Genomic DNA, 54453 nt, shown 5'->3' with positions numbered 1-54453 from the left:
TTATAAACAATTACAAAAGTTTAAATAAACATTCATATCTACCTATACTATGAGTTGGACAACAAAACCTTGTCATTTTTCACAATCCATGAATAATAACAAAAATATACATCAATATTAAAAATAATAATAATAATAATAAGATATCTTATCAACAAATCTTCAACCCGCGAAATTAGCTATATCAAGTTGGGAACATAACCTGAAATGAGAAAATTAAATATTAATATTAATATCACATAATAAACAAATTACCAATTTTGGAAGATTGAATTATGTAAACAAATGTAAAATTTATGTTCTAATTGATAACCATAATATTTGAATCGCGTTACCGGAAAAACGAAATTGGGAAAATCTCCATTGTATATTCGATTTTGATATAGAATCTAAAGAGATTATAAGAAAATCATATAATAATTAATATAAATACAAACAAAAATCTTATCGTAAACTTTACCGGAAAACCGTAATAACTTCAAAACATCAATTCAATCTTGGATTTTGATATACAACCTAAAGAGATTATTACAAAATCATATAACAATTAAAATATATATAAAACCATATCGGAAAACCTTACCGCAAAAATATATAATATTGCCAGAAAATCATATAATGTTGGCCATTAGAGTATAATATATAACCTTACCGGAAAACGATTAATCCCGATCTACATTACCGGAATATAGAAGATGGTGGATGGTGGGGTTAGTAAGCAGAGAGAGATATTAAAATGATTATGATGAAAAATTTTATGGTTTAAATCAATGTTTTCATAACCGGACCAGACATTGACCCGGACCCGACCCGAGAGGTTGGACCGGACATTAACCCGGATGACGTCAAAATATATATAAAATAATTAATGTCGGTTAACAGTTCAAATTTCAAATGATTATTGATCATGTATTGAGAAATTCAACCATTGCCATAATTACAAAAACCTTCCATTTACAATGGTTCTTTCAATATATAGGAATTGTATTTCAAATAATTGAACATCAGTAGCCATTGGTTGGTTGGCCATTGTTGCATTTGTTAAGTTTCTATCTCGGGATTATGCCAGGGTTCGATTCACATCATTAACATCATTTTTGATTTAATAATATATGTAACACCCCGACCAAAGGCGGATTATACATCGGGGCGCCACATGTTGTTTCATTACTCGTGACACTATTGGGTGTCAATATTTAATAAATACATTCATTCGCGCACGCGCAGGGTAAACATAAGATAACATAAATCATCATAAATCAATATATTATAAATCATAATATTCGAACAGCAAAAACTTGTCTTGATACATTTTAATCTAGGTCCAAAATAAAGAAAACTTCCTACGTGTCCACAAGCTCCAAAACAGCTACTGCAAACCTGAACATGTGTTAAAATAAACGTCAAACACTTGCGTGTTGGTGAGAAATCAAGTTTAATACAATACATAGATAACAATAAATCTGCGCGCAACACGTGTATGTCTGGTGTTTAACAAGGGTGCAATCAGATTGTGATCAAGCCTAGATAGATCATAGCTCATAGTTCATAGTTCAATCCGTGCTCCCAATTGAGCACAAAAACGAGAAAACATCTGTGCAAGTGTAAACAAAGAAAACCGTAAACGATAGGTCTCCCGTGTTCATCTAATGGATCCATGAAAACTGCGGAATAGGCCGAACAAAGCGGTTAATGATACACACATACAAATAAACAGCCAAGTAAACGTCCTCAACACATGGGATACTGCGCGACTAAAGCTCATAAACAAGTTTAAGACTCTAAGTTTGTATGAACACATGAACATCCCAAAACATTAAAAGCAAAAAGGGATTAGGTACGAGATTACTCACTTGATAAACGATGTGGTGTAAGATAAAGCAAGAACCAACTTTAAACAAGCACAAGTTAACCTATAAACAAGATTATTGTTTTAATGATTTGTTTTAAGTCTTGATTATAAGTTAGCATAATTAATAAGTAAATTATTATATATAATATATTACCGGAAAAGCAGGGTAGAACAGGGAGGAAGACGGAGGCAGAGAGGAAGACGGCAGAGAGAGCAAGGAGCAAGAGAACAGGAGAGATTAAGTGTTTTGTGTGTGTAGTGTTATGAAAATATTATTATTATTTATAGGAAAACCCTAGGAGACATAATCCCTAGAAAAGGGGAAAGGATTTTTAACAGGATCAGCAAAAGATATCAAAAAGCAAAAGATTCCAAAAGCAAAAGATATCAAAAGATATGGCAGCTGCAGGGAGCAAGATAAAGCTGTCAGGGAACAGTAAAAAGGCATGGGCGGATCAGATAAAGGTACTGGTCAAGCATGGAAAAAGCAGATCTCAAAAGATTATGTCAGTCACTTTATCTGCCAACCAATGGGGTTGGTGCGCATGCTGCGCCGAAAGTAACTTTTCAGACATAAAGCAGATTAGGTCAACAGCTCAAAAGATAAGACAACTCAAAAGCAACGGCTAGATTAAACAGAAGAAAAACTCAAAGGGTTTAGCGCGAGAAGGCTGGAGCGCGAAGGCAAAAGTGCGCGAGCGCGAAGGCAGACAGAACCAACCTTAACGCGTCGCGGGAAGAATCACATTTCTTAGCGCGCCGCGGGAGGAACTAAAATTCCTAGCGCGCCGCGGGAAGAACTATAATTCTTCGCGCGCCGAGGGATGAACTACGATTCTTAGCGCGCTGCGAGAAGAACTACAAATCCTTAGCGCGTCGCGGGAAGAACTACCGTTCTTAGCGCGTTGCGAGAAGAATTACAATTCTTAGCGCGCTGCGAGAAGAGTTCGTCTCGCGAATCGCTGTACAGGTGGTCTTCACGCAGGATTCCTTGTAAGGGAGTCTGGCGCGTGGAGCTGCGCAGACAACCTTAGGCGGGAAGGAACAAAGGACAAGCAAAGAGTTAGAAGAAAAAGAGGGAAACAAGGCGGAAAGAGAGAAGAAGAGGGACGGGACGGCGGAAAGAAAGAGAGAGAAAGAGGCGGGAAGGAAAAGTATATTATTATTAAAAGTAAAATATAAGTATAAATAAATACTAAATCATAAAAGAAAGAGATCGGGTCAGAGAAACGGGTACCTGGGTCGGGTCGGATCGGGGCAGATGTCACAATATACAAGATAGGAAAGGAAATAGATGACTTGTCAATGATGTGACATTGATCTGGAGAGCCTAGTTGAATGACATGTGGACAATTGATGTGAAGAGGCTAGTTGAATGCCATGTGGACAATATGTATTGCTTTAATAGTATTGTTAGATTTTTAGTTTGACAATCAGTTTTTTGAATATTAAAATGATAACTTATTCTAGTTAATGCCAAATCACAAAAATTAAAATCAAATATGTTCATAATTTTACTAATATGACTAATTAATTTAGAAATAATTACAAAAATGAAAATCAAATCGGTTAATTTGAAAACTTCAAAAAATTATGGAAATATTTTGATATGAGTTTAAAATTATGGAGTGTATTAAAACCTTTAAAATTTTGTTGAAAGATTGGTCAAATTCCGAATTTTAAATGAGTTTAAATATGTTAATTCAATTGTATTAAAACCATTAATACAATTTATTGAGTTTGACTATCCTTGTTAGTTATTTAAACAAATAAGGATAGTCAAACTCAATAAATTGTATTATTTGGATACTTAAATGTGTAATTTATGTATATTAAGACACCTCGGAAAAAAATATATATATCAAGGTATCTTCGATATACATCAATATATTATTTTATCTACAAATAATGAATATAAGTGAATATTCAAAAAAGAAATATACATCAATATAGAAAAAATATCTCTTACAAAATAATGCTCAATCCATGAAAATTAGCTTGTATCAGTCCGGACATTAACCTGAAATTATAAATTAGAATATTAATATTGATATTATGTAAAATTTGATATTTAGTTTATAATCGGAAAAATTGAATGTTTTACTGGAAAAAAAAATATAATGATAATAATCATGGTATCTCAGATTTAGATTTAGAAGGTAAACTGAAATATTCCGTAAATCAATCGGGTAAATAATCTGAAATAATAAAGTTTTGTTATAACATTGATATTATGAAAGATTATAATTATAATTTATAACCGGATAATTTAAATGCGTCTTACCGGAAAAACGAAATAATGATATTTTCCATGGATGAAGGTGATTTTTAATTTAGAACCTAGAAGAACAACATGTAAAACAAAACAAAAACAGGAAAGAAAAATATAAAACTTCAAATAAATATAAAACAACCATTGTTATATGTATAACAAATAACCGGAAAAACTAAACAGAAAAACTTACCGGAAAAACCCTAAATACGTGCACATATTAGCTTCATCGCCGTTGTTGATTTACAACCTATACTGATTTTAATAAAATCAGTTAACAATGAAAATAAAGATAAAAATGTTAGAGGAAACAATAACCGGAAGAAAATATAATGTTGCCGGAAATATATATATCAACAATCGGAAATTTTTTATAAAATATAAACTTACCGGAAGACGATTAATACAAATCTAGATCTAGATTAGTCGGAAAGAAAAATATAAAACTTCAAATAAGTATAAAACAACCATTGTTATATGTATAACACATAACCGGAAAAACTTAACGGAAAAACGTAAATACGTCCACATATTAGCTTCATCACCGTTTTTGATTTACAACTTAAACTGATTTTAATAAAATCAGTTGACAATGAAAATAAAGATAAAAAGGTTAGAGGAAACAATAACCGGAAGAAAATATAATTTTGCCGGAAATACATATTTCAACAATCGGAAGTTTATTAAAAAATATAAACTTACCGGAAAACGATTAATACAAATCTAGATCTAGAGTAGCCGGAATATATGAGAGGGTGAAAAGAGATCCGGCTAATAGAGAAAGAGAGAAAAATATGTTTATGGTGAAAAATTATGAATTATTAACTCAAATATACATAGGAATTATTTCCATTTTTTGAGTTAATTTTCTTTATCCATTTCCAATACAATGTGATTTTTAATATATATGATATATTTTTCATTCTTAAATACATCAAGATAGCTTAGTTAGATGGTTTGTGTGCTATGTATTAAGACTTTCATCTCGCTCATAGCCCAGGTTCGAATCATAGTCCACGCAACTAATTTTTGATTTATTAAAAAACGGTTTGATGATTTGGCAATGATGTGGCATTGATGTGGATAGGCTAGTTGAATGACATGTGAAAAATTGATGTGAAGAGGCTAGTTGAATGACATGTGTACAAATTGTATTGCTTTAATAGTATGTAAAGATCACACGTAGTATTAGCCGAAATGTGTGCGTATGTATAATCAAAAGGTATTGATTAATCTTACAATACTATTAAAACAAAACTATATGGATACATGACACAGTTCTAGCATGTCCACGTAGGATTAAACATAGATTCTTACCAATTCTAACAATTATTTAATTAAGTAATTTATATTAGAATTAGAACTAAATATGTTTTAATATGTTTATTTGTTTGTCATTAATCCATAATTAGTCAGCTAATAACATGAATGTTACATATATTTTTAATTACTTATAATTTACTTAACTATGTTGCTAGTAGCCAAAATAGAAAATTAAAGGTCATTTCATCGTATAAGACAATCGACATTGATAAGTTATTCTTTCATTTTCAAGCTTCTTCAAAAAGTATTATCAAACATAATGACTTTCATATATTTTTGTAAAATGCAATTTCATATATTATCCGACCAATAAGTTCCATTATACTATATGATTTCATTATATTTTGTAACTTAATGTTTTTAGTATTATATTTAATTGCTCATGCAAATTTTTACGTCTAACGATTGTGTGATATCTTTATCTTATACATCTAATAATAAATCTAGCAAATACGCTAAATTGTTAAATAGTGAACCTACAATTTTCATTACTTTCTATTCATCCAATTTATTCGAATTACAAAAAAACATAATATTTACTTAAAATCATCTTTACATATAAATTCATAATTTTATATTTATTCAAATACACAATCAAATATGTGTAGCTTTACCTGACGAATTTATTAATTTTCGTTAGTTTGATATACATGCACTAACCTAGTTAAATCATTAAACCTAAATCACTAAATGAGATTACTTAGTGGTCTATGTTATTTTAAAGAGTAAAATGTAATTTTCGTTCTTGTGGTCCGTCAAATAATGCGAATTTATTTCAAAAAGTTTATTTTTTACATATGGATCATCCACGTTTCTCATTTCTTGTCAATTACATCAAAATCATTAACCCCGTTAAATATAATCGTTAAGTCGGAGGTAGACATGTCTTTTCGCTCTTTCTTTATTATAATATTTATTCGCAAGCCCCCTCACGTGAGGGGCTGTGGTGTAGTTGGAGAAAAATGAAAAAAAAAAGAACAAAACTACCCCTCACGTGAAGGGCACAATTGTGACAACCGCCAGAAATTAGACTAATCTGGTAATTATCTTAACCGTAATCGCGTATTAATTAGTAAAATAAATACATAGGAATAATATTTTTAGCTAAAGCTTTTGATTTTAGTTGAGTTTTAAAATATGGAACCCGAAAAAGTTCAATTTTGTCGTGTAGCTGACACTGTACAGATTGACACCGGGTAATATCTCAAAACGGATAAATTCATAAACATGTCAAGATGACCTCGAAAAATTAAGTTTTACATTAAGATATTAGAGATAGTGTATAAACTTAATTTTAGAAGGTTCGAATCGCGAAAATTAGAAAATAAGTAACCGAAAGCCAGTAGAGGACACCGTAAGGACCCGACATCAAGTTTCTCAGAAAATTATGTTTTAGGCAGACATTGACTGTAATCAAATTTCGCTCAAAATCTGATAAAAATTATTAGAAACGAAAGTCGTTTGGCTAGATAAATTACGAGATACGTTAAACCTTAACACCTAAATAATACCACATGTTATTATTAATCCACAAAACCTTCCCACTCCCCCATCTCTCTCGGCCGCCAAATTCCCCCCAAAACCACCCACTTGCATTATTATATAAATATATATACATACAATGATTACACTAGGTTACTTGTAAACACAACAAACCATCCAACACACCTATCCTATAATACAACTCATAAGTCTATACCCTCCTTCTCTCTCCATATATACGTATACCACCACCACTTCACCATCATCACCATTTCAAATTATTATACCCACCATTATTGAAGATTAAGAGCATTTGGTGGAAGCTGAAATAAATAACAAGAAGTAGGAAGCTAAGGAAATGATTATAGCTAACACAAGGCCACATTATCATCTCCTTAGACACCAAATCCGAAACCTAAGGTAACCCACTTCAAGATTTGTGTATATTAGTTACTATTTGATGTTTAAAGCTTGATCTTAGTATGTTTGATAATATACATGCAATTATAATATGGATGTACGCATGCATGTGTGTGACCCGTGAGTTTGCATGTGAATGTATAAGATGGGTTTTGTTGATAATAGGACTTATATTGGTTGCATATTAGCTTGTATAGATTGTCCATAATAATGTTACTTGAGTTTGTTTAAATAGGTTTAAGCATTGTTTTAATAATGGAAGTAAATGTGTAAATGACCAAAGATTAAAGATGGATTATGGGTAAAAACCCCCACCTTTGGCCGTGGGTTTTGATTTTGGTGTTGGATTGAAGTTGTTAACCTGTTAAATGTTAAAATGGTTAAGAAAGAATGATAATTTTGAAAATCCACTTGGTTGATTTATTAAAAAGGTATTTGAAAAGTTGTAAGTAACAATAATAATGGTTTTGAAAAGATAAATAGGATCTTGGAAAAGGGTTGACAAAGGTGTAGAGATTTGATTATCTTGAAAAGTTACTTACACATGCAAGTAATACAAAAATATGATTCTTATAAAGTTCATACCCGTCTTGTATTGATTTTTATATAGATTGAAAATGACCAACTAAGTGATTGAATGGGACATATGGAAAAGAATAAAATCTACTAGAAGTACCAGGATGCATGAAACATGATAACTTAGATAAACAAGAGTTTGTGTTAAACTTACTAATAAAAGAAACTTTGTAAATTGTACAAGATGTTTTGCAAGATGATTTGATAAGTGAACATAATCTTGTGTGGATGATTAAAGATTTGTGGTTAGGATTACTTTAGTAAACTCTGTTGTAAAGATTGTTGGTATGATAATAAGGTTATTAAAAATTACTACTTACTAGTAATAGAAACTTTGTTACTAAAGAATAAAGAATGTGTTTGTTTAAAAGATGATAATGGGATGAAATAAGAGAATAATAGGGGTTATTAAGATCTGGAAATTTTGGTACATAAACACCTTGTAGAGACTATAGAAATAACATGTTCAATGTGTAGTTGAAAACTTAAGTTAAGGTTTGAGTATGTGGAGAAAAAGAATTGTTTTGTGTGTATACTTGGTGCTAGATAATCAAGCATGGGTAGGATAATATATTACTTGTTATTATATGTATATTTGTTGTACCAAATGGTTTGGTTTTGACATTGTGACTTAAATAGCTTGTCGGTGACTTTAACGGTCGGAAAGTTCGACTTCTAAAGTGAACCGACATGAATTTTTGGAACTGATTTAGAACAGCTCCTAAAGTCATAATATTCTTATATTTAACATAAGTTAAAGTATAAGAAAAGTCAAGAATAGCAAAACTTAAACCAACCCGGTTCGTGTCGCGAAAACCGACACGAAAACGTCAAAAATTGGCTTTTTAAGGAAATTGGCAACAAAAAAAAACATAACATTTTTATTGAATAAAATTGACTAAAAACTATATAAAAAGTGTTTTTGATAATTTAAAACTAAAGGTTTTCGTAAAATGACAACCGGTTCGTGTTTAAGTTCAAAACCGACAAAACCGGCAAAACCGACCAAACCGACTAAAATAGAGTCAAAATTCTAAATAAAATAATAACTTAAATTTTCCAAAACACTCCATCAACTAAAGGTAATTTTTTTTATAAATTTTAATAATTAATTTAAATTATTAAATAAAACAATTATTAGTTGATTATTATTTGTTTATATTTTTAAGTATGTATTTATAGAATTATAAGTAGTAAACTTTATGTGTTGTGTGCTTGTATGGATTTTTAGAATAAGAATATATATATATATATATATATATATGTATATTGGTCAAACACGTATATAGTTAACCATTTTTGGTCAAACCCGAACTTAAAATTAACGAACGTGTACTAATATAGGACACGAGCATTTACACGAACAACCGGATTCAAAGGTGAGTTCTTCATCCGAAAAGCATATTGTGTATCTATATTCGTATTTATATATATGTTTTGAAAGCGCATTATACTTTATAAATTGTCGTTATTGTGGGATGAATCAATTTGGCTAAATAACTGTTAACCGAATTGAGGGCACATAAATGTTGGTAGATCTATCGGAGTGACGCCCCCACTTCCATTCGCGTTGGGTTAAAAGTGGGAATATTTCTAGTATGGTACGTTTCGAGTTATCAAATTGGTAGTCATACACGCGTTGTATTCTTAGCTAGTTTACAACTAACACTTTTTGTGCTTAAAGGTAAAATGCGGGTTTTGTTATTGTATTGTACCGTGTATAGATCGGTATTGTTGGGAGTATAATGGCCGTACACCATTATATTCATGTGTTGTTTATATATGAATTGTTTATATTTATATGATAAGTTTTTCTCGGGAATAACTCACCAACATTCGTGTTGACCCAAATATTATTTAAATATGCTTTTCAGGTAAATGAAGATTTCGAGGTGGCATAGAAATGAGAGCGTGCGATGTTTGAACAAAAGTGAAGTATTGTAAACCGTGCATTTGCACGTGTAATAAACTCTGATTTTGTAAAATATTTTCTTATAATAAAAGATGATGCTTTTATTATTAATTGTCTATTAGTGTTGGCTATCGGCATCTGTCATAACCCGAACGGCTTAAGTTAAGACTTCCGCTTTGTTAAGTTAAGATTTTCGGGGTGTGACAACAATGATGGGTTTAACGATCAGACTTAACGAGATTAGAGAATTCAGGTTTAATTGCAAGTGAAATGAAACCATATGGAAGAAAATTGCAAATTTGAAACTATTAGACTAAAACCACATATTTGGACAAACCATATGGACGAAAAAAGAAGTTTACAAAAATAAGTAGTATAATAAAGAAAGAGTGAAAATACATGTCTACCCCTGACTTAACGATTAAATTGAACGAGGTTAGTGATTTGGATGTAAATGACAATAACTGGGAAACGTGGATGGTCTATACGTAAAAAATAAACTTTTTGGACTAAATTCGCATTATTTGCAAAACCACAAGGATGAACATGACACTTTCTCTATTTTAAATAACTTCTGTTTGAGTTGTGTTAGCTAACCTGGCCCGAAAATGATAACACAATGGAGATTAGGGTTCCATTAATCGAATATAAACAAGAAGATGGCTTGAGATCCAATCTAAGACACTTTTAGATTTGTAATTGCAAATCTTAGTATCTACCTCACTCCCTCGATATCGCTATCATAATCGAGAAACAAAGAAACAAAGATAAAGTCTCACTGTCTTTGTTGGTGATCGAACAAGGATAAATCAAAGGTGTTTGGTTTGATGATTCGCAAGCAATAGGCCATACCTTTTAGACCATGTGTCTCGACATGTGAACCGTTAGTCTAGTTTCATTCAACTACATCAACACGTTGACGTATATCGCCAAAACACTCTTGTGTTGGTTTCTAGCATTATTTATCTTTCAATTTGCTTGATGTATGAAACCAGTTGTGTCGGTGAATTGACGACAAGATAGGAGGGAAATAACTACAAAATAAGGAGGTGTACAACAACTAAGAAACCATAGATGTATGGGTTATTTACATTTCGCATTCACCATTAGCTTTACTATGAATTAGATTTTACTGAATATGGATATTTTTCTTGTTGTACGAAACCGTTTTTATGTCCAAATCTTCAGTTGCAAGCTCTTTTAAAATTTAGGCAAGAAACCAAACATCATTTATTTAATAACTTATTATTTAGCTTGACATATGTTAGTATTGATATGATAAGTGCATTTGAGCCTATGATGTTGGTCAACTTTGTTCCACGACAAGTTTCTACATAAAATTTGTTATTGGGACAAATCCAAATTGCATTACCAAAGTCTTTCCAACTATTGAATTTGATAATGGGTGTGCCTCAACAAAATGTATTTGGAGGATTATGATGTATGCAAACTTATATAAGAAGTTACATACTAAAAGTTACAGAAAAAACAGAATGTTCACACTTATAATAAAGCTTAACTACAAATTATAGAGGGGTGGTTATTGTGGTTTGCATATATTGGAAGGATGGTTATGGGGGTGATGTTTTAAGTAACGGGAGTGGGTGGAGCATGGTGAATCAAGAAGATAGAATGTGAAATGATTGGGGGAGTGAGGAAAAGATTTGAGGTTGGAAATTATTGATTTTGATTTGATTTGATTTGATTTGATTTATCATTGTCATGTTTTTCAAGGGTTTTAGTTGTTTTTTTACAAAAGGTGAGGATAAGAATAAAACAGCTTCCTTGTTTACAATACATGATTGACAATGGGGTTTTAATTTATGAATTATGAAACAAACAGTTTTACTTGTTATTTATCATTATTATTTTCCTTTTTGTAGGTAGATAGGGTTTAAACTTGCACACACTCTCTAGTCTCTCCTCTTTACTATTCGGATACTAATACATTAGGACCCTCTTGCACTACCCTAAAAGGGGTGTTTTCATTAGTGAACAACTACCCTAAAGGAGTATCCGAATGGTGATATTTCCATTAGTGAACAAGTATCCTACGTACGAAAAGGTATTTGATAGCGGTTTAACCAATCGGTTCACTGACTTAACTGGCCGATTAATAATCAACTTGTTTAAATAGATTTAATTAGGGATGTGATTTTTTCCCCGAATATATGTACACATTCAGTACCCATACATGTACATGTACCCATACTCGTCTATTCAGTACGAGTATGGATACCTAGATTTAATGATTTTAGGTACGAGTACTTTCGGGTATAGGTACGCATATTACGGGTACTCAGTATCTATTAGGAATATGTAGGGGTTCTTATTATGATATCTAAAACTCATAACTTTAACTGTGTTTTTATTGTGATATGCTCAGGCATTTAAGTGGGTTTCTCAAAACCATTGATAATCATAAGTATTAACTATTAAGTACTAACATTTGTAATTAAACAAATAAAACCATAGTTTTCTTCTCGTTTTCTTCTAACCAATAACTAGTAACAACCACAATGCATTAAATTTATATTATGGTTAATTTGTTTTATTTTTAGTCTTGGTTTATGTTTTGGCTATGGTATTACGGTTTCGATTTTGGTATTATAAATAAATAATTGATTGTCGGTACCGTACCGATATTAATACCAAGTTTAGTTGATATTTTTTCTAAAAAAATAAAAAAAATAGGTACTAAAATGTGTACCGTACCTAAAGTATTCGTGCCATAAAATTCAGGTACGAAAATCGATACAAGATTTACTGATTTTCGGTACATATATTTTCAGATACAAATATGGATACGGTACCAATCTCATTCTTATATTTAACTAGACAACATATGTAGCTGATTTCTGATCCAACTGGTTCAGTTTGAAAAAAATGGAAACGAGTTACCCTTGAGATAAATGATTTAATAAAGGGCAATGATGACTTTAAATTCCAAAAATGCCCTCCATTGTAGACTTTTCTAACAGAGGCATGATTCTGAATGTTATTGACAATTACTTACAAGACACGTTTTATCGAAGAGAAACATTTTTCTATTAGCTGTAGTTTTTGTTTTTTTCTTTAATATGGTTTCCGTAAACGACAATATAATCAAACCAATGGGAAACTATTCCAATTCAATTTTGTTTTTTAACGATAAAATTTCTATTGGTGCCACTTTATTAACAGTGTATGTGTTCACATTTATATCTTATCTTACCTTCTATTAAACAGCCAATGAATAAAGTCTAATTATTTGGAATAATCAAATAACAAAAATAACAAAAGGCAATTTCATACATTCATAATCACAGATAATGTTGTATAGCTGAAATTCACCATCTCCTGTTTTAGTGAGAACTATCCCCCAAAGATCTACAGGCTACAACAGTAAAACATGATAGGAATCAGATTCAAATTTAAAAACTTACAGCCTCCGACCCAAATATTAATTTTCTCTCCAAGACCAATTGAGATAAAGTTAACTATATGTCTTACTTGAAACCCTCATATTTCATTTATATATTATTGTTTTAACTTACATTTATTTCATTACGTAACCGAACGAAAAGCATATTACTTGAATATACCTGGAGAACTTGATGAAAATACTATTTCTACACTTCTATTTGTAATCCAAGGTAAAGGTGATCGTTTAAGTATAAAAAACGTTGATAACACAATTGTACGTATTAATGATTTGAGAAATGCGAGAAGCCCCTAATACATTTGGAGGTGGTACTTGAATGATTACGTAACAGGTCCAAGCTTCTAACTTTCACTAGTTTGATTATATTCTATTACTTTATTCATAAATTCATTAATTATACAATTCATATAGTTCTAAAGATATATTATGAAATGCAGGTGTCCATATATATATATACATATATTTTATTAACACTATTACTTCTACGTGTAAATGTAAATATAGATTAGAATAATTAAAAAAATAATATCAACTAGTATTTTACTAACATAATTACATATTAGTTTTTCTTTAGACATATACACTCAAAACAAAATTTAGAAAAATTAAATTATACAATAAGATTGAATTGAATATTGAAATTGGAAATCTGTGATTTTGTTAGATGGTAAATATTCATTCAATGATAGTAGTTGAGAATTTGTTGTGTAGTTAATATGGTCGGTCGGTCACCATTCACACCCATATGATTATATTCCCATTTAAATATTCGTGCCTTTGATTCTTTGTTTCCCTTTTGGTTTATAACTGGAATAACATTAAATTCTTATAAGCTTTTGTTTTGTAATTTAATTTAATATATAAATGAACTAATCAAACTAAATTATGTAAGATACATACATTTGAAATTTTGAATTTTAGCTGCACAAAGCATGCCCTCCACTGTAAGGAATTGTCGGGATTCAAGTATCGTCATGACTGGGTTAAAGATGTGTTATGGGATGTGCTTAGACGTGCCGGGATCTCAGCCAAGAAAGAGGCACCTGTTAACTTTTTGACTGATCCGCGTGAGGGAATATCTACCCTGCGTCATGCGGATGTTCTTGTGTTTGGCTGGGCATGGGGGTAAGCATTCGTGTGTTAACCTCACTGGGGTGTCCCCGTTGGTGGGGCTGAGAGACAGTGGCTTCGTACCGGGACAGACGGTTTTGAGAGCGGAGTCTAGGAAGATTGCTAAGCATGAGACATCGTGTTTGGAGAATCAGCACGTGTTCATTCCATTTGCCTTCGACACTTTTGGATCCCTAGCTCCCGAGGCGGTTCGCTTCTTGGAGCGGGTGCAGAAGGTGGTCCACAGTGACTCGCAGAGCCCGAGGAACCAAGGATTTATATTTAGTAGAATAGGCTTTGCGATTCAAAGGGGGATAGCGGCGCAGCTTGTTGCTCGCTTACCCATTATCCAGATGTAGTTCGGTTTGTGTTATATATAAAAGGATCAATATTTTCACCTAAAATAAAAAATAATTAAATTATCATAAAAATAAAATCATGCTTTCTAGCATCTCAATTGAGTACTATTACACATGGATTATGAGTTGTTATAACATTTAGAATTATATTAGAGTGATTATCCTTCTTATATTCATTCCATAATATCTATCTTGTATTATTTCATATAAAACAATGATACATTATAGTTTATATTCAAGTAACACAGAATACTCAGTATTCGATACAACTATACAAGCCTTAGTTCTCTGATTTGTTGTTATCATGTTATAAAAAATATAACTTATCATTCGTTTTGACAAAACTTTGAATTCTTATATTAATTCCAAGTATTTTTCACAAGACTACAAAAACTGCCAGCCCAACTTCAGCGCAGGCCCATCTGGCTCAACAGTCTCACACACCGTTTTGTAGCAGTAGCCCAACAAATCATTCATCACGTTTCAGCGGCCCAAGGTGTCTCAATTTGAGCCTGGCCTCTTTACATCAATATAGTTTTGTTCATTTAAAACAAACAAACATGAACACTCCCCCTTTTGTTCATTTAAACGGACAAACTTAGTTCCGGATGTCGTGGATCTTCTGAACAAAGTTCAGAATGTCGTACTTAGTAATTTATTAGCTCATAAGAACCATAATTTTGTTTTTACTATTATTGAGTTTGCTATCCAAAAGAAGTTGCGACATAGCTAGTTGTCCGCTTACCTGCCACTTCATTATAAATCATTTGGATCTTTTTAATGAAATATTAATTTCCTCTTCGATTTCATTCTTCGTTATCATCATCTACATTAAACGGGTCTTCGCGATCCGGTTCGGACTACTCAATCGTACCGAATCATCATACATTTGTTCTTCCTCTGTTAGTGGTTGTGCGGCACCCATTGCTGCTTCTTCTTCGTGTAGTTTTTCTTCAACATCGAGCTCTTCTTCAAGATTAGATGTACGTTGGATACGATTCGCCGAATCCAAGTGGTCTTTTAAGCAAATGCACATTTCCAACGATTCCAGTGTTAGCCTCGTCCTTTGTATCGATAAAATCCCCATCTTTAGTAAAAAGTAGGGCTGTTCACGAACCGAACCGAACCGAACGCGGGCATGCTCATACTTGGTTTGGTTTGAAAGTGAGCTGAACCGAGCGGATTGAATTTCAAGAAACGAGCGATATCTTTATTCTTGAACTTGGTTTGGTTTTCAAACCGAGCAGCTTGGTTTTGCTTGATTTCGTACAAAGTTTCCAATTTTAAATTTCTAAAACTTCAAAATATCATTAATTCAAGACTTTCAACTCTAAATTGTCTAAAATTTCACCTTTAAAATGTATAAAACTCAAAGTAAACAACAAAATATATATAAAACGAGCGACTATGGTTTAAATTTGAACTTTGAATTCAACAAAAGAGGGAAATTTTAAAAACTTTAAAAAATAGTATACTTATATATATATATATATATATATATAAAATTAATAAATAAAAAATAATTCGAGCAAAATGAACCGAACCAAACCGAGCGAGGCTTTGCTCGTGCTTGGATTGTTTATAAACCGAACCGAGCCAAACGGCTCACTTCCAAACCGAACCGAAATCGAACGAGCAATTTTCGAGCGAATAACAAACGAGCGGCGAGCAGTTTGGACCGCACTAAAATTACTCGAACGAAGTCACGAACACTAACATGCTCCGGTTAGTTTATATTACAACAAATAAAAACAGCTTATCAACAAACAATGGCGGTTCCTCTATCCAATCTATCTCCTAATCTCCAAGTTTCCAAGCTCTGTTTAGGTTAGATAATCATTTTCACATCTAAACAAGCATCAGTCGATTCAAATCTTCATACTCTGTTATCACAGGAACGATGCCGTTTGGTGAACAGAACTCGTTATCCGAATCCTTCAATCTTCTGGACAAAGCAGTCGATTCTGGAATCAATTTCTTCGATTCCGCTGAAATGTAACCTAATTTCGTTTTCACTCTTTGTTTACCTAATAATAATTTGACTAATTGATTAATAATGTTTTGAGATTTTAGGTATCCAGTGCCGCAGCGTGCGGACACTCATGGACGGAGTGAAGAGTACTTTGGCCGATGGCTTAAACAACGAAAAGTGCCTCGAGATCGTGTCGTATTCGCCACTAAGGTTATCTCATTCCTGATATAATAAGAATTTCATGTACAATGTGCTAGTTGTTTTTAGGCTTAGTTTAGTAACTTAACTAACTTGTATCAAAATAATATAAACTAAAAAAACGTGCGAATCAAGTAGTGTAATTATATATACAAGCAGTGTAATTATGTAATTACATCGTAGTGTAAGTTGTATATATAATTACACACAGTTAGCACGTTAATTTGATTTGTATTTGATCCAAACACTAAACAAATGATATGGATGTTATTATCTACGAATATAGAATTATAGATTGTAAGGAATGGATTCATCATTCATGTATGAAATTTATAAGCTCAGTTAGATGTAGGATAATAGGAAGGTGTGTTGGAAGTTATGAAATTATCCATTTTGATTAATAAAATGAAGTTGACTTTTTCAGATTACGAAAATAGCTGTTTGACTTTTTTTTTTTAAATAATTTCTGATAATTTCGATTATTAACAGGTAGAATGTGTCGCCAATCAATGTCGGATTACACCCTTGATTATAATCTCTTGTGCCACGTTTTAGCTTTTAAAAAAATTATTTTTTTTTTAAAAGTTTGTGGGGCCTTCGGAGCCAAAATGATCGAATCTGCGGCACCATATTGAAATATGTTGCGCCAAAAGACATTTTTCGTGCTCCGGTCAATTGGTAGTTTTAAAGAGTCAAAGGTTATTTCGTTAATTTTCTCGGTCAAAAAATGGATATTTTCATGATTTTCCATTTGTTTATTGGTTTTAAATAGAAGTTATAACATTATTTCTGATTGCAGGTTAGTGGCCCTTCGGGGCAAATGACCTGGATTCGAGGTGGTCCAACAAGTTTAGATAGCCGAAATATAAATGATGCTATCGACAATAGGTTAGTTCACATTAGTGCTAAATCTGATACTGCCTTTGTTTCAGCTGATGTAACCATTTGATGGGTGTTTTTTGTATATTGGAGAACTCATGCAGCTTGCTGCGCGCGCAGACTGATTATATTGATCTTTATCAACTACACTGGCCCGATCGGTTTGTATATTATCTTTTTAGTTATTTAAACACCTACATGGATTTAATTTCAGAATTATTTATTCAAATTTATGTTCTAAATTGTAGCTATGTTCCAATGTTTGGGGAAACTGATTATGATCCCGTGAGACAATACAATTCTGTTAGTATTGAGGAACAACTTGATGTTTTAGGAAGAGCAGTTGATGCTGGTAAGGTCCGTAATCATATCATCAAGTGGTAACGATAAATGCATCAAGTCTATTTTGTATAATGATATAGGTTCTGAAAATATGTGTAGATCAGATTCATTGGTGTTAGTAATGAAACACCGTATGGAGTCATGAAGTTCTTACAAGTTGCTGAAAATAATCCTGCTTATCCAAGGATAATATCTGTTCAGGTGGTGTTTCATTTTATTTTGACCCAACACTTTTGACCCACGATCCCTCTCATTATCCACACCCGCTGGATCTGCTATAGCTACATCTAATGAGAATATATGCATCATCATTGTAGAATTCGTACAACTTGTTATGCCGACATTTTGATTCAGGGTTGGCTGAGTGCTGTCATTTGGAGAGGTATGTTTTGCATCGGTTACTATTGTAAATGTAGGGTTGATAGTCACGAGTGGGTTCATTGGTTCAACTCGAATTAGAAACATGTTAATTTTGGGTCAACTCAAATTATACAACAGGTCAATTTGGGTCTATTCAAATTATACAACCGGTCAATTTGGTCTTAAAACTAGTTAACTTAAAACGGCCCCAAACAGGGTAGTTCTGGCCAGTGTTCACCACTGACTTTGATGCTGATGGTGGTTTTTGTGTAATAACTTATAGGGTAAGACTGTTGGCTTATAGCCTGCTTGCAATGGGTTTGCTTTCTGGAAAATATCTGTTACCCGATGGTGGTGCAGCCGATGCTCGTTTGAATCTTTTCAGAGGCAGGTATTCAGAAGGGGAATCCAGATACAACCTATCAAATCCCATCGTTAGAGAAGCTATTAAAGTACATCCAATCTCTTAGTGTGTTACATTTAATGGTTAAATATGTTTCATATTATTTTTTCCTTGTGATGGTTGAATACGCTGTATCACTTTCTGATCCAATAAAGTTTTGCAGGCATACATTTCTATTGCAGAACGTTATGGTATTCATCCGGTAGCTCTTGCAATAGGTATGTACAACAAAAACTGCTTTATAGATTTTTGGGCTTGGCTCGTTTATTATTGATTAAATATGTAATTAATTTATTTATACACACACACACACACATATATATGTGTGTGTGTGTGTGTGTGTAAATATATATATATATATATATATATATATATATAAAATTTATTGGGCAAATACCATAAAGAAACAACATTTTTGTTTTTTTCTTGCAAAAGTCCTTCAACGGGATTTTGCACATTAAAGTCCCTCTACATGCTAGATTTGAACTATATTGTGAAATTCCTTAAAACAACTAGGAACGGATGTCCAATATGTTTTAGAAAACAATTGGGATAAAAACAAATATAACTCACGTTAGAAAAAAATAAACAAGCAAAGCTTGAAGATAAAACAGAATGAGGACAGCCGGCGGACCATGAGAGGTCATTTTTTACGTAGGAAATTAGGAATAGCCTATAGGGAATCAAATACTTGACTTAAGACACAAGGGATAGCCAGACGTGGGGACGTATGATTGAAATTCTCTTAAGGAAATGGTCAGACCTAATGTCAATGGTGGGGCATAAGCTCGCTCACACCTTTATTTAATTTGAAGTACCTTCCCCTGCTGGACCACTTCAACCAGATGTATCAGTTCCAAGTTTTTTTTAAAATCACACTTCTGTTCAAAATTAACATGTAAAGGGACTAATGTGCAAAAACTGTTGAGTGACTTTTATGATAAAAGAGAGAAGGTACGGTACGTTGGTTGTTTATAATATTTGTTCATATCAATTTTATAAATATAACTATATATATATGTATATATTAATATTTATATACATAATAGGTTAGCGAGCCTAGTGAAACTCGACGTTGAAAGCTCAGGCTCGAGCTCGTTTATTAATGAGTTCTAATTTAAGCCTGAGGTCTTTTAAGCTCACTTGTTTTGAGATTTTTAAGAAGCTAGTCTCAAGTAGCTCATGAGTGGCTTGGCTCATTTGCAATTGTAGATTTGATTTGTTTTCTTGTTTTTCATTATTTTGGGCAGCTTTTGTTTTGAGACATCCTCTTGTGAGCAGTGCCATTTTTGGAGCTACAAAATTATGGCACCTTGAAGAGGTTGTTAGTGCTTGTGAAGTGAAGCTTAATGCAGAGATCATGGCAGACATAGATGAGGTTCACTCAAGGTTTCCAAATCCCTGTCCCTGAGTAAACATTGAACGCTAGTTGACCAATTTCACATAATGTTAGTCAAACAAGTTAGCGCCTCTTTTAGATGTTTGTAGACTAGTGACAAAACCGTACATTTAAATTTATTAAAATTACTTCATAAATCACACACACAATGCTTTATCTGCTTCTTCTTATGGTTGGTCAAGTGACAAAAATGCTATATATATTTATTGTATTTTTATAAAATATTAGTATTTGAATAGTATAAAAGGCCCCATTTAGTTTGGTGCTACTTGCCTACATTTGAAGACCAGTCTTTGATAGTGATATATGTGTCGAAACATTCATCATATTCATTATAATGAGGGGGAATAACATACTTATCACCAGTTTATTTAAATAATTGAATCAATAATGTTTTTTTAATACTATGATATTTTTTTAGTATTTTACTCATTATAGGAAGATAAAGTTGATAAACAGGTTATTATTAGATTATTAGTTTATTTAGTGTTTTGGTTGGATGTTAGGAAATCTGTCTTATGTGTACTTGTTTTTTAACCAATAATTATAAACAGTAGAGATTACCAACAATTCTCATGGTTGAGACTGCAAACTTCTTACTTCTCTAGGTATTGATATCATTATCCCTTCTACTAGTTTAATTCACTCAAGAATTTTGTAATATATTCTACATTGACAGTCACTAGAGTGTTGTAATTTATTTACAATAAAAGGCTCAGTTGTTTTTTTGTTCAACCTGTTGTTTTTGGTATGTTGATTTCTTAATGGAAAAATAACAAATTGAAGACATTTGAGTGAATCTGATTTAAGGTTTCTGGACTTTTAAAAACTAAAGTGCAAGTGTGGGTCATTGTAGAAAGCAATTTTTAAACATCAAAAGTGGCAAAATTATCGGGGCCTGTCTGCAATCAATCCATGGTCGACCATTGACCCCCCAAATGCAGTCTCTTGCTTTATTTTATCTTTATTTTTATATTTTAAACCACCAAGTAAGGATCAAAAATTCAAAATCTTAGTTATTTTCATCAAATCAAGTAAGCCGCAAAGGTGACGTTAGAGAACAAACTAAAGTTATACAAATAAAGAATCTTAACCAATAATAAACCAACCACTAGTAAGTTCCAAGACACTATGTCAAGCATGTATAATCTTAAATATATATAAACGAAAGCTCCATAAATTCTCTCAAGCTGTCAGATTGCTTTATTCTTAAATAAAGACTTCTCATGCATTTAACCCGAATTTATGGGTATGTGTATCACCAAACCCAGATAGCCCTTAAACGGTAACTAACATCTCATTATATTAAAAATTAATATTATCAAATATTTGATATGAAAATCCTATAAAATATAGATATACTAAAAATTAATATCTATTAAAAAAGATATTATTCATTATTAAGAAATAATTTTATAGTAAAAATAAATAAGTGGGTCATGGGTATCACTAAACCAATATAACTTTTAAACCGGTATAACATCTCATTTATTTATGAACCCGTTTTATCATTAAATCCTAAGTTATTATTAACTTTCTTACAATAAATAAAATTAAAATTCAAAAAAATATATAAATATTATAAACGAATAATGTAAAACAACATATAAGTATGTAAATAAATTACAATACATGTTGCGTCAAAAAAAGGAAAGAAAGGAAAAACTATATAACTAATAATCTTAATCTTAAATATATATATATATATATATATATATATATATTTATATATGATGAGCATAATTACAGAACTGTAAAATTATTTAAAAACTTGAAGAACCCTTGAAAACTAGCGTTTTTTTATAAAATTTTTGTATGTTAATGTTCTTTGAGATTAGTTTTATCATTTTTACATCTATATCTACAATTATAATTTTAAAAATTAGTTTTTATACATATCTATGTTTTGTTTGACACCTATGTAAATTTGTTAGTACATAAATTTTACATATATGTAACCTTGTGATTAATATATGTAATCAAAAAATTTATATAAAATATGATAAAACTACTCTTAAATAATGTTAATATATAAAAAAAAGACAAAATGGCAAAAGACGTCCTTTACGTTTGAACGTTTTTTCAATGGTCGTCCTTTGGCCAAACATATAGCAGAAAGCATACTTCATGTTTCAAATCTATTTCATGTCACGTCCTTTGACAGTAACCACGTTAATTTTTCTCGTTAAATCTGGTCATGTGTAACACGCATGAGGGTAATTTTGTAATTTTACAATCTATTTATTAACAAATAATCTAAAATAATAAATATATAAAAAACTCTCTCTCTCTCTCTCTCTCTCTCTCTCTCTCTCTCATCCACCCAATAACACATATCCATCTTCTTCTCCCACAATAACATCTTAACCATCACCACCATCACTCACCTATCAAACAACCACCACCCATCACCTTCAACTGCAGCCGCCACCACTTGCCTCTCTATTACCTCTGTCTTCTTCACCTAATTACCGACTACGAGCACCACTTACCACCTTCCACTGCCTGCCAATTGGTCAAAACCCTCAAGATCAGCCAAAGAAAAAGCGATTTCGTCCATAAACCCTAGATTTCGAAACCCTAGGGTTGTAGACAAACACAATACCCTACAATTTAGGGCTTTTCACAACAGAGAGAGGCGCTGGCCGGAACTGGTAGTCGTCAGTTCTGTGATGCTGGCCGACGGCGGACGGAACTGGTGGTGGACGGAATTGCTGGCGGGCGGATTTGGGCTTTTCACAACAGGTTGACTGATGGAGTTATGGTTGGAGGGTGGTGGTGGTCCGACGGCGGACGGTACGGAGGTGGGTTTTGTCGGTGGTGGTGGGAGGTTGGATGGGATGATGATGATGGGTGGTGGCTAGTTTTGGTTGTAGTTGGGTTATGAATATTTGGGAAGAAGATGGTTAAAAAGAAAAAAAAAAAACCTTTTATTTATTTAAAGCCCAAATTTTAAATCAATTACCCCTGAGAGGGTAAAAAGACTAAATTGCCCTCACATGAGGTGCACATGACTAGATTTAACGAGAAAAACTAACCCTCGTTGGTGAAAAGGACGAATTGTGCAACGTTTTTTTGAACATAAATAATGTTTTCTGTCATTAAGTTTGCTAAAGGACGACTATTGAAAACCGTGCAAACATAAATGACGTCTTTTGCCATTTTGTCTAAAAAAAATTAAAACATTGTTTGTTTGTTAAGGGTTCCTAAGAGTTCTAATTAACATTTTAGAGTTCATAAATGATACCAATCCTATATATATATATATATATATATATATATATATATATATATATATATATAACGGAACATTTTTGGGTTTTATATGTAATGAAGACTTCTCATGCATTTGACCTGAATTCACAGGTATACGTCTAACCAAACCCAGATAACATTAAACGGGTTATAACATGTTATTATATTAAAAAATAATCTCACCAGATATTTGATATGAAAATCTTATAAAATACGGATGTATTAAAAATTAATATCCAATTTTTTTAAGAAAAATATATTATTTATATTAAGAAACAGTTTTGTAGTAAAAAAAATACAAAATAAGCGAGTCATGGGTCTCACCAAACCCATAGCTTTTAAATGGATTATAACATCTTATTTATTTGTGAAACCCTTTCATTATCAAACCCTAATGCTTAACTTTCTTACAATAAATAAAATTAGAATTCAAAAAAATATAAATATTAGACACGAAAAAAAAACAAACCCTTATAACACGGAGATAGTAACTAGTTATTAAATAAAAGATTTAACTAAATAGGAGATAAGTAATCCTAAGCATTAGTATAACTTATTTACTTAAAAGTTATGCAATCATAGCATGACGTATTTAACTATGTTTATGTAAATGAGTCGAAACGAGTTTTAGTAGAGTCATAAAAAAATTCCTAAACATGTTTGATGTGTTAAAAAATGGTGTAATACAATTAAACAGGCTAAACAAATAAAAATAATAAATTATGTTTATATTTATTACACTATATTAACAATAAATAATATATTAAATATATGTGAAATTATTAATTATTATTTTATTCACTAATTCAAATATTTGTAGCCTTGTAGGTGTTCAATATTGGATTTCAAACCGATTAAACAATAATCAAACTGAACCAAATTACATTCAGTTCGTTTAAAATAAACACCATATTCACTTAAAAGAAAAACCTCACTTCAAGTACTAGATGACCCGGAGCACCCGGGTTTGAATCCTGATTCCTCCCGGTTTTACCATAGTATCCAGATTTCGGTCTGGTTAACTTGACCGTCGTGCCTTCGGGCGGGTTAAGGCTATCAGATTTTCCTGGGGAACGCTCAAGCCAAACTCGGACGCCAGCGTGGATCCGATTAAGACAACATTGTCTGGCCTGAGTGGGGTGAGGGGGCTCCTCTTGGAGGAGATGTGTCATCCCATTATTGAAAAAGTCACCGTTCAAAAAAAAAAAAAAATAAATGTACTAGGAATGAAAATGTAGAGAAAAGGTAAATAATAAATTGGATATGGCTCAATGGTAGAGTACTCATTTTACTAGTGAGATGTAGGGGGTTCATACCTCACTATCACCAATTTATATGAGAGATATGAGGGATGAACCTGGCTTGCCAGGGTTCGAGTCCTGATCTCACCCGGTTTTACCGGCTCCTTGCTGTCGTGCCATTTGGCGGGCGTGAGGGTCAGGTTTTATCCGGTGAATCCCTTAATAGGTGAACCGCTAGGGGCTCCGTCCGTCCGGACTAGTGGCCGGCTCGGGCTACCTTTAGCCAATGGGGCCGCGTACGAAGTACCCGGCGTTACTTTGGTCGTTAAAAAAAAGAGAAAAAGTAAATAAATTTGTTTAAACACCACACGGATCCCAAACATCGGAAAGTAGCAGTAGCACACCATGTTATGTTATTAGCTTATTATTATTATTATTATTATTATTATTAAGTAAAAGCACGTCAGTCAATCTTTGGAATTTTGGTAGACTTTGAAAGTAACTTCCTGAATCTGAATAATATGATATTCTGATCTTATTATTCCACTTTTAGTGCGATTCCACCTGTTTACTCTCATCAATTTCATCCTCCTCCTACCATGGGTTCAAAGCCATGGAGTCGACCAGCTCCCACTTATTATCCACTTGAGTCATTTTGGGACACTGGTGATGACGCTCCCGGTCCTCGCTGCGCCCACACGCTCACCGCCATCGCGCCTACCAAAACTCACGGACCTCGGTTAATATTATTCGGCGGCGCCACTGCTATTGGTGGCGGACCATCGTCTCCCGTCCCTGGAATCCGTAACCATCAATCCATCCTTCATTGATTATTTACTTGTTTTACTAGAGTTTGTTTATTTATCCCCAAATTGATTGATTAGGTTAAATGTTTTGATTTTAGGGTTAGATGGTGTCACAAACTCTGTTCATGTGTATGATGTTCTCACCAGGAAATGGACCAGGTTACTTTTGTTGTTATTAATATTAATATTATTATTATTATTATAATTAGATTATTAATTGGTGAATAATATTCAGAATTCAACCGGCCGGGGAGCCACCATCACCGAGGGCTGCTCACGCAGCAGCTGTTGTGGGAACTATGGTTGCATTTCAGGTGATTCAAGAGTAGATTTATGTTAAATATATATAAGGTTATTAGTATATTAGGGTTTAGTTCAGTTCGTTTAAAGTGCAGTTCATTACCTTTACAATTTATAATGAAAATGTATAATAATATAATTTAGGTTTTTGGTTTTAATATATATGTAGGGGGGGATAGGTCCGGCTGGGCATTCGACGGATGATCTTTACGTGCTTGATTTGACCAATGATAAATACAAGTGGCACCGGTAAGGCGGTTAATTGGTGTGGTTAAGTTTATGTGTTTTTAAGGAGTTAGTGGTTTTTGTTGAGTGTTGGTTTGGTTTGGTTTTGTTATGTTGTTTGCAGGGTGGTTGTTAGAGGAGAGGGGCCTGGGCCTCGGTATGGTCATGTTATGGATTTGGTAGCTCAACGGTACCTTGTTTCCGTTAGTGGCAATGATGGTGAGTTTATCATGTCTATGCATGTGGTCCTGGTTTCATATCTGATTGTAAAACTGTGTCCAATATTACTATCTTTAGTATATTGACTTAGAATAATAATATCCTTTTGTTTTTTAGGAAAGAAAGTGCTTCCGGATGCTTGGGCTTTGGATACTGCTCAAAAACCATATGCTTGGCAGAAACTAAATCCAGAAGGTGATAAACCTTCTGCTAGAATGTAAGTGCATAATTTAGTAGTGACTAACAGTATTCAAATTTCATTTGTTATATGAATTTAATGGCCTTTTTGTTTATCTATCCGTTAAATAGTCAAAATAGTTCTTACCATCATATTAGCCTTTTAAATATATGCTAGTCTTGATCAAAGATTACAATTAGAAAACAAACTTATCGTTATTCGTTATCAAACCAGACAATACCAAAACTAGAATTTTAAGGTTAAAACATACTCAATATAATTATAAAAATGAACTTAATAAGTAAGAGTAAATCAGGTCAAATGGTTTTTACAGTTACAAATGAAGTGTCATGTCAACTTTGAATGTTCCAAGTTATAGTTTTTGAAACATCAATTACAAATGGAAGAACATGTAACTGCATACTTTCAATAAGTGAATTAATGGACAACCAAGATGTGCAATAAATTGCTGTATTTATTTCTTACGGTTTGCAGGTATGCAACTGCTAGTGCCCGTGCAGACGGTATGTTTTTACTTTGTGGTGGAAGAGACATCTTAGGCACGGTATGTGTTATCTTTATGACTTATGTTTAGCATTGTCTTACTAATAACCCGACTTATAAATGTATTGGCACTATAATTTCGATTTGAATATATGTTAGCACTGTATTGTCATTAAACTATATATATTTTTGATAAAATTATTGGTTTTGTGAGTGTATTCTTAGTTTTAAAATGCACAAAGTAGGAGGGCATAATGTGCGATGCGCACAATGTGTTGATGAGATCGCATCGCTGCAGTTGATGCGATGTGATTCCATGATGCGCGTGTGATGCGGTTGATGCGACACATTATGTACTTGACCAGTATTTGAACAAAATTGTACCTTTGGTTGCAACGGGGGCATGTTTTCCAAATCTGATGAAACAGTTCTGGCCATCGTCTGAACAAGTTTGATCATCAATTGATAGATCTAACCGTTGATTGAGCAATGGGTACCGTTTGATTATTTGAACAATTTAGGCCACAAATTGAACAAATCTAACCAGAGATGATGAGAATATCTTGTATTTTAGTGTTTAAAATTCAAAAACATTTTTTAGTGTTTATTTATAACAAAAGCCTCACATATGATCGCCTTATGGGATTAAACATATTTGAGTGCTACACATTTGAAACCAGGTGTGTGTTGAATTTGCAGCCGTTAGCAGATGCCTACGGATTGCTCATGCCTAAAAATGGTCAATGGGAATGGACACTTGCACCTGGAATTTCACCGTCACCAAGATACCAACACGCAGCGGTAATTTATAATTATTTAATTGGTGTATAACTTACGCTGAATTTTAGTAAAGCTACTTATGTATAGAATCAGTTTGTCATGCAGCTGTAATTAATAGTTATTTAATTGGTCATTGGTTTATATATCTCACCAGGTGTTTGTCGGGGCTAGATTGCATGTTACTGGAGGTGTTTTGAGGGGAGGTCGAGCAGTAGACGGTGAAGCAGCTGTTGCAGGTTAATTTTAAATCTATTAATATTTTATACATAACATAAATTGTAATATAATTGATACTAATAATATATAAATCGTTTTCAACGTGAATACATATACAGTTTTGGACACGGCTGCGGGTGTTTGGTTAGATAGACATGGGATGGTGACTTCTACACGCAATAGTAATAGCAAGGGCGGGCAAAGTCAACCCGAAGATTCTTCTTTGGAGCTCATGCGGCGAGGTAGGCATGCCGCTGCATCCGTTGGTGGCCGCGTGTATGTCTATGGCGGTCTTAGGGGAGGTAAGTTTCCCAAAATACCCTTTTCTCATCAAGCATGTCGTATGTGTCTGTTGCTGCTGTTGCATAATATTAAATTGTTTCATGTCTAGCAGATGTGTTGTTAGATGATTTTCTTATCTCGGAGGATCCAATTGATTCTGATTCTCCTATGTTAACGTCTGAAACCGCCTCAAATGTGACGAGCCCGAGGGCTAACAGTTTAAGCCCGTTTGGTCGTATGTCTCCTGACAGTAGACCTGAGAGTCCTTCGTTTGGTAGTTTAAGGTTCGGCCTGTTTTTTCTCTTCTTCCTATAACTAGGGGTGTAAATGAGGCAAGCTGAGCCCGTGTTCGGCTCGTTTAGAGTTCTATTTGTAAAGCTTGGCTTGTGAGCAGTTTTTTAAGCTAGCGAGCCAACCTCTGGTAGCTAATGAGCGGCTTAGCTTGTTTACACCCTATAAAAGTGACTAGAATAATGTTATCGGAATCTGTTATGTATATTTAACATGGGTCGAAAACGTCTCAAAAGTCTTTTAACATTTTATCCAAAATTTACAATAATTTAGTTTCTTTCCAGTATGAACAAGGAATCTATGGACCGGCTGGCAGAAGCATCCGCAGCTGAAGCACAAGCTGCTAATGCTGTTTGGCAAGCTGCACAGTCACACACTATGAACCCAGACGAAACACCCATTTCAAACGACCCACAACAAGCAGAAAACAATTCAACAAGTGGTGATGACACAGAGAGAGACGTTAAACTGCACCCGAGAGCTGTATGTGTTTCTCAACCTTGATCTTCTGTTTGATAGTTTCAAAAACAAACAAATTTGACAGTCGTCTATTAGTTTGGGTTGGTTATATCAGTTCAGTTTTGTCAATTATTTCGGTTACGATTCGGTTAATCGGTTTTATACATGGCAGGTTGTGGTTGCCAAAGAAACTGTAGGAAACCTTGGTGGTTTGGTCCGACAATTATCATTAGATCAATTTGAAAATGAGAGTAGACGAATGATTCCTTCTGGAAACAATCTCTCGTATCCAACTAAAAAGTTCACGAGGCAACCGTCACCTCAAGGCTTGCATAAGAAGGTGAAACAACATTTTCATTTCACATATTTCTATATACAAACACTGAAATATTATTTGTTATTCATCTTTGCAGGTCATATCTACTTTACTCAGGCCCCGAAACTGGAAACCGCCTGCTAACAGGGGGTTTTTTCTCGATTCTTATGAAATCGCCGAGCTTTGTTATGCTGCTGAACAGTTATTTTTACACGAGCCTACGGTTCTTCAATTAAAATCCCCGATTAAAGTGTTTGGTGATTTACATGGTCAATTTGGGGATTTAATGCGGTTGTTTGATGAATATGGATTTCCGTCTACTGCTGGAGACATAACGTATGCTTAAAATCCAGTTTTCATTGTTTAAATTTGTTGGATTTGAATTGGGCTGAAATTGACTCTTGTTAAACAGATACATTGACTATTTGTTTCTTGGAGATTATGTTGACCGAGGGCAACATAGCTTAGAGACGATTACTTTACTTCTTGCCTTAAAGGTATGCTTACAAGTTATAAGTTATAACCCTGGTTATGATTTTTTATTTACTTTGTTTTATTGTTTTTTTTTGTTTTCAGATTCAGTATCCCGAGAATGTTCATTTGATACGTGGGAATCATGAGGCTGCTGACATAAATGCACTCTTTGGGTTTCGGCTTGAGTGCATTGAGAGAATGGTAATAAGTGATTTCATGTGCCATTTTTGGATCCGTTTAGGGGTAAATGGGTCAAGTTATACTATTAGGGGGTGTGCATGGGTCGGTTTTTGAGTTTTTGGAAAGTGTTCGGTTTTGATTTTTTAGGTTTTTTGTTTTACAATGGGTTTGGTTCAGTTTTGGTGTTACCATTTTGGGTTGAACGTTTCGGGCTAATGACCTTGAATAATAAATTTTGACCTGAAACTTTAGGGCTATTTTTTTTTGTTAATTGATAATTCATTGATTACTTTACTCGGCATCTAAAACTGAAATTTTGATCTAAATCATTTATTAGTTTCTTATTGTTTAACTAAAATTCGTGTTTTCGGTCTGGTTCGGCCTTTTCAGTTTTTGGTTGATAGCAAAACTGAAACCGAACAAACTGTTGGTTTTTTACTGAGTTTGGGTTTTTTCAGTTTGGTCACGTCTGTTTAGTCCGGGTATGGTTCAGTTTTTATTCATGCATGCCCCTACTCTATTTTTAACTGATCAAATGTCAAAAAAGAATTAGAGTCTTATTGTAATAATATTGATTTTGCAATTGTATTTAACACATGAATGTACAAAATTCATAAAAGAAATATAAAAAGAAGGGTTTACGGTTTTTATAATATTTTTATGGTCTGTATAATATTCAGGGGGAGAATGACGGAATCTGGGCATGGTCACGGTTCAACCAACTGTTCAACCATCTTCCACTCGCAGCACTGATTGAGAAAAAGATAATATGCATGCACGGTGGCATCGGGCGGTCGATACATTCAGTTGAACAAATAGAGAAGATAGAAAGACCGATAACGATGGATACTGGATCTCTTATTTTGATGGATTTATTATGGCAAGTTTATTATTCATACTCTACTTTTGGTTTTACTTATGAAACTGTGTTTTGAGGTTATCCCTTTTTTGCAGGTCTGACCCTACAGAAAACGATAGTGTGGAAGGTCTAAGGCCAAATGCTAGAGGACCGGGTCTTGTCACTTTTGGGGTATGAAACTAATGTTTTTTATGAATAAATAGGTCAAGCCAAATAAAGTTTAGTGAAAAAGATAAACTGGTCAAACGGGCGGAAAGTCACCCAAGTAGGGGTCAACTAAATCTGATCCAACCTGTTTCAACTTGAACAAAACATTAAGTCTCTTACTTTGACCCGTTAACAAACAATTAGCCCATATCATTTCTGAAACGACATGAACCCAACACGAAATTCGTGAATTTGGGTCTGTTTTGTGTCGGACCCAACACTTTTAGCTAAATGGGTTGTGTTCATGTTAACTTGGTGGGTTCACAAGTTGACCCGTTTATTACCTTTTTAAATGTGTTTTGCGTCATAAATTAAATTGGTTTGGTATTTTATGCCAAAACTTAATTTTAATAAGAAATTGACATACAAGACTTTATGATTAAAATGTAATTGTTTTATATTCAGTTGCATTTTTGTCCTAAAATTGTAGTTTTAAAGTATTAATATGCCAAAAAAAATTGGGTTAAACGGGTCGTTCTCATGTCAACCCATGAATATATGTATCATGTTCAGGCTCATACATGTCATGGCTGACACCATTTTCAGGTTCATGTCATGTTCGGTCAGATCAGCCAATTTGCCAACACAACCCGTTTAACACACTTAATATTAATGTTTATATTTTACTTTTGCAGCCTGACAGAGTTACAGACTTCTGTAAAAGAAACAAACTTCAGTTAATTATAAGAGCACACGAATGCGTAATGGATGGGTTTGAACGGTTTGCTCAAGGCCAGTTAATTACCCTTTTTTCCGCCACTAACTATTGCGGTAAGCAGTTTTCGTTTAACAATATTTAACAATCAATTAAACGCAAACACGCTCTAATTATGGTGGTTGAATTATAGGGACTGCAAACAATGCGGGAGCTATATTGGTAATCGGTAGAGGACTCATGGTGGTCCCAAAACTGATCCACCCTTTACCGCCGCCACTTTACTCGCCAGAAACATCTCCAGAACATGTTCCAGATGACACATGGATGCAGGTATATTTAATACATTAAGGTTGTTAAATTAAATGTTGTGAATGTAGTTATTGAATTTATGGAATTTTGTTTGTTTTGGTGTAGGAGCTTAATAATCAAAGACCACCAACGCCTACCAGGGGTCGACCCCAGCCTAATCATGACAGGAACTCACTTGCATATATTTGATTGGTGATATGATTTGGGGATTTTGATCTAAGTTATATATACACAAGAGATTAAGATCATATTTAGAGTACATAAGGTTTGTTAATAGGTTATTGTTTGTTATTTGATTGTTTGATAAAGTGATGATGAGATGGTTTGTGTCTCATAATATCTAGGATTTTTTTTTCGTGTGATTTGAATAGCTTCTGCATTTAAAATGTGGACACTTTGAAATCATAATCTTGAGTTAGATGCTTGAGCATAGTAATTAACTAATTATCTTGAAATAGATATTCAACTTATCAACTATATTATAAATTTCACCTAAATGTAACATTGCAAGGCTATTTTGTATGTTTAAAAATTAAAATCATAGCAGGCTCATGTAAAATATATTTTCTTTTCCAAAAATGCTAGCTTAAAATCTTTTACTACCTCCACTGTCAAACTGGATATATCTAAAAAAACAGAATTTTATTAAACTCAATATAAAAAAAATACATCTGTCATTTTGGGGAAATAAGGAAAAACCTGTTAGTCACTTAATTTCATATGGATAAATAAGGGGTTAGTTAACGTACAATAATCGTTTAACGTATATTACGTACGCGAAATACGTTCAATTTTAATATTACAAATACATTCAAGCGAAAATCCAAAACCTAAAACCTTCACGCTTGAAACCTGTTACTTTCAATGTTAAAACCCATCACTAAAAGTCAAAATTGATCGATTAAAGCTTCAAATTGATGATTAATTGGATCAATTTTAAAGATTAATTGATCAGTTGGCTTCAATTCCAATTCCAATTCTTATCAAAAGCTAAACAAATCTGTGAATAACAAAAGGCGACGATGTATCACAATAGTGGATGGTGATTTCGACGGTGACGGATTGCTGAATGGTGACAGTGAATGTGGATGGAAATGACAGGAGCGGAGGTGGACGAAGACCGGCTTGCGTGGTTGTAATTTTAGGGTTAGCGTGTTTTTTTTAAATCAACGATCTAGACTGTCGCGTATGTAATACATGATAAAAGATTATTGCATTGGATCCTTTATCAGTGACTATACACACAATCACACATCAATAACTACCAACCTAACAACATTGTCAAAAATGTGCCATATGAGTTGATACTTGCAAACTATATGAACATGATGTGTTAGATGGATACCAGCAGACACCTTCAACAGATGTTGATATAATCACTTCAATTAAAATTTCAATTTTACAAACAAAACGCATTATTGCATAAATAAAATTTTCAATTTTTGACAAATTCTACAAACCAAACACAGAGATAAAAATTCCAATTCTAAGAAATTTTACAAACCTAACAGATAAAAAACTAGAATTCAAATTCCATTTAACTGAATTCTAGCGAACTAAGCACCCTTTTAAGTGGTTAAATTGTATGCTAGTGGTTTTAAAACACCTAAAACCGTTTAGTACTGACGTGTCACTATTATAGAATCAGAACCTTTAGGGTTGTTCAAATAACCCATGAATATTTTACAGACATCTAAATTGGACCAAACAGAATTCTCTAACTCAACCAACATATCTAATTGAATCAAATAAGTTATAAGGTAAATAAATAGTACCATCTCTTAAAACACCAATAATACAACATTAATCAATAAAGAAAAACATCATTTTTATAACTTAAGGCAAAACAAAACTTGGGCTTTTTAAAACCAATAACATCTTCTAATGACAAAAAAAACACAATCATACTCTGTTACCATTCATCTCTTCCCTGCAATCTTCAACAACGGCGAGACCATACCTTGTATTTCCTGCAAAGATTCTTGAATCCTGATCTCCTCCACAACCAACCGCTTTAGATACCTAACATAAACCTTCAACTCATCCGACCCATTAATATCATCAACTCGATATTCCACAACTTTCTTTGCTAACACAATCAACACACCTGCATACCTCGGCACCGTACAATACTTATGTAAAAACCCCAACAACAAACCGAGCTCATCCGTTCCCAAATTCAACACACATTTCATCAACTTCTTTCTTGACACCAGTTCTTCAATAACCGCCACTACGTTTTCAGGGTTTTTAGCCTTTAATGCAGACACCAAAGCTTCTTTATGATGAAATTTCTTTAATAACTTATCATGTTCCGCAAGCTTCACCCTTTTTGGTCTCATTATCAAATAATCCCCTTTTGAAGGCTTCTCGCTTTGACCACGGCTAAAGTAACGAAAGTAAGACGGTCTTAACACTCTCTTTTCCGGCTCGTCCACCGCTCCAAAACCTATGTAGTTCCCCCACTCGCCTTTAACCGGTTCAACCTTACCAACAGTCTTTCGTTTCGCGGCAAACAGAACCCCATTTGCAGACCCGACCACACGAGTCGAACAATCTGGTGAGAAGGCAACCGACCCTAGTGGTGCAGGGTATCTTTTCGAAAACGTGACCTTTAACGTCGAGTAATCAAACACTTTCAAATACCCGTCTAACGAAACACTCATGATTCGACTTTGATCCGTAAAATTAGGGCTGTCGTTACCGATTCTACCCACGCAGAGCGACGTCACCGTCTTATTATGCTTTTCCATCGTATACAACAACTTCCCACCACCGATCACATCCCAAATTTTAACAACGCTCCCACCCGCAGTCGCAATTAAACCACCAGAAGGTAAATAAATCACATCCTCAACGGGAGCCCCGTGATTAACCGTCAACATTGAGCCTTTACCGGACACCCTAACATCCCAAACCCTAACCGTATGATCATACGAACCCGTAACAAACATATCATCACTCGAGGGAGACCCATCGCCACACCGAACATAATCCTTATGACCAATTAAGTCGTGTTTCCTTTTCCCCAACTCAATATCCCAGTACTTAACAACGGCATCATCGCCTCCGGATAACAAATGAAGCTTATCGACACGCGGGTATCCGACAAAATGAACCGGACGTGTATGCTCTTTAAGGGTTCGGAGCGCAGACCGTTTTTTGACATTAAACACCTGGATTACACCGGAGTGTGAACCGGCAGCGAGTAATTGGCCGTCGGACCGGAAGGAGGCTGACGTGGCGACGTCTTTAAAGTCGTTGATGGTGGATTTGGGTTGAAGGGTTTGAGAAGAGAAGATTGTGACGGTGGCGGAGTGTGTGGCGGCGAAGTGGTGTGGTTGAGATGGTGAGAAGGCGAGTGAGGTTATGGATGAGACTAGGGTTTGTGTTTCTTTGGGTCTGAATGAATCCCAGTACTTGGTTTCTGGAGATGATGACTTTTTGTTGGTGGGTTTGAGTTTGGGTTTAACGGCGAATGTTTTGACGATGGTGTCTGATGGATCGTTGATCGCCATTGAAGGAGTTGAAGAAGAAAACGCAGGCTGTTGTTGTTTTAGGGTTTTAGGGTTTTGGTTTGATGGTTCTTTGTTTGTTTATATGATGAAGTATCTTTGGGCTTTTGTTAGTTTAGTCACGTTGTTTAACAACTTGTAGTTTGGCCAGTGTATAAATTAACGGTTGTCGCTATTATTTGAAACCCAACCCGAAAAACACGTACCCGAACTCGAACTAATCCAACCCGAACTAATCCAACCGAAAAACCTAAACCCAAGAAAAGACTAACACGAACTCGAACCGAAGTAATTCGGGTTGGTTCTCGGGTTTGATTTATAAGTTTCGGGTCAACCCGATTAAACTTTAAGTTTTGAAATTACATATATTTTTAGGTATATTATAGATTGATTGTTTATTGTTAATTTATGTTTTCAGTTTATTACTAATAGCAACCGTATTTGAACAACCAAATCACATCCGATAGAAGACGATTATGGTTCGTGTTAGTTTTACTCTTATGTTGGATTGTTTTATCAAGTTATATTGGTTTATTATTTGATTATTTTCTTACGAGCAAAGAATAATATGTTATTTTAATTTTAACATTGTAGTTTTTTTTACTTTTTTTTGCCTTTTATTTTGGTTTCTAGGATACTCGAAACCTGATTAACCCAACCCGAAAACCCAAACCCGGATCACCCGAACTCAAAAAACCCGTGAGAGATTCGGGTTGGGTTTCAGGTCAAGATTTAAAACTTTGAAACCCGAAGAACATCCCTAGCCATAGTCGATTAGGGTTGTTCACGAGCCGAGCTCTAGTTGAACCATGGTGGGATCGGCCTCAACCTAGAAGTTAATCGAGGCAGATCGGGTCAAGCTCCAGCTTGAAGTTAAATAAGCCTAAGATCGAGCCGAGCGATGAGTCGAGATTGGCTCGGTTACAAAAATGAGCCAGCCTGACTCAGGTTGTTTCAAAATCAAGTTTTTTAGCTATATATTCGTGTTTTTATCGAGTGAGCTACGAACCTGAGCTTTTGTATAACCCTATTAAGTCCATGTAGTGTGATCGATTTCTGGTCGGTTCAGTCCAAACCAGAGGAGAGCCCATGAAATCCAAGAATACGTGTCGGTTAGAATTTCTAAATTATATATTTTATCGAACTACGTGGTTAGCCAAACATCATAAATGAATCTAGAGCAATGATTCAGTTTCAATAAGCACAAACTGGTTAAATCGGTTCACATCCATCTTTATCTTTTGTTCATCATCAGGATTCGAATTGGAAGAAGGATGCTTATCTGGAGTTCACGATCAGGCTTCCATTGGTTCGAGTTCATCATCAAGTTCTTCAAATGACATAAGCCACTCCAATCAACAGACTCCGCATAACCTTGTAGCTTGAATAAGTTGATGGTGTTATATACGTTTTTGGTCATTTGGATGCGCATTATGTGACCATGAATCCAAGTATGCATTTTGCTCGTAGAATTTAGTTGAGGTTTTATATCGAATGGGTTCAAGTAATACCTCTTACAAAGAGAATAATTATGAACAACTTTAGTCTAACGAGAATTCGTTTATTAATGATATTTTGACCAGAGTTCACACGTATGATATTAAGCGGGATCAGAAATTTATCAGATATGATGTCGTAGGCATGATTTGATAGACCTAAACCTCTCTGAGGACATGGTTGAGGATGGGAATTCGTGGAGAAGTAGAATTAAAGTTAAGGATTTTTAGAGAGAATTGAATACCTTAGGGCTTAGACTTAACTTATTTAGGTCACATACCATAATGGTATTTCCCTTACATATATTATTATTATTATTATAATTATTATTAGCTTTTATATAGCTGTTAAACTGTGATCTTATTATTAATATTATTATAATTAGCAGTGGTTTTTATATAGCTGTTAAACTTTGATTTCCTTTATTTTGCTTCATACACATGTACTTAGAGCCGAGGGTCTCTCTGGAAGCCACCTCTTTATTCCTTTGGATAGAGGTACGGTGTGCCTACATCCCACCCTTCCCAGACCCTACTTATAGCTTTGCTGTCGGTGGGATTTTACTGGGTATGATTGATTGATTGATTGATTGATGTCGTAGAGATTATTACAAGTTTTTCGATATGTTTACAAGGTAGAAGCTTAAATACAGAAAACCAATCCAACTTAAATGGTCTGGTCTCAGGTTTTGAAATTCCGCATTTTCTGTCTCGTTCTCAGGCCGGTCCAAGTAATTAGCATGTTATAAACTAAACTAAAAAACATGACAACTAAATCATGTAGCAGATGAAGTAGTAATTGATAAACCAAACATAAAATCACAATCATGCGCAATTCAAACTAAAATAAATAACCACGATTAAAAGTCGAGTATAAATACACAGACATGCACAAAACACAGATAAGAATGTGCATACACGATTATGGTCAATCCTCCCATACGCAAACCATGTACCTCTGTCACCACGCCACAACCATCAAACCTGATTAGTTGAACCAAACATCAAGACGCGAGAACAATAACTTCAACCAGATGCTGCCATGGATTCTATTAGAAGCTGGTAACCTTCAGGTACGGTTGCCTGTGCGCGAACGCACCCAGCTAATGCTGGAACATCAGAATTCACGTCAAGAAACCTTCCTAGTAACAGCAGTAAATGAAAGTCAGAGATTCTCTTCACGAAAGGAAGACTCTTAGTACGATCCAAATGGGTCTTTAAGGTTCTCATTGTGATCACTGTGTTTCGATTTTCAACTGGAAATGTTGATGATAGCGGACCCTGCAAAAGAAGGCGTGTTAATAATACAGAAACTTAACTATATGAAGAGTGTCCGTGTGTGATTCTGTTTGAAGTTGCAATACTAGGTTAATAAGATGTTAATGTTCGTTTATTTAATATACGAACGAACATGAACAAAAAATTTGTGTTCGTTTAATTAAAAGAACAAACATGAACGCATGTTTCATTCGTTCATTTAAGTTCGTGAACGTTCGTTTGCTTGTTTTTTTTATGTTCATTTATGTTTATTTACATATTAATAGAAAATAATTAAACATAAACTTGACGAGTCAGCTAGTTAATGGTTTTCACATACTAATACTTTAAATATACATTTATTATAACAAAAACAATCATATTTTGAATATAAAATCGTACGTAAGATTTCCTTTTTACATGTAAATAAATTTTGGCTTAAGATACCTAACCAATGATTTACAATATAAAACATTTTGAAAAAAATGAAAAATGGGTTGTTAGTTGACCCAGACACAACCCGTGTAGCTAAATGGGTTCGCGGGTCCTTCCACAAAAACTGATGTAAACCCGTTTATATCGAGCCCAAACCCGAGAATTTCGTGTTAGCTTAGCATCGTGTCAGAAATTCACACCCCTACTTGAAGGCTACTCGTCTAGCTTTATGTTAACAGATATTGGTGAGGCGCGTAAGTTTTTCCTAACGGATTCTATGGTTTCATAAAAAAGAGTGTTTTTATAGCAAAACATTACTGCAATAAATATACAAACAAATTCAAAATCAACGATCAAATAAAACATCGAGAATGAAGAAAGAACCTGATGATCAAAGATCTTGACAACCACAAGAAAGAAATCATTATCCACCTCCCTAGTATCCTTCCCACCAACCACCACATCCTTCTTCATCTTCGACAGCTTCGGGTCCGCATCCTCCGCAATCTCACTCTCAAACCACCCTTCCTTAAACAACTTCACACACAAATCACTCATCTGAAATGCCTCGAAATGCACATCCGCACCACTGTCCTCATTCACCTCCAGCTTCACCACCACAGTCACCCACTCCTTCAACTCACTCTCCGCCTGCAACTCCACCGCCTGCAAAACCTCCCGGTTCGACAAAGTATAATCCTTTTTCGTCTGCCCGACCGTCTGCGTAAAGATAAACCCCAGTTTCCTCATCCCTAACCCCAACGCAATCGCTTCCACGATCCTCTCCTCATCCGAATCCCTAAACAAAGCCAAATTCTCCTCCGTCCCTTGCTGCGGCGGCTCGTAAATGAAATCCACCTCCAATTTCCCCTCGTCCGACACCGTCCCGTACATAAACCCGCCCCGCTTCACCGCAAAAGCCAAACTTTCATTCACATAATGCTGAAACCCGTTCGCAGCGTCTCGATCGAACGACACGGAATCACAATTGGGGTTTTCTTGGCGGGTGATTCTCATCTGTTTGGCAATCAAATCATCCATGGTCATCTTCCGGCCGAATGATCCAGCAGGTGCGAATTTAGGGCCGGCGATGGTACGTTCACCGTCGTACGCGAGGAATATTATTGAGCCGTGGGTTATTCCAAGATTGGAGATTAGGGTTTGTGGGTTTGACATGTCGGTGAATTGGGCGATTTGGGATGGTGATTTGGCGAGTAAAAGAGATTGGTTTGTTGATAATGTTTGGTTTTGAATTGGGACTCGGAGTTGTGATTCGATTAGGGTTTTGAGGTGTGCGATTGTGATGTTGGGGTTGTCCATCTGTAATCGTTCGATTCCGTCGCGGCTTCGGATTCTGATCAACATACTGTCTTGTGATTTGAATGATGATGGTGAATTGATGGTGATTATGATAATAACAATAATAATAATAATAATAATATGCAGAATGAGTGATGGAACAAGATGAAGATCTCTTGGAGAAGAAAGATGAAGGAAGTGAGTTTTATACTTTTATTATTATTTTGCGATTGATGAAGTGGTGGTGGTATTCGTGTTTTTAAGGATTTGTGTTGTCAAGTTAAGAATCATACGAGTGTTATGTTTGGGCCAGGTTTTTGTTTGGGCCTGGGTTAACGTTTTTAGTTATTTGAATTTTGAAACCCATGTTTGTTTATAATTTGATTTTTAATAATGGAAATTGATATGAGAGGGTAGAGGTGCACAAATCGGGGTTTTTCTAATACCCGGGTTCGGGTATGGAACCGGTTTCGGGTATAATCGGGTATTGAAAAACCGGGTATTGAGAGAAATCGGGTAGGGTTCGGGTATGGTATTGAGGAGAAAAACTCAACCCTATGTACCTGGGTAGGGTATGATCGGGTTCGGGCATTGGAACCGGGTACGACCGGGTATTAATACCCAGTTTTGAATTTATAACTTTTGTATACATTTTTAAACTCGTTTAAAATTTAAATTTGCTTTGTAATTTATAAAAATAATTAAACTACATTACAAAAACCATAAATCCACTTAATTACAAATTAGTTACTTAATAATATGCATTTTACAAAAACTTAAACATAAAAGTTGTGAAGTAAACATAAAAATATACCATAAAAACTCACGTAGTATTTCGGGTATTAGAAAATTGGTATCTGGTATCGGGTATAACCGGGTACGGGTATAGGGTATGACCGGGTCCGGGTATTTACGGGTATAAATCGGGTACGGTTCCAGGTACGGTATTGAGCTCAAAATGCATACCCTATCCATACCCTACGGGTAGGGTCGGTTCCGGTTTCGGGTATAGAATACCCGGGTATTAAAAAAACCGGTTTCGGGTATTTTTTTCGGATCCGGTTCCGGGTACGGGTTTTTTGTGCACCTCTATGAGAGGGTGGCTTTATGGAGTTATAGTCGATTCTTTTCTTTTTTTACATCTCCCCGGGCAACAGTATCTCCGTCAGCGTGGCGACTCACACGTCAATTAGCGTGCGAGCTAGACGGCCAAGATTTTAATCTAGACAATATTGATATTGATATTGATCTTGGTCTTGGATTTGACTAACGCATGCCCCTTTGGGTGTGACCTAATACTCAAAGGGAGCTTCTTGAGCATTTTAACCGTTCGGAAGATATTAAGATGGTTGTTGTAACTTGTCTTACCTTTACATATTTTAGTAACACTATTGTCGTCCACTAGGTAATAACCATATTGAAGACTTGCTTTAATAGCCCGTGTTATTATTGGAAAGATTTCACGATGTCAAATTTCATATCATGTTTGACCATGTTAAAGTTTAAACACATATTTAATGCTTTATTAGTGTGTGTGCATATTTAATTTTATATCATTAATATTGACCAAGTGCATAAATGTGCAAGTGGCATCTCAACATAAAGGACACTATCTACACAATATTAAACGACGTGGTTTATCAATACATTAATGACACTATGAGGGTTGTGAACACAAGCCTCGAGAGTGGCAAACACGAATAATTGGACCAAAATTTGATGCCACTAATGATTTTCACATCATCGTATCATACTCCTTATTTTCTTCATCGTGAACAATGTAGAACTTTGTAATTTTCTTCAAAAATTTTGCATAGTTTGAATTTGTTTAATAACTAACACCGTATATTTTGTTGTAGATTGAGGAGAAGATACATGAACCACTATTTCCGAGCCTTTTGAGATGAGGCACATACAAAGGTCAATGAGAGAGTATTCGTCTGAACAACTGTTCCCTTGTGTAAAGGTGCATGAAATGTTGATTTCTTCTGTTTAAACAAAATCAACTATATTTTTATCTGATTAGTCACTACATAGTGTTCGTGTCATCACTCGTGGAAACTATCAGGACTTTTATTAACTAACATTTAAGTTGTTGGATTTTTCATCAACCAACACTTGTATTTTTGTTTTTCCTTGAACCAAAATAAAGGTAATGAGCGACTTAGTAAAAATTATGCTAATACGAATCCTGACACGACAACCGTTCAGGGCCACCGGAAATCAGGAATCGAATACTGAAGGTATGATAATACGAATACTGAAGATTAGGCCATCAGAAATCGGGAATCGAAGGTATGATACTATGATTTTTATTACTTTCTGTTAGTCGATAAGTTTTAATGTTTTATGCTTGCAAGGGATTTGGATAATTGGATTTTAGGGATAGATCGTTACCGTATAGTCGAACTCGAAGATGTGACGGCCTGCAAATTGTTTTTTTTTTTTTTTTTTTTTTGTTACGCTTGACACAAAGTGGGTATTTGATGATGATTGTCTATTTCATTAATTTATTAAATCTTCTTCATAATTGAGTTAGAATTGAATAGATTGGCCTTGGAGCGGGAGGTTGGAGGTGTAGCCATTAGAGATATGGCGACCAACCGACTTCACTCCACTCTGCTTCTTTTCTAGGTTCCATGTGTTTAATTTAAAATATAATTTAACATAAGTGTCAATAATATCTTATTACTACTTACAATTAAATAAATACAATTAAAATATACAAGATTCATATAATCTAAGCATTGAGCAGAAAAAGCTTTTCAAAATTAAAGTTGTTGAAGTCTTGTTTACGATTGACAATGTCGTAAGAAAGACTCAACGGATTGACAATGATATCTATTGAAAACGAAATATTAGAGAGTACGGACTATAAAGACTTGATTGAGAGCTTTGCTTCCCAAAACGCTAGGAGAGCCTCAAAATTCGCTTAAGTTCCATCGTTTTGATACACTACTTTTGTTTTGTTTATTTTAGGGAATATGTCATAGCTGTTGGGAAAAACGACCACCTAGCCACGAACGGTAAACAAAAAGTGCGGAATTAAACTTCGTTTGGCTAAACTTTTTCCCGACCCGAATGAACCAATGAGGATGCAAACAAATAGGGTAAATAAAAGTAAATAGTGACACAATAATTTTAGCGTGGAAAAACTCTCAAGGCGAGAGTAAAAAACCACGGGACTACTAGAGCCGCTTCAAATCCACTATCACCAATAATGAGCAATACAAAAGTTCTTCTCTAGGTAAAACTAGAGGCATACACAAAACATCATATACTTGGTACAAACAATCTTCAAGTATATGGAATCAAACTACAAAAGAGTAACGAGTAAGAGGTATCACCAACGAGAAAATGAATCAATCTCTGACACGTCTCTTATCTTCACAAAACACCAAAAAAAAACTTGGAGCACCAAAATTCTATCTTCGTCTGTGTTTGACGGCTGAATAAATGGAATCCAAAACTTGTTCTCTATTGTTTTCGTATAAGGTGTCGGCTGGAATAATAATCACAACCACAAAATACTTGATGCTCACACAAGCCCAAAGTCCAAAACCAAGAACCCATTGGCATTACTTGTCGTAAAACTCTACGGAAGAGTTTTTTTTTTTTTTTAATAAACACATATATTTTCTTGCTTTTATTTATATTACTAAATAATAATAATAGTAATAAATCCCATGAAGGTTAAGATTATTTGTCGGGTTTTCTCATTGGCAAAAATAACCCAACAATAGCTTTATTTTATAATATTTGTATTCGTATTTTGGTTTTTTGATATATAATTGATGAGTTTATATTATAAGAAGAGGCCTAAAATTTGTCTCGCACGGGGCTTAATTTTTTTTAGCATTCTCGAAGACGGGCCTGCAACCGTTGACAACCCATAAATATGGTTGGAGAGTGTTAGAGGCCGGAAGAGGCATCTTGATAGATGAACTAGAAGTGGTTAAAGCAAAAAACATGGAGGTGAAGACACCAAATGTAGAGGCGATGGTACATAACCGGGCATGAGACACGAAGATGTATAGGCTAAAGAAAGAGGTAGAGACCAACCAACGGATGATGAATTTGCATAGACGTAGCATGGAATATCTGCTAAGTAGACAATGTATAGACATGATTGACATTTCCCCCTTCCAAACCCTCTCTCCTGTTTAGCTAGATTTATTTTTTTATATATAATTTTAAAAATATTTTTTTATTCTAGCTAGAGTTTTTTTCTAGTTCATGAATTACGATATATGTTATACTATGTTTTGTAATTGTTTGCTTCTAAAATTCGTCATTTGTTTTTTATATGTTTAGGAAATTCAATATATTTATTATCATTGTTTTTCATAAATAAGAATATTACTGACAGATTATCGAAAGAATTTTCATCGGTAAAGTCTTTGTCGACAGGTATCCCGTATTCGGCAGAAAACATTTAATGACAATGACTTCATTGTAAAAATAGTCGGTAAATTGTCGCTCGATAACAGTCCGTCAGTATCCGTCAAAAATCAAATTATCCAAACCCTTATTTTCAAATTACCAACATATTTTCAAAGGATTAGACCGTGACCGAAATTCATTAGTTTTGTTGTTACTTGTTAGTTGTTACAAATTACTATAAAACAAAACAAAAGTCAAATCGTACACGAAAACACTTAACATGTATGCAATATATATATTATATCAATTAGAGTGCATAATACTGATTCATTGACGTGTCTTGGTATTAAATATATTAAACATTAAATCATAAGAAATGAATTATATCATTTTTCTGGTAGGCAATTACATCTTATTACTTTAATCATTTACGTACTTGACGATAAAGTTATTCAGAAAATTATGATTTTACTTATCTTAGATGAAGAAACAAACAAATAAAAACAGAAGCAACCTTTAATAGATTTATCAATATCAAGATGCCAAACAAGCCTCCCAGAATTTTGTATCACTCTTGTTTTGATTTGAAGGATCATGAACACAAGATCTCCATTGTTGCTTAGATGAACACATCAGCTTAGCTTACTCTGACACTGATTCTTGTACTTGTCATCATCTCCATCATCCTCAATCTTTATTAGTGTATGTGTATATTTAGTTTTATATCATTAATATTGACTAAGTGCATATATGTGCAATGGCATTATCGGTTGCATTGCAACATAAAGGACACCATGTACACAACATTGAACGACGTCATGGTCTATCGGTACACTAACGACACTATGAGGGTTGTGCCCACATAAGCCCCGATCGAGAGTGGCAAACACAAAAAAAAATAGATCAAAAAATTTGAGGGCGCTATTGCTTTTCACATCATCATATCATACTCTTCATTCTCTACATCAATCGTGAACACTGTAGGAGCTTTATAATTTTCTTCAAAAAATTTTCAACATTTGAATTTGTTCAATAACTAACACCGTATTCTTTTGTTGTAGACTAAGGAGAAGAGACATGAACCACTTTTTGCGAGCCTTTTGAGAGGACGCACATAAAGTGCCCAATGGGAGAGTCTTCGTCTGAACTAGTGTTTCCTTTTGTAAAGGTACATGAAATGAAGATTTGTTTTGTTATCAAAAATTAATTATATTCTTATCTGATTAGTCACTATTTAGTGTTAGTGTCGTCACTCGTGGCAACTATCGGAACTTTTATTAACCAACATTTGTATAAAGGATGTGTTATATTTATAGCATTTAAGTTGTCGGATTTTCATCGACGAACACTTGTATTTTTGTTTCCCTAAACCACAACAAAGGTGATGAGCGACTTAGTAAAAATTATGCTAATACGAATTCTTACATGACAGCTATTGATGACCCATGAATATGTGTGGAGAGTGTTAGAGGCTGGAAGAGGCATCTTGATGGATGAACTAGAGTAGTGCTTAAAGTAAAAAAACATGGAGGTGAAGACACAAAATATAGAGGTGATGGTACATAATCGGGCATGAAATACGAAGGTGGATAGACTAAAGGCCAACCAACGGATGATGAATTTGCATAGACATAGATAAGGGTGGCAAACCCAACCCAAATGGATTGTTTTGGATCTAAATGGATAAACTTTAAAAGTAAAATGGGTTATGATGGATCATAAAAATTCTTCAAGTGGGTCAGGATGGGTTGGAAATATACAAGTGAGTTTCATTTATAGGTTAAAATGGGTCAAAACAAAATATCCAAGTTATCCAAAATTTATCTATTTCAAAATACCCAAACTATCACGTGTGAAACAAAACTCATCCGAACCCAAAAAACGATCAAAACGAAACAAAAACCCCGAACCGACTAAAACAAAACTGAACCGAAATAGAAAAACGACCCAAACGAAACAAATAAAAACGGTAATAAAACCGAAAAACTGATCAAAACGAAACAAAAAAAGCGAAATGCAACCGAAAAGCTAACCAAAACTAAACAAAAACACCGAATCGACCAAACCGAAACAAAACTGAATCGAAATAAAAAAACGACCAAAACGAAACAAAAAAACCGATATGAAACCGAAAAGTTGACCAAAACGAAACAAAAAAAAAGGCGAAATGCAACTAAAAAGCGAACCAAAAACACCGAATCGACCGAAATAAAACAAAAAAACCAAAACGAAACTGAACCGAAATAGAAAAACGACCAAAACGAAAAAAAACGAAATGCAACTGAAACCTGACCAAAACAAAACAAAAACACTGAACCGACCAAAGCGAAACAAAAAACCGAAATAGAAACACCGAAACGAAACAAAAAAACCGAATTGAAACTGAAAAACTGACCAAAAGAAAACATAAAAAAACTAAATGCAATTTAAAAACCGGACCAAAACGAATCAAAAACACCGAACCGACCAAACGAAACAAAAAAATGAAACGAAACTGAACCAAATTAGAAAAACAACCAAAACGATACAAAAAAAACCGATATGAAACCGAAAAACTGACCAAAACGAAACAAAAAAAAACGAAATGCAATCAAAAAGCTTACCAAAACGAAACAAAAAAATTGAAACGTAGCCGACCAAAATAAAACAAATGAATCGAAATGAAACAAAAAAAATGAAATGAAACCGAAAAAACATACTAAAACAAAACAACACTGAAACCAAAAAAACCGAGAAATCGAAACCGAAATCATTGAAATCGAGCAAATACCGAAACCGACCGAAATGAAAAAAAAACGAACCGAAAAAAACCCCGAAAAACTCGAACCTGAACCGGTACAAAACGTTTTTTTTTATTATTTTATGAACGAGGATGATGGGGGAAACATTTTAGTTATTTTACATTTTGCGTTTTTAATCTATATTTTGAGTTATTATTTTTTCAATAGTTTTTAGAATTTTTTTTGAGGGGATTTTAAAACCCTTTGTATTATGTCAACCTTCACTTGGTTCAAGATAAGTTAGTTTTACCATCTTGACTCATATCCAGGGGTGTGCAATGTTGTGAGACTGAACCGAACCGGTCAGAACCCGACTCGGACCGAGACCGACAGTTGCATGAAATGCATAACCGAGAACGGACCTGTTTGAGAATTTCGGGTTTTGATCACAGTCGGGTTCGGTTTCCTCGGTTAGGGGAACAAGACCGAGACCGAAACGTAAACAAGTTTTACTTGAATATCCAATATCCATGCATATGCTTAGACATAGTTGCAGAGTTGAAAAAATGAAGAAAAGTAGAATACAATGAGGATGAAGAAGTTTGGATGAAGACAAAAAGTCCAGCTTAATAATATTGTTTTTCCTTCCTAAGTTAATGGTAAAGTTTACCTTCCCAATGCATTAAAATATTTATTGAATAAGAAAAATCTTCTTTTACTAGCTTTTTGAACGATTATTAACAAAAAATTTAGATTGTAATTTGTATGGGAATTTTAAAACAAATAACTAAATTATAAAATAATATCAAATCTCATCGGTGATTAAAGTATAGTAATAACAAAGAACTGTATTTCTAAAGAATGTAATTTTATAGAAATACACAAATTATATGTTCATATTATTATTTAAAATAATATAAAAATAAACACCAACATGTGCAGTTCTAATAATAATAGTTAAATTTTATATATTTATGAGGAATAAAATTATAATAAGTTTTTTTGTTAAGCTTAAATATTGTCAAGTTTGGAAAGGTTAAAGATGTTTGTTTTAAAATTTAAACTTTGGTAGATAACTATGATAAAAAGTAAAAAAAAAAAACCATGGTTTTTTGGTAGAAAGTGAAGGTATGTCTAAAAAGTTAAAACCCCACTTATTTACTTACCCAAATATTTTATTCATATTTTGTCACTTCTATTTTTTTCTTCTTCTTCCTCCCCTTAATCTCATCTCCATGGAAGTGAAAGCTCAACAAAATCAAAATTTATAGGATTAAATGTAATTTATTATGTTCTGAAGTTTTTGAATATTCCTATTTCTGTAAGGATATTACCTAAAGCTGCATATTGATGGTTGGATCAATCCCACTCGGTGCAATTTTAAAACTTCGGTTACTCTCGGTCCAGACCCGAGGACCGACCCGAACCCGAACTTTCAGAATATAGGAACCGAAGTCGGACCTGCTTATATAGCATCGGTTCGGTTTCGAGTAATTTTCGGTCCGGGTATCGGGTTTTTTGGGTCCGGCGCAACTTCTGCGCACCCCTACCCATATCCATCCTAACCATCTATTTTAAAAATCCATCATGACATCATATTCATCCTGACCCATCACCCAAATCCAATCCAATCCAATCCAATCCACTTCGATTGCCACCTCTAGACATAGCATAGGAGATCTGTTGAGTAAACAACGTACAGTCATGATTGACACTGCCCCTTCCGAACCATATCTATTGTTTAGCTAGATTTATTTTTGTCATATATAATTATAAAATATAAAATGTTTTTTATTCTGTTTTATTCTAATGAGTTTTTTTTTTGTTCACGATATGTTTTATCTATGTTTTGTAATTGTTTGTTTCTAAATTTTATGAATTATTTTTATATGTTTAGGAAATTCAATATATTTATTATCATTATTTTATTGTAAGAATGAATATATTGACAGATTATCAAGAGAATTTTCATCGATAGAGTCTTTGTTGGTAAGTGTTCCGTATTCGTATTTGAAGAAACACTAATCGGACCCCGGGCAGACTACGGATAACCTGAGGGTTAAATAGATGTTTCCCACGAGGGGTTAGACCCGGCAAAGATGGTTCTTCTGATAACCTGCAAAACAGACACCGTGAGCTCGTCACTGAAAAGGGGGGGTTCCTCCTTGTGACCACCCTCCGGCGTGAGAATCAGACTAGATTGCTCTTGAATATAAATGTATATTAAGAGATTGCTAGAGCAGATATCAGGTATAATATGTAATACGAGATAGTATATGATGATAAGATGATAAGATCATACCATTTGGGGTATTTATAGCCGAAGGTAGGTTTCCAAGAAGGTGTAGCCGGCTGAATAGTATTCCTGTTCTACCAACTGTGGCCTAAGCACGTGCCATGCTGGTAGTTGGTGGGTAGGCAGCGGCTGACAGTGACCAGGCCTGCTGTGTACTATTCCTTTTCCACCAACTACAGGCTATGCACGTGGTATGACAGGAGTTGGTGAGTAGGTAGCGGCTAATAGTGACATACAGTACAAGAGCATGCTGCTCGCTATACTGTTGTCAATGAGCTGTCGTATCTTTGGTCAGATCTTTTGCCCATACCTCGTCAGGTACAGTACAAAAGATATTTCAGTATCGTACGGACTGGCTCATTTGGGCGGGAGTATTCCCCCTCCCGCCTTTGTGCGGGACTGTTCCCGGCTTGCTTATTCCTTCAGGTGACTACTGAATTATTATGAGAGTTAAGCCTTGTGCGTGTAGCCATGCTGCGCGGGTAGCCTTCCCTGATGGCTGGTATCCGTAACTGCGGGAACAGGCGGAGTACTTGGAAACCATTGGGAGGCGTTTCCTGCGGGGACAGCTTGCGTACTGCGCGTAAGGACGTCACGTCTCTGAGCGTGGTGGGTCCTGCTGATCCAGTTGGTTTCTGCGCAGACGTCCCTTTAAGTTAAGTCTTGCGGGTTCAACCGCGCAGACATCCGTTAAGGAGTCTTGCGGGTTCAACTGCGCAGACGTCCCTTTTCAAGGTGAGTCTTGCGGGTCCAACTGGGCTCTGCTGGGACCTACCTCTTCAAGTCCCCCCAGTCCAATGTTCTTCTCATGAATGTTTAATAAAGTGAGGTGAACTTTTGGACTTAAGCAAAGGGTTTTTGAAAAGGGTTTAGCTTTAAGGTTTTCCATGGGGATTCTTCCCGCGGAAGTCCTAATGTCACGCAGAATTTCCCACTGTTCTGCTTGATCTTTGGGTATGATGCGGGTAGGTCTGTAACCTCCTCGCAAGTCAGGAGCGTTGAGTACTTCTTGTGTAGATTCTCCATGAGGTTTTGGTAGTTTTGAACATAGTGATCAATTATGTTAAAACCGCCAATTCCATCTTGAAGCTTCAAACAATCTGGTTCTCGACGTTCCCGCTATGCGGGGATGTTATTCCCGTTTTCGCAAGCATGGCCCAGAAGATCCTTCTTGGTTTCATTTCCCTGCGGAGTGCTAGGTATGTGAAGGGTTTTGCCTTGACACTGTACCCGCACTCGTCTTATAGTTACTTTACTTCCAAGGTACTCCTGGCGTCAATTCCCTGCAGGTGCTAGGTATGTGAAGGGTTTTGCCTTAACACTGTACCCGCACCCGTCTTATAGTTACTTGGTTGCCGAGGTATTCCTGGCGTCAATTCCCTGCAGGTGCTAGGTATGTGAAGGGTTTTGCCTTGACACTGTACCCGCACCCGTCTTATAGTTACTTGGTTGCCAAGGTAAGGGGTATTTTCCCGTTTACTTTTGAATCTTTGAGACTTGCGTTATAAACGTTACATGGATTGCGCATGCATATTTTAGTTTATTTTAGCAATTTTCCCAGTGCTTTGGATATGTTAACCGTTCGACGCGCGGTTGTCAATAGGTTCGGTTTCCTCTTATGATTTGTGCGGTTAGGACCAGCACTTTCATTTAGTGGGATGACCAAAGTTTACCTATGACTGACCTGCGTGAAGGTTTGCCGTTTTTTTGGGTTTATGCGGGTTTTACCGCCTTCCCCACGCAACTTCGTCCACCCAGCCGGATCTGTGTTCCAATAGTCTTCTCTTTATGCCGTCTACGATGCTCTTATTTGCTCTTTCCACCTCACCATTACCCTGCGGGTGCGCCACCGAGGTAAAGGTGTGGGTGATTTGAAGTTCTTTAAGCCACTGTTGTAGCTTTTTGTCAGCAAAGTTGGTGCCGTTATCGCTCACCAAATTCTGTGGAAGCCCGAAACAACAAATGATAAATTCCCAAATGAATTTTTTGATATGTTTTGCGGTCGTTTGGGCTAAGAGTTTTGCCTCTATCCACTTGGTGAAGTAGTCGATGGCGACCACTAGAAACTGGACGTTCCCTGCTGCTGTGGGAAATGGGCCTGTCACGTCGATGGCCCACTTCTGAAATGGCCATGCAGAGGTGACTGGAACAAGTTCATTCTTCGGGCGATGCGTGTTGGGTGCGTAGAGCTGACAAGACCTGCACTTTCTGATGTACGCCAGCGCATCCGTATGCATCCCCGGCCAAAAGTATCCCGCGTTATTTAGCTTAGCTACAACTGCGCGCGGACCTGGATGTATCCCACATATGCCTTCGTGTACTTCCCTAGGAGGTAGTTGGCATCTTGGTCGTCAACGCATCTGAGGAGGGGGCCAAGAAAGTTACGTCTGTAAAGGATGTCATCGATGAGTTGATAGTTCAGTGCTTTACAGCGTAGTTTTCTTGCCTGTGTTTTTGACTCTGGTAGTATGCCCGCCGCAAGGTAATTTATTATTGGTGTCATCCACGTTTCTGTGCCGGTTTGGATGACACAGACTTCCTTGTGTGGGACTGATGGTGCTCCAAGGAGTTCAATGCGGATGTCCTTTCCCAAGTGAGTGAAAGCTAATGACGCAAGCTTGCTTAACGCATCCGCAGATTTGTTTTCGCTACGCTTGACGTGTATGACTTTACAATCATTAAAATCGTGCATGAAGGTTTTTGCTTGAGCGAGGTACAGGGCCATTGTGTCGTTTACGGCCGTGTACGTCCCGTTTATCTGATTGGCAACTAACATGGAATCCACATGGGCTTCCAAGTTCTTTACTCCCATTTTACGCGCAATCCTCAACCTGGCTAAGAATGCTTCATACTCCGCTTCGTTATTCGTACTTGGAAAGTCTAGTCGAATAGCGTAAGTGTATTCTTGGCATGCTGGGTTGATAAGTTTTAACCCTGCGCCTGAGCCCTCGCTGCTGGCCGCTCCATTAGTGTAAAGTCGCCAGACCTCATCGATGTCTAGTGCTGGAGAGGGTTGAGCCTCGTCCTGGCACTCTTTCTCCCGCGATGCGGGGACTTCGGCAATAAAGTCGGCCAAGACCTTGCCTTTTATAGCTGGCCTTGGCTTGTATTTTATCGCGTATTCTCCCAATTCTATTGCCCATTTGGCTAGGCGTCCCGAAAGTTCGGGTTTGCCTAAAACGTTTGCAAGTTTGAAGTTGGTGAGAATAGTGATTGGGTGACCTTGGAAATATCGTCTTAGCCTGCGTGAAGCCTGTACAAGTGCTAAGACTAATTTTTCCAGGGTAGAGTACCGAGTTTCGACGTCTGTTAGGAGACGGCTAACATAGTAGATTGGCATCTGGATGCCTTTTCGCTCGACTAACAGGACGACCCCGGTTGCTCTATCTGTGGCGGAGAGGTATAGGATTAATTCCTCTCCCGCTTCTGGTGCTGTGAGCGTTGGGAGTTCGATCAAACGTGACCGAATTTCCTGAAAAGCTGCTTCCGCTTCTGGTGTCCAGCGGAAGTGCGTTTTCTTTAGACAGTTTCTCAGCGTCGAAACGAATGGGAACGACCTATCCGCATGATTTGCCAAGAAGCGGTTAAGTGCAGCTAGGCGTCCGTTCAGTGTCTGAGCTTGCTTGATGGTAGTAGGTGATTCCATTTTGATAATGGCTTCGACCTTTTCAGGGTTCGCTCTGAAGCCATCTTTTGTAACAATGACTCCTAAGAACTTCCCTTCTTCCATCCCAAAGGAACACTTGCTCGGGTTGAGCTTCATGTTTATCCTTCTGAGTGTGTTGAATGTTTCTTCGATGTCTTTCAACATCGCTTCTGGGTCAAGGCTTTTAATGACCAGGTCATCCATGTATACTTCCAAGTTCCTCCCAATTTGGGCATGAAACTATTTGTCCATCAGGCGTTGGTATGTGGACCCGGCATTCTTAAGTCCGAATGGCATCATTTGATAACAGAATGTGCCATCGGGCGTCCGAAATGCGGTTTTGTCCTGATCATCAACGGCCATGTGGATTTGATGGTACCCTTCATACGCATCAAGGAAGCATTTAAGGCGAAACGGTGATAACGAATCTACCTTAAGATCAATTTCGGGTAACGGGTAACAATCTTTGGGGCATGCTTTGTTCAAGTCTTTGAAATCTATGCACATGCGCCATTGCTTGTTAGATTTCGGTACCATAACGGGATTTGCAACCCAAGTTTGATATCTGCTAACGCGTACGATGCCCGCGTCAAGGAGTTCCTTGACTTGGGTTCTACACGCGTTAGCTTGTTCCGCCCCCATTACTCTACGCTTTTGTATGACCGGCGTAAAAGCCTGGTCACACTTGAGCTTATGCTCTGCTTTACTTCGAGGTACACCAGTCATGTCTGCTGGTTTCCATGCGAAGATGTCAGTGTTTTTTTGTAGTAAGCGTTTGAGTAATGTGCGCATAGGATCAATTATTGTTGGGCCAATGGTAACCGCCTGGTCGGGGTATTTGCCATTAAAAGCCCACTCTTCTGGTTCGGTGATGGTGGGTTTAGCCATCTTTGGTTTGGGTGTTGATGAGACAGATGCGATGCATACCTGGGGAATACCGGTGACCATCGCCACGCCCTCAGCTGTTGGCCATCCCATCATGCCGTGGACTGAAGATACTACGGCATTGAATCTTGCCATCCCGTCTCTCCCGAAGAGAATGTCGTACGTGTGGTGTGGCTTCCTCATTACGACAAAGTCCACATCCTCTGTGCGGGAGTGTTTTCCGTCTGTGAGAGTGACGGGGAAAGATAGGATACCCAGAGGGGTGTTTGTGCTGCCGTCGAACCCTTCCATCGAGGCGTAGACCGTTTCCAAGCGTTCCTTGTCTTCATCATCTAGCTTGTCGAAGAACTGCCTGTACATAACTGTTGACGAGGCACCGTTGTCAACAAGAGTGCGGGAAGTGATGTAGTGCCCCAGCTGGCTTTTGATGACGATAGGGCCTTCTTTGCTGGGTCCTCCTGGCACTCGCGGGAAGCGCA

General features: G+C 35.4%; 3 protein-coding genes and 1 pseudogene across 3 annotated transcripts; 2 read left to right on the top strand and 2 right to left on the bottom strand.

Annotated features, from left to right (window-relative positions):
* Window positions 1–16441: 16441 nt before the first annotated feature.
* On the top strand, window positions 16442–20595 carry LOC143586502 (uncharacterized). Its single transcript, XM_077068042.1, has 11 exons — window positions 16442–16557; window positions 16626–16725; window positions 16804–16912; window positions 17700–17788; window positions 17884–17940; window positions 18028–18136; window positions 18221–18322; window positions 18439–18503; window positions 18765–18933; window positions 19048–19102; window positions 20135–20595. Exons 1-11 carry the CDS (start codon window positions 16500–16502, stop codon window positions 20293–20295), a joined length of 1074 nt encoding a protein of 357 aa, XP_076924157.1. The 5' UTR covers window positions 16442–16499; the 3' UTR covers window positions 20296–20595.
* A 4635-nt stretch (window positions 20596–25230) lies between these two features.
* On the top strand, window positions 25231–32473 carry LOC143586496 (serine/threonine-protein phosphatase BSL1-like). The gene is made up of 21 exons (XM_077068038.1): window positions 25231–25583; window positions 25684–25744; window positions 25821–25899; window positions 26055–26134; window positions 26235–26329; window positions 26447–26546; window positions 27003–27072; window positions 27711–27812; window positions 27946–28027; window positions 28127–28309; window positions 28402–28573; window positions 28865–29063; window positions 29212–29379; window positions 29453–29691; window positions 29768–29852; window positions 29932–30030; window positions 30690–30889; window positions 30964–31039; window positions 31711–31846; window positions 31924–32063; window positions 32148–32473. Exons 1-21 carry the CDS (start codon window positions 25379–25381, stop codon window positions 32229–32231), a joined length of 2655 nt encoding a protein of 884 aa, XP_076924153.1. The 5' UTR covers window positions 25231–25378; the 3' UTR covers window positions 32232–32473.
* Window positions 32474–33722: 1249 nt separating this feature from the next.
* On the bottom strand, window positions 33723–35560 carry LOC143586495 (protein SLOW WALKER 1 pseudogene; annotated as a pseudogene).
* Window positions 35561–37888: 2328 nt separating this feature from the next.
* On the bottom strand, window positions 37889–40110 carry LOC143586494 (NPL4-like protein 1). The gene is made up of 2 exons (XM_077068037.1): window positions 39130–40110; window positions 37889–38334 (listed from the first exon to the last, which is right to left on the bottom strand). The coding sequence occupies exons 1-2, from the start codon at window positions 40108–40110 to the stop codon at window positions 38080–38082; spliced, it is 1236 nt and encodes a 411-aa protein (XP_076924152.1). The 3' UTR covers window positions 37889–38079.
* Between the last annotated feature and the right edge of the window lie 14343 nt (window positions 40111–54453).

The sequence above is a fragment of the Bidens hawaiensis genome, unplaced genomic scaffold (genome assembly GCF_021521415.1).
Source record: "Bidens hawaiensis isolate Kalapana, Puna unplaced genomic scaffold, B.hawaiensis_p1.1 tig00034685_1, whole genome shotgun sequence".
NCBI classification, from domain to species: domain Eukaryota; kingdom Viridiplantae; phylum Streptophyta; class Magnoliopsida; order Asterales; family Asteraceae; genus Bidens; species Bidens hawaiensis.
This window is presented reverse-complemented; position numbering and strand designations above follow the sequence as displayed.

Excerpts from the sequence above, each read along its gene's own strand:
- LOC143586494 (XM_077068037.1), bottom strand. The coding sequence starts at position 40,110 with ATGTTGATCAGAATCCGAAGCCGCGACGGAATCGAACGATTACAGATG. Across the intron at positions 38,335-39,129 it reads TCAAGATCTTTGATCATCAG|GGTCCGCTATCATCAACATT; the intron begins GTTCTTTCTTCA and ends CTTCTTTTGCAG.
- LOC143586496 (XM_077068038.1), top strand. The coding sequence starts at position 25,379 with ATGGGTTCAAAGCCATGGAGTCGACCAGCTCCCACTTATTATCCACTT. Across the intron at positions 25,584-25,683 it reads GTCTCCCGTCCCTGGAATCC|GGTTAGATGGTGTCACAAAC; the intron begins GTAACCATCAAT and ends TTTTGATTTTAG. Across the intron at positions 26,547-27,002 it reads GATAAACCTTCTGCTAGAAT|GTATGCAACTGCTAGTGCCC; the intron begins GTAAGTGCATAA and ends TACGGTTTGCAG.
- LOC143586502 (XM_077068042.1), top strand. The coding sequence starts at position 16,500 with ATGGCGGTTCCTCTATCCAATCTATCTCCTAATCTCCAAGTTTCCAAG. Across the intron at positions 16,913-17,699 it reads GTGTCGTATTCGCCACTAAG|GTTAGTGGCCCTTCGGGGCA; the intron begins GTTATCTCATTC and ends TTCTGATTGCAG. Across the intron at positions 18,137-18,220 it reads GAGCAGTTGATGCTGGTAAG|ATCAGATTCATTGGTGTTAG; the intron begins GTCCGTAATCAT and ends AAATATGTGTAG.